This window comes from Mauremys mutica, chromosome 3 (assembly GCF_020497125.1).
Source record: "Mauremys mutica isolate MM-2020 ecotype Southern chromosome 3, ASM2049712v1, whole genome shotgun sequence".
In the NCBI taxonomy this organism is placed as follows: domain Eukaryota; kingdom Metazoa; phylum Chordata; order Testudines; family Geoemydidae; genus Mauremys; species Mauremys mutica.
The window spans coordinates 3,431,342-3,501,143 of NC_059074.1; the positions used below are offsets into that span (position 1 = coordinate 3,431,342).

Here is a 69,802-nt window from a genome sequence, read left to right on the forward strand (position 1 = left end):
GCTGCAGGAGTGTAGCTTCAGGGCCGGCGGACGGTCAAGTGCCGGACAGTCAGGCTTGGTCGCAGCTCAGTCATTCTCTGAGCCCAGGGGACAGAGGGCAAGAGGTCTCACAGATTTCGTATTGGTTACGGCCAGGAGGGACTATCTGATCATCTCCCCTGACCTCCTGTCGCTCAGAGGCCCGTGTGGAGCCGAGGACTTGGGCTGGACTAAAGCATTCCAGTCCTCAGCAGCGTGAGCCACACGCAGAGTCCAGGAGACCAAGGTGCCATCAGGGTGGGATGTGCCCAGATGATTCCAGCAGGTAACCTGTGCCCCCCACTGCCAAGGCAGGCAGCCCCCTGGCCAGGTCCTTGCCAGTCTGCCCAGAAGGAAAATTCCTTCCCAACCCCAAATCTGGCCATCGGTTAGACCCTGAGCATGTGAGCAAAACACCAGCCTGGCACCTCCTCAGAGAGTTCTTTGTACCATCCTGCCGGGGGGCCCAGCTCCAGCTGTGGCCAATCACAGAATAGGGTTGGAAGGGACCCCAGGAGGACCAATCGCCAACTAACTCCCTGATGCTTCCAAGGAAAGTGAAAACAACAATCCAGCTGGCTAACTGGAGGGGATCCTGCCTGACCTCAGCACAGCCCAGGTGAGGAATGAGATCCGATTATTGCTTTTGGCCCTAGATTTGAGGCAGGTGGACAGACGGGCTCAGGGTCAGGCTGCACAAAGGGTAAAAGTGCAGAACTGGTACCAGGAGAAACGTCACTGGGCAAAGCCAACAGCTTTTGTTTACGAGCTTCTAGGCCTGGGGGGCTGGAGGAGAGATGGGGCTGAGAGAGAAGAAGGTGGAGAAAGCTGGCAGAGAAGTAAAGCGGTTCGCTAGAGGAAGCAGCGTAGCGCTGACCGTCTCCCGCTCAGCAGCGGTGGGTGGCAAACGCAGAGGAGAGGAAAGCTAGGGCTGCCGGAGGGCAGCAGAACCTATAGCACCAACCGCCAGCGACGACGGGTCCAGAGCAGCAAGAACGCCAAGGCCAATTAAACTCTCCCTTTGAGCTTTGGCTTCTCCCCGCTTGGCACCACAGGGAGCCCTGGCCCTCTTTGCAAAAGCTCCTGTGTGGCCAGGGGAGGGTAGGCTGCCCCACTGATTACGGGCCCCACTGACCAGTCCCAGCACTGTTCCCCCTCCAAGGGCAGTTTTCTAAATGAAGGACAGCGCGGGGGTGCAGATCAAATCGCGTTTCCTTTATTTCATTCGAGAAGAGTCATGTACAATTTCAATGATTTGGGTCCTGCAACCTTTGGAATTCTGTGAGCAGACAGGAACACAGGCAGCTGCGAGTCTCCTTCTGGGCCCGTCCCAGGTGGCAAGAGGGGATCTTGGACACAGGTGAGACTCCAGGCCGGCAGGTGGCAGCAAGCAGGGCATGCACAGGAGGGCACACCCCAGCCGCAAGCACCCCTAAACGAGACATACAAGCATGGAGAAGCGAGGCCCCTGCCACACCCGTCTCCCCAGGGGGTCCTCCCACTGGCACGCTGCATGCCCTGTCTCCAGCGACAGAGGGTTTGGGGTGTTGGGAAAACTCCCTAGCAGGCTGCAGAGTCCAAGGAGGCAGGGAAGGAGACAGGCTTTCCTAGGCTACCAGAGGAGCAGGACTGCACTGGGCTAGCTGATCCTTTGGGGGACAATATGGCTCAGCCTGGACAGTGGGTTCACCAAGCAGCTTCCACTGCTCCCCACCAGGGCTCAGCTCGGTTAATATGGCTTTTACAGACGTGACTGAACATCTCCCCGCTCCGAGTCGTCTCCCGTCTAGGCTGTGCTAGTGGACGGAGCCAGGCTGAGAGAGAGCCTCACCCATCCCCAGCATCTAAGGGAGCAGCCAGGCCTCTGCTGGAGAGACTGCCAGGCAGCGGGCTCGCTGCTGCTTCTGGCCAGGATGGTGGCGGTGATGGAGACTGGCCCAGTAGCACACAAGCTGGCTGAGACCCAACCAGCTCGTTTCACAGAAGGCCTGGCCCTGGGCACACAGAACAGGAGGTTAAAGAGCAGGCTGCTCCCTTGAACCCGGAGCCGGTCGAGGGAAGGATGATCACTGCTGCAGTCTAGGACTGAGAATCTCCCAGCACCAGCCCACCTGGCTGCCAGCAAGGGCTGGGGGGAGGGTGGAATGAGACGCTGCAGTCTGACACTATTACACTCCAGCTCCTGCAGCCTTACACGCTACTCCTGCCTTTGCAAGCTGGGGTAGAGTCGGCTCGGGGGTTAGATCTTATCCTGGGCAAGAGAGCAGCCTTCCCCTCGTCCAGCTGGGTGAGGAGAGCACAGCTCCTCCTCCTGCCACAGGCTCTGGGCCTCCCCCCAAGTGCCAGGACAGCGCTGAGCCTGGCTCCCGCCACGCCTCCGGCCCGTTTTACACACTGACGGGAGGGGAAGCGGATCCGGAGAGACAGGCTCCCCTACAGGCACAAGGAACAAGTGAAATGAAAGAAACGCTCCCCTCACCCTCCTCCTGAATTGGAGCCTGACCCTGTCCTATTTCCTTCCCCCGGGCGTCAGGACCTGGCTGCCAAAGCCAGAGGTCACAGAGCCTGCCCCGCAGCCGGCCCTCACTCAGGCATCCCGCGGGAGCTGGGCTTGGCCCTTCTCTCCACTCCCCGGTCTGGGTAACTGGAGAGGTTCTAGGGCAGTGGGCCACCCCCCCAACAGGTGTGGCTTGGGGCGCCAGGGCCCAGCATGCAGCACTCCCTCCTGATCCCAAGGGCCAAAGCAGAGTGATGCCTGCTGGGAGCTGTAGTCCAAGGCCCACGCTGCCACGGTCAGTGGAGAGGAGAGTGGCTCTGTTCTATGTTGCAGCTCTTTGGAAAGCCGCCAGCACATCCCCTCAGCTGGGGCATCTGGGAACAACTGACACGTTGTCAATGCAGGTTCACTCTGGCCGAGGGGGGCTCTGGACGGCTGCCCCCTGGGCAGGGCAATGGATCAGAGCACAGTAAGTGATCTGAGGCTGCGTGGTGAGATTCAGCAAACTAAGTGACAGCGGTTGGGGCCAGGGGAGTCAATGGGGAAGAGAGCTCATGGGCTGCTACACGGCACCTCAACACCAGACACACGAGGGTTGAGGCTCTAGGCTAGCCTGGGCAGGCAGCCACTGATGTCTATGTGGTACAGTGGACACACCTGAGCCACCACCCTTCCAGGGGCTGCTCTTCCAGGTAACGGCACAGTGAAGACCGTGCCAGGCCCAGGTGGGGAGGCAGTCAGCAGCTCACTTGCCAGAGTTACAGGCCGGGGGTCAGGGAGCTGGACATGAATAACCAAAACTAAACCACAGGGTGCATAAAGCTTGGACATGTCACCCCAGGGAAAACCTCCCCAGCTACCCCCGCGTCTCAGCCTGCGCAGACACCTGCTCCAACCCCTCAACGCAGCTACACTGAAAACGCACTGTCGGCACCGGCCATCGTCACGAGACATGAGGAGATTAATGACGTGACCGTCGTCCCCAGTGCTCCAGAGAGCCAGACTCTAGTGTCCAGAAATCATGGCCAGGGCCCAGTTCTTGATGGCTAGCGTTGTGTTCTGCAGGTATAGCCAGGAGGAATAGGTAAAGCTTGTCAGCTGTTTTCTCATGCAATCCCACGACACTTCTCCACTAGAAGAGTAAGGAGAACAGGTTATAGGCTAACAGCATACAGACACCTGCTAAGCAGACCAGCAGCAGCAAATGCAGCTCTTATACCCACGCAAGCCACTAAAGGGGACAACCGAAATCTACTGCAGGGAAAGTCCACTCAAGTTTGTGCACAGACACCCATGCACAACGTCAACAGGACTTCTCCGGCATTCCCTCGACGCCACCAGGCAAACGCCAGCACCTCTGCTTGCTAGTCCGTGCCAGTCCACTCACCGAGGGCAGTAAGAAAATAAATAGCTCAGATCCTGGGGGATGAGCTCCAGCACAAAGCCCGAAAGAATCAAACACACAGAATCACCTGCCTTGCTACAGGCAGCTGCCAGTTCCGGGGCATTTCACATCACACACAAATTCATGTACCTGAGGCTGTGCACTCCCAGCCCACAGCAGCAGAGTCCATGACCAAGAAGTGTATGGGCTGGGCAGTATTTTAGCCAGAGGGGAAAACTCCAGGGGATTCTGGAGGAAGGACAGACAGGCTTGGGGCCAAGGCACTGGACTGGGAGATGTGACCTCAGGCATGTGCCTTAATCCAAGTCTCGGCTCCACCTCTGGAAATGGTGATCACGAACACTGTTCTGACTGTAAACTCTTTGGGGCAGGGACTGTCTCTTACCACGTGCCCCCAACAGCACAAGGGAGCTCCAGGCACTTCTGCAATAGCCACTAATCACTCCCATGGCTCTAGTTCTAACATTCCCCTTCTACAGAACTCGAACGTGGACCCAGGGAATTACTCATGAACTGCTCCTCTTCTTTCTAAGCAAGGGCAGACGGGCCTGACCCCTGGGACAGTGTAGCCTCCCCTTTCTGCCCAAAAGCCAAACAAGACGAAAGGAACAAGAACAAAAGCCGATCAAGCGGCCAGCGCTGCTCACTTGCAAGCGTCCACACAGAGCTCCCATCCCCGCTCGAGGGCTGTGCCTATGGATTCCAGCGCCGGCAGCAGGCAGCTCTGCAGGAGGAAGAGTAACAGCTCCTTGATGCATTCAGCAAAGTGCAGCACGAAGTCCGGAACCCGGGCCTGGAGCTGAGAGCGAAGGGGCAGAGAGAGCAATTTGCTTAGCAGGGCAATGTGCTCGCATCAGACAAATTCCACGCTGGCTGCAGCCCGTCAACACCCGGACTGCAAGGGCTCTCTCTTGTCTGGGGAAAGAAACCTCTTCACTAAACCCCACCTCCTGAGATGTAGCAGCTGCTACAGCGGCTTCCCAGACATAGGTGTAGCCTCGCCCCCACTGGCACTCACACTGCTATGGGCCCAGCCTCCTGGCGCTAGTTCAGATCCCCACATCACAGCACAACGGGGTCTCCCTAGCACACCCCTGAAAGACTATCGCCAGGGACAGCTTGTTCAGCAGCCTGAACCACCCCCTCCTGTCACCTGTCTGTGACGAGCGTGACCTGGAGTCATTAAGCAGAACAGGCAGTGCTCTGCAGCAGGTTTCTAAACCCGAGCTGGTGAGCAGGCAGCTCATGCAAGTTCTTCCTCACCCACTCGATGAACCAGGGCAGGTTGTCTTTGACCCAAGAGATCTGAGAGGAACATTTCCCAGAGACGTAAACTGCAGTCTCATTGGTCTTTGTCCAAACCAGTTTCAGGTTTGGTCCCAACACCGTCAGCACTTGGGAATAGTAAACAGGGACGTTCCTCTCCAACCAGCTGGAAGAGAGAGCTAGCGTCAGTATCTGAACAGCGAAGGCAATGAGGGGAACGGGACGACAGTGAAAGCTGCCTTTAGAGACCAGGCGAACAGGGGAGCTCTAAGGTTGTATTAGGAACCTTGGGGACCATTCACGAGTGGCTTTCCAAGACAAGGGGATTTCCTAATGGCTGTGGTCTTCAGTGCATTAGTAACCCCACATGCATTCATGCTCCTTTGGCCCCTTTGCTTAATTAAAAACTGCCACTGACCTGTATCCTTGCAGGGAGTAATGGGACACTTTGTTCCAGGCTTGCTGGGAGACCGACAGGATGCCCGAGGAGCGAAGGATGTGAGCAGAAGAAGCTGGAAAAGAACAAATGACTCTGGGAGAGGAATTTAGACAAGGTGGGCCTGATTCGGCAGCGGCAGTGCTCGAACACAGCATGCTCTGCAAGCTCTCCCTCCCAGGACTGCAGTCTGTGCAGCTAGCAGGAAGTTCCGTTACCGCGGTTAGAGCGGGGCAGGGGCTACTCTGTGGTGGGCAGGAAGTCCTAGGTACACAGGGAACCCAGCGCGGAGAGCAGCCTCAGGGAGAGCAGGTACAGGTGGTTCTGGGAGAGACGACAGCACCAATATTTAGCATGGTTTCCCAAGGGCCGCATGGAGCCAGCCTCACGGGGGAAGGAACGGAGGCTGCTGGCGTTGCTTTATGAGCTTGGCTCTGAGCCACGTGACTGTGCAGAGGCAACACACTAACATCTTACTGCTCAGGTAAGAAGGTGGTCTGGGAATGTTGCAACCTGAGGAGGTTGTGAAGGCTGGGACTAGAACAGGGAACTGGATACATTCATGGAGGTTAAGTCCATCAATGGCTATTAGCCAGGATGGGTAAGAATGGTGTCCCTAGTCTGTTTGTCAGAGGATGGAGATGGATGGTAGGAGAGAGATCACTTGATCATTGCCTGTTAGGTTCACTCCCTTCGGGGCACCTGGCATTGGCCACTGTCGGTAGACAGATACTGGGCTGGATGGACCTTTGGTCTGACCCAATACAGCTGATCTTATGTTGCTGAATGTTTGATGAGCAAGGCTGTGATTCTGTCACAGAGGTCGCTGAAGTCACAGATTCCGTGACTTCCCGCAACCTCTGTCACTTCCGCAGCTGCAGTGGCCAGAGCAGCAGCTCCGGGGAGCGCCTGAGCATCAGTCCCTGGGGGTGGTCCTGGAGGCTGTTGGGAGAGCGGTCTCCGGGGCCCTCGGAGCAGTGAGCCCCCACCACTGGAGCAGGGCCCCCCCCCGAGCAGTAGGGCCCAGGAGCAGAGATTTAGTAATAAGTATTTATAGTAAAAATCATGGACAGGTCATGGGCCATGAATTTTTATTTATTGCCCATGACCTGTCCATGACTTTTACTAAAACACAGCCTCACTGCTGAGTGAATGGTGAACAGAGCCGTACGCCCCCGTGAGTGCCTGTGCATCCCGGGTGGGACATGCTCACCCCTGCTGGCTAGAGAAGGGATGAAAGCAGCCACACAACACAGGTAACAAAATCCACAGATTCCCAACAGGGAGCCACGCGGCCCTGGAGGAAACAAGGTGGCACAAACTCTGGATGCAAAGGAAGAACTTGCTGGGGAAATCACGTATTCAAACAAATCCACCAAGCCGATGGAGGATCTGATCTTAGCCAGGTTTCAGTGGGGGAAGGGCTTACCTTGAAAAGACCCCTGTGTCCTGATATCATGCACCAGGAAGCCAGCAGCGAACACCAGAACCACAAGCAGCAGTCGCACCCAGGGGAAGCCACGGCCTTTCATCTTATGCAGCAGGTTCTTGGAAACAGAACAAAAGGTAACTGATGCTGCTAAACGCAGCCGGTTCCGAACTGCTTAACCACAGACTCCCACATCGGAGAGTTGGGTCGTTCTTTTCACTTCCCCCTCCCATCTGTTGTGTTCCGTTCAGTCCTCCGGCTGCCGGGCGCACAGTGCCTGGACTTCTCGGAGCCCTATGCAGATGGTGCCACGCTTGCGGTTAGCCACACAGCCCCCTTCTCAGCATGTGGCCGCCTTGTTTCCCGTTGTTTTACACAAGGCGCCAGGCTCCTCTTTGCAGCGGGAAGCAAGGAGAAAGAGCCAGCAGTGCCCTGCAGGCCCCTCTGAGCACCACTCCCAAGCTGCACTCGGAAACCGAGTAACTCCTACCGACGCCAGAAGAGAAAAGCAGGAAAACAAAACAGCCTGAGGACTCCCGGGCAGCGTTGGGGAAATCCCTCTCCTATCAATGCCAACCAGGCGCTGGGGATGTGGGGTTAGTTCCCAAGCCTCTTCTGGCCTCCCTGCCCCAAAACCGCCCTGCATGGGAAAGCCACTCACCTTGCAGGTGGCATGGCAGGCTGCTAGATCCTGGAGGCTGTTTGGTCCTTTCACGGCAAGTTCTTCATTAGTCACTTTGAATGAACGAACCGTTTCCTGGAGAGATTTTCGCACCTTGAAGAAAGAAGGACACTGAGTTCCACAACACAGAGACGTAACACAACACCCCACTTGGGCAGAACCTCCGGGGGACCAAAGCATGGCCTACAGGGCGGCCACACTGCCCTCTCCAGTGCAGAGCGGCAGCCCACCCAGAGCCTGCTCCCATGCTGACCCCAGGCCAGTTAATCAAGCCTCACTCTCCATCACACTTCTACCCCCCCAGGCAGCCTAAAGCCACCCCCCCCCCAAGGAGTGCCACTGACTCTGTGTGAGGGGGTCTGCACCACTGGGCGTGTTCAGTCAGCATGGGGCGGTGAGCACAGCTGCTCTGGGATCTGTCCCACCGTCAGCGCAGCCTCTCTGCCCAATATGGGCACTACACTGGCAGCAAAGTTTGGGCAGCCCAACTTGTTCAAACCCCTGGATTTCAGCCGGGGGGAGGTCAGTTAGGTCACAGGTAGTCCATTCCCCTCCTCCCAGGAAACCGGGGGGAGTGGTCTCGCCTCTGTTCTCCAGTCTAGTGTTAAATGTTGAAATTCAATCTAATGTAAAGTCCAAGAGCTGCAATCCAAAGGGCAGACATGGAAGGTGGGATGCACTGGAAAGCCCACAACAGGCATTCGCTATGGCCATGTAATTAGAAACCCCCTTCTGGCAGGCCTTGGAAAGAACGTGGGGCCTGACTAAAGACACACGTTGGCCTGGGCTGGGCTCCACACACTGGAGGGCAGCATGGGACAGCGGAGGGAGGGAAAGGAAACCAGACATTGAGACTGGCAGCATCAGCAGCGCGAAGGACACGGTACGAGGCAAGGTCTGGGACGCAGGCAGGGAAGGGCCAGGTTATACGGCACTTTGAAGGCGAGGAGACGGTCTGAACCACCTCGGTCTATACTGGTATGTTAGAAGGCTCCCACCCCACAGTGACCAAACACCTCCCCAGTGACAGGACCCGCAGACACAACAGCCCCCGTGAGGCAGTGAGATCGCATTAGCCCCACTGGGAAAGCGACCTCAAAGTAGGCATGGCAGGATTCGATTTTTACAGGTAACCGTTGATTTTACCGTACACAAACTGCCGGGAAAACGTTTCCATCGACAAGTGAAATTTACAGGTAAGCAAAGTAAGAAAAATACGGACCGAGATCTCAGAGTTTCATTGAAAGTTATTTACTAGGTATATTTTCACATGCAATGCTGATAATGGGTTTTAATGGTTATTAAGAATTAACTCTGACTCTCAACATCACCTGCCATTAAAAATTATTGTCTGACCCCCAGTATCTCCCACACCGGTGAGCGTTTAACAATAAAAACAATGCTTAAAACAAACATCGCTACTGTCTGTCGAAATGATAAAACAGCAGCGATTCTGCCCAGCTCACTGCAAGGCAGAACCGAGACCCGGCAAGATTAAGCAACTGCCCAGGTCACACAGGGCGTCGACGGCAGAGCTGGGGTTGAACCCTCATCTCCTACGTGCCAGTTCACTACCTTCTCCTTCCCTCCAGCACATCCCGCCCCATGGCAAGGGACGGTTTCCCCATTGTCCTTGCCCCCCAGCATATCACCTACTTTTCTGGAGGTGCTGTCCCAGGACTCCAACAGATGGGTCAGGAGCAAGCTGTGGAGCCAAAGGAAAGATGTCTCAGTCTCCCTGTGACAGGGTGGTGCCCGCGGGCTAGTGTCCGCGAGGAGGAAGATGTCCAGCCACAGAATGCAGTGATAGGGGACGTCTTGCCCCTCTCTTCCCACAGGCTGCTTTTGCTCCAGCTGTTCTTCCTCGCATGGTCCCTCCCCAGCTCTCACTTAGAAGATGTCAGGGCTGAGCTGTATGTCCCAGCCTGCCAGTATGTCCTAGTGGGCTCCATGGAGTTTCCAGGCAACCTAGATGTGCTTATGGAGGCCCAATACTGCAAAGGGTCACAAGTCACGTGGAAGAGAAGGCCTGGACCACCCTGAAGGCAGCAGTACCTGACTCCGTGCCACTGCACCAGCCTCACAGAGTTCACGCTCCAATGAGGAGTGAAGGGGCACGTTGCTGGGAGTCAAAGGAACGTTAACCCCCGGCCCCACTGACACAGGTGGCCCCTGCCTGTAGAGAAGGGAATCTCCCCAAATAACTTCAGGAAGCCCAGCTCTGGCCTTTGCTGAAGCTGTGCAGGACACAGCTACGCAGGGAAAGCACGTTAGCCAGGCTGGCTGTGCCCCGAGCCCTGACAATTACCCCAATGCTCCGGCCCTAGGCTTGTACACGAGCAGACACACTGGGCTATCAGGTAACTGCCGCTCTCCAAATCATTTCTTGTTAAACTCATCAGGCTCGTTGTCAGTTCCTCCTGGGCTCGCTGCCATCCCAGGGCGGGTACCTTCCTCTGCCCACCACTCCCACCCCGTCAGAACAGCAGCTGTGCTCACGGGGGAGCCCATGTCCTCCAGAACAGACGCTGAGCCAAGCCCAGGCAAGAGGAAGTGGATCCCCTGCCTCCTGCTGACTGTTTCTGCTCATTGGCATCGGCCCTGTGCACACGCCTACCTGGACTGGGAGAGGTGTTTGGTGTACAGCTGCCGCCAGACGCTGAAGCTCAGGGCATCCACGCTCAGGCACTCGCTCAGGCAGATCAGGAGCTGCGCAGGAGGAAAGCGGAAAGACTGGATGGCTGCTTGCTACAACTTCAGCGCGTCTCCAGCCCTCCCTCGGGGAGGCTCAGTTCAGTCACGCTGCACCCCAGCTCTGCAGCTCAGCTGGCCAGGCCAAAAGCTCCGCATCTGCTTGTTGACTGAGTTTGGGACCTATGTGCAAATGACCTGACTTCCAGAAGGGCTGAGCAGCCACAGCTCTCCCTGCAGCCAGGCCCACTCGCCTCCCCACTAGCGAGACGGCGTTTCTGCTCGTCTGGCAGTATTTGGCTTCCCCAGTTGATAGGAGCAGCCCTGGTTCAGGGCGCCATCTTGGACCACCCAGCACCACTATGCAGTTCAGGTTATTTCTCAACCCTTTTCTCTAGTCTAGTTCTCCCATCTCTCTAGCTACCTACTGCCAACGTACTAATCACCACGGTATCTAGGCACTGGGCCCCTCACACCTGTACTTCCCTCGAAGCACAGAAAATGGGGCTTGGCCTTTTTTTGCTTTGTTGCGATGGATAAAGAAGCCCTGAAAGGTGTTTTGTTAAAAAATCCCTTCTTCTGCCCAGTCTTTCCTTAGCGAGATCTGCACAAACAAGTCAGATCATCCTCACTTCACTGGGAGGCTGCAGTGTGAGCGGGAGCTTTCTCAGCCCTTAGCTGATGGGCTGAGGGGGTGGGTCTCTGCACCAAGAGCTTTTCTCCCAGCTGCTGGGAACGAACGGGTGTTAAAAAACCAACTTAGAGCGCCCGGGGAAGTCTCATCTCAATCCGGTTTCCTTTGCTAAGTCTCTGCTATCAGTCCTAGCGGTTCTCCAGTCATCCCTACGTGTCTTCCAGAGGAGTGGACAAGACTTGAACGTTTAACGTAAGAGCTAAGCAGAAGGCCAGCGTTTTTTACAAGCCCGTCAGACCTCCTTTATCCACCCTAAGGCAGCAAGAGAGGCAAAGTCCACCCCCACCCCCCTTGTTAAGGCAGCTCTCTGGACTGGCTGGAACTGGGCTCGAAGAACTCACCCACAGGGCATCCCGGCCCGAGGCGTGCCGCCCTCGCCTCACTTGGCTCCCGAACGGTGCTAACTCCGCACAGAAATCTCACGCTCAGCCAAGGCCCAGCCGTGCCAAGAACAAAGAGGAGCCCAAGCACTCTGCCGACTCCCCAAGCGCTCACCTCATTTCTCATGTCGGCAGGACAGTTTGGAGTGGCTCTGGACAGGAAGGAGGGGAAGTAGGTGTGCAGCGTGGTCTCAGGTTTAGCGCCAAACGCCAGCACTTTCAGCCTGGGGTACAACTGGCGTAACTGCTCCTGCAGGCTGAAGGACAGATCACATGAACACCTCTGCCTTCTTTCCAGCCCCGTGTGCTCGGCCTCACTGAGCTACTCAGGGGAACACTGAGCACATGGCAAGGCAGGGCGCGCGCCTGGGAGCCAGAACAGGAGCTGGCTCTCCAGTGGGGCTGCTGGCGAAGCGCGATGGTTCTCTCCTCCCAGTCAGACAGCACCCAGGATGCACCGAGCGGTACGATCCCAGCCAGTGCGAATGTCGGCGCTCGAGTCCTGCTCAGGACCATGCGGAGGGAATGGAGGGGTGGCGAGCAGCCGCCGTTTCAGAAACATTTCCCTCCCCTTTGCCAGTGTATCGCCTCTTCCAATCCCCTTGCCCTTCCCCCGTCATTCTCTTGCTTTTCAGTTCCAGCCGCCTCAATCTGCTCAGCTTCAGACACACCCTTCCTCCCAAAGCTCTCTAGACTTGGGCCCTCACACACTCCCCCCGCCCCCGAGCCTGAGGAACGGCAATTGTGCATCCAGCTGCTGTGCCAGGGCTTTCCCTTGGACAGGTGCAACGGGAGCTATAAACAACTGTTTCCAGCACGACGCACGCTCCCCAGCTCCCTGTCTGAGGAACGATCTGGTCTTCAAACTGGCCGTGAACCAGGCCCTCTTTCACAGCGTGTCTACCACACACACGTGCAGGCCTCATTCGTTACCGGAAAGAGCTCCGTTAGCGAACCAACAAAGGTCAGGTAAATGGAGATAGCAGCAGTCGCTCTCCTGAGCCCACGCCAGGTCCCCAGCTAGCGCCGCCTGCCTGGGAGGACATCTCACATGCTGCAGACACCTGCCCAGCCAAGCTGCTTTTCTCACTACCCATTTCTTCACTTGCTTGAAATAAAGCCCCAGGGGTTGCAAGTCACCTCTCCTGTATCGAGACCGGGGGCAAGTCAGCCATACCTGGGTGATAAGGAGTTGTTGGGCATAAAGGCAAAGTCCAAGAGTGGGAAAAAGTCCTTTGGTCCAATCATGCCAAACCCTTTGGTCAGGTTTGTGTGCGTCCTGCAATGGAAAGATGTCAGGACAGAGGTTACGGGAGCCATGTCACTGCAGGCAGGCAGCCAGATGGGAACCCCTTGGTGAGCTGTTTCCAAGGACTGTGCATGCTCCCCCCGCTCCCATCACGAGCACCTGAGCTCCAGGATTAGACACGAGATTAAATCCAAACTGCCTAATTTCAAAGTGGGAACATCAAACAAATCAGCCTGTAAAGAATGTCCTTTTGGACCCTCGGCAGTGCAAGGCTGCTTTGCTGTTAGCAAGCAGGGAAAATTCTGCTAAGACTCTTACAAGGGATTGCTTCCGGAACAGCAGCAGCTGGTACAAACATTCACCCCGTTTCAGGCCTCAGACGCAGGGAAGATGCCAGTTCATTGCGAGAACACAGCTGCGGTGGGAGCGTAGTGCGTGGGTTTCAGAATCACCCCGCAGCTATTCCAGGCCCAGTTTCGCTGTGACGCATCACTGGCTGCTGAACAGGTGGAGAGTTGTCTTGTACACTCTGCAGCACTCTGTTCTAAGCAAAGAACCGAGCCCCTTGCCAGCTGCTCCACAGGCCCAACTCTGAAGCAGTATTAAAGGCTGCACCTTACAACACCCCATGCATCTGGAGACGACAACCCCGAGGCCGTGAGCTAAGGATAACAGCCCACCCCCAGGAACTCCCTCGGGGTTGCGCTGATGCTGTACTTTTCACTCCCACTCTCCCAGCATGTCTTCTTGTGCAATACACACTGCCTTTTGTTCTACGCACTCAGCCGCATACCAGACCCGAAAGTCTCTCTCCCCCACCCCCTTTCTTCTTTACAGGCGACACGCAAAGGAAACAATGGGCTTGTGCACTTGTTTGCTTCTTTATAGTGAAGGGCTGGAATGGGGAGGCAAGACAGGTGTTTGTGCTTGTTTCTAACATTAGGAACATAGGCCTTATTCTACTCGTCCTGGGATACTATGGACAGCTAGCTACCTAGCAGGAGAGAGAGCATACAGTGAAACCTGCCGGAAGGGCTGGACCATTTACTCAGGCTTCCAAAGGCTGAAGAATCTGGGGAAACCCCACCCAAGATCTGGCTCACACATGACAGATCTGTAAAAAGCGACAGAGTCCTGTGGCACCTTATAGACTAACAGACATACTGGAGCATGAGCTTTCATGGGTGAATCCCCACTTCGTCAGACGCATGACAGGTGCGACGTTCCCGGGGAAAAGACAAATGGGGGGAAAACCCTTATTTAAAGTAAAAACTTTCCAGGAATTCTCTTCTGTTGCTCTATGGTGGCTAAAGAACACACCCGCTTTATCCTTCACAGATCACCTTCAAATGGCTTTTCTAGAGCCCGTGCCCCAACGCAGGGAATGGAGAAAGGGCATCTTGGGGACGGCATGTCGTCTGCCCTCCAAACTTCTACGCTACAGGTGAAAACGGCTATTGTGTGGCTGTGTGCGCAGCAATGAGCCCACGCTCACAGTCCTCATTTCCACCAGTCTGCGGGAACGACAGACAGGAGAAGACACCAGAAAACCTGGATCCTGTGTCTGAAGGAGGGGAAAGAATAATTAAAGAGCTAGAGGCATTCGTGAGCGCAGCCCTCCCCCCCAGCTGCAGTCTAGATTCAGCCTATTCATTGTGGAGCCCGTCCCTGAAAAAGTCTGTTCACTCCCTTCATGGCTCCTGGGTGCACGTCCCCTCTTCTCCTTCTGTGCCCAGCACTTCGCCCCCGGCGTTCTCCGGGAACGGACAGTGCACAGCCTTTGAATAAGGACCCCGCCACGGTCCACTAATGCGCCGCTGCACAGCCTGGCTACCTCGGAGATGATCTGTCTGTCCCGGTAGTACCGGCTCAGCTTGCCACCCTCGGCTACTCTGCAGCCGCTCTTCCCAGGCCCTTCAGCCAGATATGCCCTGCACCTTTTCGTCCAGGAAAATTAAGACAAATTTGAACCCAATTTATCTTCTGCTGCTGAGATGTCTAGTCCTGGGCTCTGTGTTGCTGGTGCCAGTGTTCAAGGTGTCAGTGACAGTTCCATTGGGCTGTTAATTACAGGACCTACTACACCAAAATGAGGCCATAAACCTGTAATCCTAGTTTATGGATTCATGCAACACTCAGTATTTGTTAGCACCATTCAGTATTCTCTTCTGCCCAGGAATCTTCATCCAACACCCAGCCCAAGCGTAGCTGGGGGGAGCCTGCTCCATTCTCTCCCCAGGTTTGTCAAACACAAACGAGCACAGTTGCACAACAGAAGCGTCACCCCCCACACACACACACACACACTGCGGTTGGGGAATTTTCGGTCGTTTTAGAGACAGAATGTCGTAACTAGGCACTGCCGGCAGCAACAGTGGGACAGACACCAGCTTCCTTCAGAGCACTCCATCTGCACAAGTCAATCCGTCGGCTGCCAGCACCTCCCACACCCAGTGAGCAGTCCGCAATAGACACGGCCCAGCGAGCTCCCTGACTCACGATGAAAACTGGCCAAAGCTGGGTTCTCTCTTGGGTCACTTGTTTTAGATCTGGGTGGCTGCATTAGCAGCTGGCCAGGAACATGAGGGCTGGACCTAATCGGCCTACAACGCTGCAGCTCGCAGCTGCCCGATCTTTGACACAGGGCACAGCCATGGCTGCTTGATGCTGAATGACAGCGTTCACCTCTCGCGCTCCCTGCTCCTGAAGGAGAAGCAGAACACCGCTACTGATTCTCCAGAGGAGACCATGGGACACTGAGAACCAATCCTGCTCCTCAGCTATCCAGGGCTGCCAGGGTTCTGGCTTTAGGCAGGGAGTAGTCAGCACCAAGTTACAGAAAACAGACACGCTAAAGGCTAAGCTAACGAGATACAGTTATTACTGGTACTTCGTTTAGACACTGTCACCCCACTGAGGCTGAGGTCATGGGTCAAACCTCACTGCAAGTCTAGGGAGCCTCACGTTTCCAACACTATGCCAGCGCGACACACCGTCAACCCCTGGCGAGGGCAGGCGCTCCCATCCCAGGGGTCGGAACTCCAGGTTCTTAATGTCAGCAGGCCAAGGGTACCCATGGCCCAGGAAGTGCGGTACAGGACAGCTGGGGCAGGCTTTATCCTTAACGGAGAGAGACCAATCAAATTCAGCTATAACTCACATCAGCAGCCGGTCCAAGTAGGCAATCGCATACGGGGAGAGGGACTTAATCCCCAGCACTGGAAGCATAATGCCAAGCCACACTGCATAAAAGGAGAAAGCTATTAGAACAGGACAGGGAGGAGTCTCTGAAGCGTTTCCTACCGACTGGCCGGCAACACGACCAGCGTAAAAGGTAGGTATTTATAAGAGCTACACCCCTGCCTGAAGCTATCTGGGAGAGACAGGCAGGGAGATTAATGTTTTAAAGGGCCAGAAATGTTTTTATATGTAAACCTAAAACAAAACTCCTGTCTGTCAGGTGTAGTACACACCTTGTTAATGGGCATTATGCACACAGTAATGGGGGGGGGAGAGAGAGTGTGAGGGTTTTTTTTTAAGGTATTATGCCTCTCCACCGTTCTGTTTACCCACGTCAAGTATCCCACAACACACTGCAAAGCTGAAGTCAGCTTTGCCATTATACAGGACTGGTGTGTCCTAGCACAGGCTGGGATGGAGCTCTGCATCAGCTGGCTGGGAATGCAGGATCCAAAACAGAGCGTTGAAAAGTACCACATAAAACAACAGGTTAAGGAACTGTTACAGACTGGTGGGCTTGAGAATGGCAAAGAGCTTTGCAACTTATACAAATCAGACTGCAAATACTACCAGCTAAAACGCATACCTTTGAACTCCCCTTCTGTGTACGGTGAATATGCTGGGAGAAAAGAATTGCTTTCCGGAAGGACGATACGTGTGTCTCCTTTTTTGTACTGTGCCACTTTGTCTTTGACAATCAATTTGGTCAAGGCTACATCTACACTGCAGCTCATGCCAGCATAACTTGTCACTCGGGTGTGAATAAACCAACCCCTGAATGACAAGTTACTCTGGCAAAAACGCTCATGTGCACAGCGCTACGTCAGCAGAAGAGCTTCTCCTGCTGACAGCTTCTGCCACTCGCCGAGGTGGGATATTGATGCTGATAGGAGAGCTCTCTCCCATAGGCACAGAGCGTCTTCACCACACACGCACTAGCGGCACAGCCATATCGGTGCAGCCGCAGCACCGCAGCGCTGTACGTATAGACATGGCCTAAGTTGGGTTCTTTGGTCTCGAACATTTTTAAGAATGCACCGCGAGTTTCCAAAGAAGTTAGGTGACCCCGGGCTTTTACTGTTGAAAATGATTTACCCTGGCAATGAAGAAGTCATGAAAGTGAGGGAAGAGAAAGCTAATCCCATTAGAGAGAGGAGCCTCACCACACATTTACAAGTCTTGCATTAATTATTTGGGGTCCCTCACCCACTGCGTCCCACAGCAACATGCCTGCAGTGACCTGCCTTTGCTATCTCCGGTATGTGTCCTGTTGCAAAGCAAGTGCATGAGTGGAAATTAAGTTCACTCCCTGGATCTCCCCAGACTGCATCTTCTGAACTTGGGCAGCTCATCCCATTCTTACCTTTCAGTCCTTCAGTGAGGTCTGTGAATCCAGCTTGTCCCAAAGCCCACATGATTGTGAGGCATTTCATTGGCCTGTTCTGATGGGACCGTAACAGCTCTAAGTACTGAAGGGAAAATCAAACACGTTAAATTAAGTTAAGAAAACTCCACAGCCTCCCTCACCCCATAACATTCTCCCAAGAAAAGGCAGGGGAAGGCTCAGAGCAACATTTTACAAATCTGACCCGTAGCTAAGCCACTTTGTGCCATGGCTTTGCCATGGGAATTTGGGGACAGGAAACAACACGACAAGAGAAGCTGAAACAAACCTGCAACTGAAGTGTCTGCACGAAGAGAGAGAACTAGACAAGATTCAAAGCAAAAAAAGTCGTAACACGAGACTAAAACAGAGGGTGAATTTTATATTCAGTGCCAGGCATTCCCCCAGGTGCAACAAACGCAGCTGTATCAGAGCAGATCTATTGCTTCGAAGCACAGGAGGGGAACAAATCTGTGCTCCAGCAGCAAAAGAGCTACCAAAATTAGGCTGCAAATGCCCTCGGCACAGGGTTAAAGGCCACAAGATACACACACGCCGAATAAATCAACGCTACCTGCAAGGGCATTTAAGATATAAGTGAGCTGCCACTAATATTATTCGCCCCAGAAGCTGAGACAGGCAGCGGGGAAAAACGTGAAAACCTGGTGAGAAGCCACTGCTGTCTTTTCAGTGCTGTGCACTCGGTTCTCTCCACACCAGTTACTGGTCCCCACGGCCTCTGGGCTTCAACTGCCCACAAATACTCAGACAGACTGAAACAGGTCTGCATTCTCTCACCCCCAGACTTGGCGCTAGGCCTCGCCCGCATCCACAGCTGCAGGCCCTGCCCTGACCAGATTACACTTCAAGACAAGCTATAACAAATGGATGCAACCGACAAGAGGAAGGGCTGGAGAGCGCCAGGGTACGCTAAGCTCAAGCCGCGACAGGCGGGCTAGGAGCACAGCAGGATCCTGCTCAGTCATTTAGAAGGATTTGGCGTTTTTTTAAACAAACAAATGAGAAGCTGCCCCTACGTGCCCCTGTCGCCAGCCGGATGATTTAGTCCAGCTGTGAGCTCTGTGTAGGACAGGAGGCAGGCTGAACAAATCACATTAATGAACCTGACTCAGAGGCTTGGAAAGCAGCCTAGTTCTTCATTTCCGGATTCTCAGTTTCATCAGCTGAACAATACTTATGGCCCCAGAAAGGCAGTGTAATAAGATGAGACCCTGACCCATAAACCCTCGGTATCAGAGGCCCGGGATGAGGCCTGAACTAAAGGAATGGTCAAGACTTCGCTAACATAGAGCAAAGTTAAGCTGTGAGCCAGAGGCAGGCCCTGCTCACAGAAGCTGGCAAGAAGAAGGCTGCTAATTGGACAGATACACATATCTAAAGGGTCTCAAGTACTAATAGGATAAACGCGGGCCAGGATGGCACCAGAACATTCCGGCACCAAGACATTCCACAGAGATAATGAGGAAGACCCATCCTAAAGACACAGTCAAAAGGATAATACGATGGACAGACTTGTTTGTTCGAACCAACCTGTACCAGGGGAGAGGCAGCACCCCAACACGCAGAGGGGTTGTACCTCAGTACGTCAGGAGTGATGTGTAACTTGTTTGTACCTGTGTATAAGAACACACCCCTGGGGCAGTGTCTTTGTCCAGCCTCGGGGGCAGTGGAGAGTCCCGCCACTGACTGAGCCGGTCCATCGTCAGGGGGCACTATGTACTAGCAGAACCGTAGACATCTGATCCAGGGAGCTAGAGACCGTTTAGTTTGGCAATAAACCTGGCCGTGTGCCTTGGTACCTTATCAGAGTCTGTGGTCTTTGGGGGTTCTCTCGGGGTTTACTGTGTCAGCGATCTGCAGAGCCGAGGCAGCACACAGAGGGAACACGCACGCAGCCGACTGTTATCAACACTGAACAGAGCAGAGCACCACACCAGTAGCGTCTGACAACACTGGTGACTCCAACCGCTGATCTGGTGAGTAAGCGAGCTCTCCTCTGTAGGAATCGCGATCTAACATGACAGAAAGCCACGAGCTAGGGAAGCCCCTTAACCCCTCCCTGCAAATCCCCACAGAGTTTAAAAAATATAATGGGGAAGAAACATGGAATTAAATTTGTAAGGCTAGGGCAGAGACTGTAGCCTTGAAATGTAGAATATTGCAAACTATAACCATGGCTGTTAAATGGTTAAGACAACATGCCACAAAATTGGTGGGACAAGTAACAGAAACAAAGAAAGTGTTAAAAGAATCAGAAGATGCTACAAAGCCCTGGGCTGCTCTCACTCTCCTTGCAGGGCGGCAAGCAGTCCACAGACAACCAGCACAGGAACGGAATAAAACATTGGAAACAGCTGCAAGAAACCTACAAACAATACATGGGCCGTCCCCTGTTATAAATATTGGTGGTTAACAGCAGGCCTCCGGTGGCTACCCAGTGCCTGAAGAATGGGGACAGAAGTGGAAAAAGGTGGCCCTAGTAAAATTAAAAGATGAAACGGGGTCCACTGCATTGCAACCACCACCTTATGATAAAAGCCAGGTTCTGGTAAAACCTAAACTGGAACCTAGACTGGTGCCTGTCAGAACACCCCCACCACCCATTTGGCAGGCACACAAAAGCAACAGACACTGGGGGAACAAATTCAGGTTTTACAAGAGCAGGTAACTACCCCCAATCTCCTCTCAAAGCTGGAATAAAAACCAGGGGTGCAGTTCCCAACTGTGCCGGTTCCCAACTGCTTTGACCCACAGAACCACACTCCGCGCTCATACCTAAAAATATAATCTTCTTTCTCAAATATTTTTACATACTGGTTAAGTTTTTTCCTTTATATGCTTCCTCATGCCTGGGCTACACTAGCGCGGGGGTTTGAACTAAGATACGCAACTTCAGCTATGCTATTCGCGTAGCTGAAGTCAAAGTATCTTAGTTCGACTTACCTGGCCGTCCTCACGGCAGCGAGTCGACCACCACGGCTTCCCCGTCGACTCTGCTTACTCCTCCTGCCGAGGTGGAGTATGGGCGTCGATTTGGGGGATAAATTTATCGCGTTTAGACAAGATGCGATAAATCAATCCCCGATCCGGCGGGTAGTATAGACGTACCCTCAGTTTGCTAAACTCGCTGCTGCTGCCTGTACTTTCAAATACCTTGATGGAGTTAATCTCTCTTGGCTCAGGTCTCGCTACCTTCCTAGGTTGCCCTCCCCCCCCCCCCCACTTCAGCTCTGTGTCTCTGTTTTAAAAGTTAGAGTTTTTACAGAAACCTCCAAAAGATAAAGCAACTGAAAACAGAACAAAACAAGAAAAAAAAAAGAAAACAAGATAAAAACTTTACTTTGAATAAATCCAGTAAATTAATTATTTTAACCTTTCAGGAATGCAACAGCTGGAATTATTCCTAACTTTCTGAAGAAATGGTTATGTGATACCAAGGGTTTATGGTTCAGGGCTTCATCTTATTACAGGCGGAATAACTGATGCTTCTTAGGTGATGCCTATTCAACGAATGTGGGAATTTTCTGTAATGTTTTTATGATCCATATGCCAGCTGCGGTAGCCCTGTGCATTTGGCACTGCTATCTAGAGGCCTGGTCTACACTTCCTCAACATAACGACATCGCTCAGGGGTGTGCAAAATCCACTCACGCCCCAGTGACACAGCTAAGGCAACCGAACCCCAGGGTGGACGCAGTTAAGGCGACTTAACCCTTGGTATAGATGCAGCTAGGGCGACAGAAGGATGCTTCCACCAACTGAGCTACTGCTGCTCATGGAGACACATACGTCAACGGAATAACCTGTTCTGCGGCTGCTGGCTACAGTGCAGCAGCTGTGCCACTATCACGCCCGTAGCACAGGCATTGCCTAGCTGGAAGCAGACTCTTCACAAGGACTCGCTCCAATCCATACGTGTGAATGGAGAATCTGGAAGGCTCAATGGAGCAGCAGAGAAGAAAAGACCTAAGCTGGAAACCAAAGAGGGAGTCAGGTGTGGACAGACAGCTCTCAAGGGGGTCTGCTGGGACAGAGACAGAACAGAGCCAGTAAGGATGGGTGCAGAGCAATCCTACCCTGCCAGGAGCGGCAGCAAGAGACTCCTGTTTTTCCCCAGTATCCTAGTTCTTGCAAGCATACCCAGGAGCCGTATGAGAGAGACGCTCGCACAGCCCCAGGATGCAATATGCCTGACTCTGCTGTTAGTCCCATTAGCCCCTCACTTTTCTAAACACACTTAGTCAGAAAAAAAGTCCAGCTCAAACGCCTGCCAGCCCGTTTGTTGCCAATACAGGGCCTTAGCGAGCTCCCCCGGCCGCTGCGCAGCACAGGCAGCTGTGTCCCAAATTGAAACCGAGCGAGTCACTGTGGAGGCCTGGGGGTTGGATTTTTTAACATTCATTAAAGAAACTGCCTGTTCCACAGTGGCTCACAGAAACCTTCGGAGCCAGGCCAAAGAGCAGTTTTATGGAGGGACAAAGGAGGGAAGCTCATAGCATCCAGCTAACTCCAGGTTTTCCAGAGTGTGGCCTTCCAGCACTCAGACATGCCATCCAATTCTCACAGGAGGGGCCCCGTCCACTCCCCGCCTTTTCTTCTTCTGGCCAGGGATTAATTAAAACAAACCATGAGAGGTCACATAAAAGTGAAGCTGTGGTTTGGGCTGGGTCACAGGAACACAGGGTTCAAACTATAATGGGCCAGAAAAACAGAGTCGTCAGCGCAATGGGATAGCACGAGACAGAGCCACAGCCCAGGGCACAACCGTAGTGACCGCATGGCCCACATGCCACTGTCGTTTGCTTTGAGTGAGTGGGATATTACAAAAGTGGATCTCATCACTACTTAAGAGCAATAAGCAAAGCTAACAGGTAAACGTCCTTCTCCACTCTCTCCGGCCCAGAGACAAGAGTCGGTGCCCTCTAACAGGGAAACAGGCTACTAGACGGCAATGGGATTCTTCAAGGAAGTGGCACCTGTATTTACTGGGCCTCTACGTGTCTGGGCGGGAGCACTGACATCCACCTGTGTACGGTGGGCCATTTCTACCCGCTGGAAACTTTCCAACCACGTCCCTTTTGGGAATGCGGCTGTCAGGAATACACTCTACCTCAGTGGCTCTCAACCTTTCCAGACGACTGTACCCCTCTCAGGAGTCCGGTTTGTCTTTCGTACCCCCAAGTTTCACCTCAAATAGAAACTACTTGCTTACGAAATCAGACAAAAATACAAATGTGTCACAGCACATTAGTACTGACAAATTACTTACTTTCTTGTTGTTACCATATAATTATAAAATAAATCGATCGGAATATAAATACTGTACTTACATTTTAGTGTATAGTGTATCTAGAGCAGTATAAACAAGTCAGTGTCTGTAAGAAATGTTAGTTTGTACTGACTTCACTAGTGCTTTTTCTGTAGCCTGTTGAAAAACTAGGCAATCTCTAGATGAGTTGATGTACCCCCTGGAAGAGCCTTGTGCACCCCTGGCTGAGACCCACGGGTCTATCTGAATTATCCATCAGTATGTTCTATGCATGCTGGTCAGCACATGGGGGTGCTCAGAAGGAACGTGGCTCCCTCCACTAAGCTAAGCAGATCCCTTCTGGCTCACGAAGCAAGAGATCTTTCTGAAGGGAAAGGATAGCTCAGTGGTTTGAGCATTGGCCTGCTAAACCCAGGGTTGTGAGTTCAATCCTTGAGGGGGCCACTTAGGGATCTGGGGCAAAAATTGGTCCTGCTAGTGAAGGCAGGGGGCTGGACTCGATGACCTTTCAAGGTCCCTTCCAGTTCTAGGAGATTGGTATAGCTCCTATTATTACCTAAGGACCGGCAGGACCCACTGCATAGGAGGGGAATCGCTGTTTGGTTTTACAAGCAGGCCAGCCTAGTAGCTGGACACACACATTCCGCTCACCTTGCCCAGATTCACTGATGCAATTTTAGGCTTGTCCAACACCACTGCCTGTATGCAGATCCGGTATCCATGCAGCGACTCCCCTGCAAAACACGCGACACCAGGCTCAGACTAGGCTGGAGTCCCAGCAGTTGGAGGTTATGTTGCTTTTAAACACATCTCCCTCCCCCCACCCCCATGTCCAAAAATGGAAGGGTTACCCCCCTCATCCGCCGCCAAGCAGCACACCCAGCTGGGTTCGCACAACCCGCTCCCGTCCAGCGGCTCGCTCTCTCTCACGCGCACTAACCCTTTCATAACAGAGGGGGGGCCCAGCATGATGCTTTGGGGTCCATTTCCTTCTGATCCACTCTCCTTGCTTTCCATTCCCATTCTGGGTCCCGCCCTCTGATCTCAGCCATGCTGTGAGCACACACCTGCCTCTGCTAGACTGGAAGCACAGTCCCACCGCGGGAGATAATCACCCCCACTGTGGTGATCCCCAGCAGCCCCTGACCCACTCACTCCACAACAGAGTCACCAAGTTTCTGAGAAAACATCACCAATAGCGTCTCCGGGCAGAAAAACCTCCTGCCTAGCCCAGGCTTCCAAGGGATGCAGAGGTGGCTGCTGCTGGCTCCCAGACAGATTCTGCCCCGGGGTAACTCAGTGGAGCAGCCTGGGGCTAACCCCACCCTTGTTTAAATTACAAAGGGACACGGGGGAGGGGAGCAGGAAGACAGTGGGCGGTGATGGTTACGAGAAGCAGCTCATTCATTCCTTACTGCTTCACTATGATCACGAGTTGTGCGCACTGCAGCCACTCTGCAGCACGAAACCTGTGGCAGCTCCCTGTGAATTAAAAAGTGAAGGTGGAAGCAGCACAGGAAGCTCCTTCCGGTTGTGGGATCAGCACATGACTAGAATGGCTCTGCTAAAATGATCAGCAGTGAAATAGTTAATGTCAGTATTTTTGTTATCTTTAGGTTTCAGAGTTAACACTTGTTGAGACAAATGAGGCAATTCACACCTCTCAGAGCTATTGTTTCAGGCAGCCCACAGATTTACAAATCGACAGCATCAGTTCACACGCTGGTCACATGTTCTTGGTTTTCTTATTTAAACAGCAGCTCAGGTTCTGGATCTGTTTGCAGGTGTTGGGGGTGCGGGGGGGGGGGGGGAAGACTAGGACTGCAGCAAACTTTGCAGCCATAAGACATGGAGCCCCCCAGCAATGATGGCATGCACACTGCAAGCATCATATAATGATCACTCTAGGCTTGCTTTTGAAAGCTTTGGTGTATGCCAAAAATACAAGGGAAAAAAGGGGCTGGGCGGAGGGTATTTTCTGGGAGGCGTTCTCAGCTCAGGAATTCCCTCCCTGCCACAGTCCAATAGAGCCCAAATCTGAGCTGCAATTATCAGAAATGGAAATCAGTCAGAACAGGTTCCCCCCAGCAGTCTGCACGCTTTACCGTACACGCGCCTACAAGCTATTAAGATGGCTGCTAGTGATAAACAGAAATACACAGAGAGAGATTCCTGTAGCTTCAAAACCTTCCTCAGCCCCAGAATGTCTCAACCCTAGGCTGGGCCTGTGAACGAGCTTCCTGCACGAGCAGCTCTTGGAACAACAGAACACAGGCAGTGCCTGTAGCCTAGAGACCCACTGAACTGACCAGGCTCTGGGCCAGTCGGCTCTTACCAGGACTTTTGTCCAGCTCTTGCAACATGGTATAAATACAGTGGTCGAAGAGGAGCTCCAGCGCGCTGGAGGCTTTCACTAGCAGGGACTTGATGATGCTTCTCAGCTCCTTGCTCACGAGGCTGTAGGGGTAATCTGGAGCCAGAAGAACACACAAGTGTGAGGGAATTTCATGGGCCCACATTAATGCATGCTACTATCAAAGCTTGCAAGTGGCTTCAAGGAAACATGGCAATCCCAGATCATGTGCAATGCAGGGTCAACAAGCAACTCTTATTCTCAGTTATGCCAGAGTAGGAATAAAAAGATTATTTTCTAACTGCTTGTTTCACTGGAGTCACGTGGGATTTGGGGGAAAAAACATCGCAGTTCTGCCTCTGTCTTCTAATCTACAGGAATGAGTGCTGCATTCACAACCTCGGTGGTTTGGCAATGCATAAAGCAGAAGAGACTCCTGCAAATAATCTCTTTACAATTGTCCCTTTCAAGATGGATGAACAGAGACCTTTGTATTCAGATTCTTGCTTGCAGGTAGACAGTGACCCACCAATGGAGCAAATCATGCTGGCCTATGATTAAAGCCCAGTTTCCCAGGCATCCGCGGTGCTCCAGAAGTGGGTTAGCAAGGACCACAGGGGTTCTTAAAATACAGGTGGGAGTCGCTAGATTATTAAGTGGGGGTCACAAGTATATGCACAAAACAGAGAACAACTGCTATCAAATGGATCACTTCAATCTAGCGTTTCCGAAAGTTACACACACCTTTCCATCGCAACGTAGTGCATTTACTTCAAAAAGTATCGTAAACACAGAACAAAGCAACCATTGTTCCTAAACAAAATATACGTTTGTGGTATCACCACCTTCAGGAAGCTGGACTCTGATGATTGTGGTATTGTGCGCGCAGGTTTGTTGTTTTGAGACTAAAAAGGTGGGACAGAGACAACATTAGAGGGCTTGACTGTTCAGCAGCTGAAGAGCTGCTTTAAACTGCAGACCAATCAGAACATTGAGATCAGCAAAAAAGGTAATTTATAATGTAACAGTCAGCCACACAGGTGGGGTGGTGCTGGGGGGGAGCCCTGGCAGGGGTAATAGCCACTCCAAATCTGCCTTAGCCCCCCCCCGGAGCCAACCTTCCCAGCACACGTGTCAAACGTTGCACAGAAGTAAGGGTGCCATGGCATAGCATTGCCACCCTTACTTCTGCAGTCCTGCACTACTGCTGCTGCTGGCAGCGCTGCCTTCAGAGCTGGGCACCCAGCCAGCAGCCGCCGCTCTCCAGCCACCTACCTCTGAAGGCAGCAGGCTCTCCTGGCCGTGGTGCAGCTTTCAGAGCTGGGAGGCTGTGAAAAGTGATTAACAAACATACAAATATCACTTTCCACAGCAGACTTCGCGCCCCATTGCCGCCCTCACTTCTGCGCTGCTGCTGGCGGTGGGACTGCTTCTGCTTTCAGAGCTGCCCGGCTCTGTAGCTGCGCCTCTGTCAGCAGCAGCGCAGAAGTTAAGGTAGTAATGGGGCACGAAGTCTGCTGTGAAAAGTGACATCGACAAAGTTTCTTTGTGCCCTCCCCAGTATTAAACAGTAATTTAACAAATTAACTTTTACGCTTATCACAATCATTCAATAAAAATGTGTTTTAGTCTTAATTTAAAAGCAGTGAGAAAATGTAAATTCATTTTGAACAGCATTTAAAATAGTGTTAAATATAAAAAGGTGTTTTTAATTTATCAGAGGAGTCGCAATCAGAGGCTTGCTGTCTGAAAGGGGTTGCCAATACAAAAAGCTTGAGGCCCACGGCCATACAGGAACTTTGATGTCCAATTTTAGAACCGCAGGTGAGAAAATGTAGGCTCTTGTGGAGCAGGTCGGATTAAGGAAAGTCACTAATTTGTCAATCCTCTGCCATGTGCGAAGACAGTGACTTTTTAACTGGCGTATACACACATCGAATTACAGAAGGATACAAAATGAAGCAAGTGCCCCATGCTTTATCTGCAGTGTCACAGATGAGGTTTATGATTCTGTTCCACCCTCGAGGTACACAAAAGCCTGCTGACTGAGGAAAAGCTACTTGTTAAATGAAAAACATCTCGCTCTGTATAACGTGTGCACACGCAAAGTACCTGAAACAGATGGGTGCCAGCACACAGCTCATATGCAGAGTGAGCTTTCAAATCCAAAGATTACAATCCAGTGTCTGCTTGGAAGCCAGTCTCCATGTTTGCTCTGGTGGCTGCTGAACTAGCAGTAGCCACTATCAAAAATGTTGTGCAAGCCCAGCATAGATAAGGCCAAAGTCAACGTGTTCCGCACTTTGCTCCTTTAGCCCCCGGATTCCAAGGCCAGAAGGGACCACGGGGACCATCTAGTCCAGTGGTCCCCACCCCCTTTACGTCGTGCCCCTCCTTACCGCTGTCCATGCTCCACACACACACACCCCGGGAGCCTTGCTTGGAAACCAGGGCTAGCGCCACAGCTGAGGGCGGAGCCGGTGGTGGGTGGGGGCCAATGGCTGGAAGGGGGAGAGGGAGCAAGGGCCCCTCCCTCCCCCCATGGGGGTTGGCCTGGGCTCCGCCACCCCCCCAATGTTCCCCTACACCCCCTTAAACATTCCTCTCCTCCCCTCCCCCCAGCAGGGCACACCCCCCAGTTTGGGGACCACTGATCTAGTCTGACCTCCTGAGAACTTCAAAAAATAATTCCTAGAGCCTATCTTAATTTAAAAGCAGCAAAGAGTCCTGTGGCACCTTATAGACTAACAGACGTACTGGAGCATGAGCTTTCGTGGGTGAATACCCACTTCGTCGGATGCATCCGAAAGCTCATGCTCCAATACGTCTGTTAGTCTATAAGGTGCCAAAAGATTCTTTGCTGCTTTTACAGATCCAGACTAATACGGCTGCCCCTCTGATATTATCTTAATTTAAAAATTGTCAGTGATGGAGAATCCACCACAGCCCTTGGTAAGTTGTTCCACTGGTTAATTACTCTCCCTGTTAAACATTTACCGTAGTGCCAGTCTGAATTTGTCTAGCTTCAACCTCTATCCATTGGCTCTTTCTCTGCTAGATTGAAGAGCCCATTATCAACCATTTGTTCCCCATGTAACTATTTACAGACTGTGATCAAGTCATCCCTTAACCTTCTCTTTGCTAAGATAAATAGATTGCGCCCCTTGAGTCTATCATTATACGGCAGGTTTTCTAATCCTTTAATCATATTCATGGCTCTTCCCTGACCCCTCTCCAAATTATCAACATCCTTCTTGAACTGCGGGCACCAGAACTGGACACAGTACTCCAGCAGCAGTCACACTAATGCCAATAACCTCTCTGCTCCTACTGGAGATTTACATGTATGCATCCCAGGATCACATTAGCTCTTTTGGCCACAGTGTCACATTGGGAGATCATGTTCAGCTGATTATATGCAATACGTAAAAATGGCCTGCATTCTTGTTACTACCGTATTTATCGGCGTATAACACGCACTTTTTCCCCCTGAAAATAGGGGGCAAATGATGTGTGCGTGTTATACGCCGATATAACCTTAACAGGGCCGGCTCTAGGATTTCTGCCCCAGGCAGAAAAGAAAAGCGCCGCCCCCCCCCCCCCAGCGGCGCGGAGCGGCGCCCTAGCCCCTGCCCCACTCCCGAGCAGCGCGGCCCTAGCCCCCCCCCCAGTGGCCCGAGCCCCCGCCCTCTCCCCCCCCCCAGCGGCGGGGCCTGAGCCCCGAGCCCCGGCCTGCGCGAGCCCCCACCTCCCGAGCGGCGCGGCCCGGCCCTAGCCCCCTCCCGAGCGGCCCGGCCCGAGCTGCCTTAGCCCCCGCGCCCCTCCAGAGCGGCCCGAGACCCCGTCCTCCCTCCCTCCCCCGAGCGGCCCTGGCCCTAGCCCCCGCCCCCCTCCCGAGCGGCGCGGCCCGAGCCCCCGAGCGGCCTTAGTCCCCGACCCCCTCCCGAGCGGCCCGAGATCCCGTCCCCCCGCCCCCCCGAGCGGCCCTAGCCCCTGCCCCCCTCCCGAGCGGCGCGGCCCGGCCCGAGCCCCCGAGCTGCCTTAGCCCCCGCGCCCCTCCCGAGCGGCCCGAGACCCCGTCCTCCCTCCCTCCCCCGAGTGGCCCTGGCCCTAGCCCCCGCCCCCCTCCCGAGCGGCGCGGCCCGGCCCGGCCCGAGCCCCCGAGCGGCCTTAGTCCCCGACCCCCTCCCGAGCGGCCCGAGATCCCGTCCCCCCTCCCCCCCGAGCGGCCCTAGCCCCTGCCCCCCTCCCGAGCGGCGTGGCCCGACCCGGCCCGAGCCCCCGTCCCCCTCCCGAGCGGCCCGGCCCGAGCCCCCCTCCCCGCGAACGGCGCGGCCCGCCCGCCGCCCCCTCCCAAGGGGGACATTAAATCCGGACACTAAGGTTCAAAATTTAAAAAACACTCACATTCCCCTTACTACCATCCTTATAAGTGGTAATAATATTAATAAAACAAGTTCTGAGCTACCCTTATTTTGCTTCAAAGTCCTTTATTTGAAATTTAAGTTTTTTTCCTGAAATTTCCCCCTTAAAATGAAGGTGCGTGTTATACGCCTGTGCGTGTTATACGCCGATAAATACGGTAAATGTATACATTTAGCCGTATTAAAACGCACATTGTTTTTGTAAACTGGGTGCAAGCAGAGACCCAGATAGCTCTGAATCAGGGACCTGTCCCCTTCAATATTTACCACCTCCTCAGTTTTTGGGTCAACTGCAAACTTTATCTGTGATGATTTTATGTTTTCTTCTAGGTCATTGATAAAAAGGTTAAAGAGTGTACAGTCTAGAACTGATCCCAGCAGGATCCCCCACTAGAAACACACCTCATTTACAATTACATTTTGAGAGCTATCTGTGAACCAGTTTTGAATCCATTTAACGTGTGCAGTGTTAATTTTATATCATTCTAGTTTTTTAATCAAAATGTTATGGGGTGCCATCCAATGCCTATAGAGAAGTCTAAATATATTATCTCAACACTATTACATTGAGCAAATAAACTTCTCATAAAAAAAGATGTTAAGTTAGTTTGACAGGATTGATCTTCATACACCCATGTTGCTTTGCACTAATTATATTACCCTATTAATAGTCTTGTATCAGCTGCTCCATTATCTTGCCAGGGATCAATGTCAGCCTGACAGGCCCGTAGTTACCTGGGTCATCCCGTTTACCTTTTTAAAAACTGGCACATCAGCAACCTTTTTCCCATCTTCTGGAACTTCCCCAGTGCTCCAAGACTTATTGAAAAATCAACATTAATGGCCAGCTCTTTCAAAACTCTTGGATGCAAGTCATCAAGACCCACTGATTTAAAAAAGTCTAACTGTAGTACCTTCTGTTTAACATCCTCCAGAGATACCAGTGGAGTGGAAAGAGTGCTGTCATCACCATATGATGAGACCATATCATGTGTCTTTTCCCCAAATACAGAATAGAAATATTTATTGAACAGTTTTGTCTCTTCTGCATTATTGATCATTTCCATTTAGTAGTGGACCAATACCACTGTCAGGATTCTTTTTGTTCCTAATATATTTTAAAAACTCCTTATTGTCCTGAACTCTACAGCCATAGATGTCTCCTTGTGTCCCTTGGCTTCCCTGATCAAAAATTTTCTACAATTTTTAACTTCTGATTTATATTCATTACTGTCAACTTACCCTTTCTTCTATTTGTTATATATATATATATATATATATATTTATTTATTTTATAGCTGCCTTCACTTCCCTTCTAAACCAGATAATTTTTTTTTTTTAATCAGCACGGCCTTCTTCCTCGATTGTGCCTTTGGAAGCATGTAGTAAAGTGTCCTTAAATGATTAAATTTTTCTGATTAAACTCTTCCTCCCAGCTGACCTGGCTCATAACTGTTTTCAGCTTTGTGAAATTGGCCCTATTAAAGCACCAAAGATGTATATTACTAGCCTGGACTTTATGCTGGTTGCGCATGATAAATGTGATCACTTGTACCTAAACTACCATTAATTTTTAGTTCTGTGATCAGTTCCTCTCTATCTGTTAGGATGAGGTCTAATGTAGAAATTTCTTTCCCCGGGTTGGCTGCAACTTTCTGGATTAGGAAATTGTCATCTGTGCTGTTGAGAAATTTCAAGGATTTTTTACTACTGGCAGCATGAGACCTCCCACATGTGTCACTCAAACTAAACTCCCCCGTGATTATGCACCTTTTTCTGCTACACATTACAGACAGGTGCATAAGGAAGCTGACATCTGGTTCCCTGCTGTGATTTGATGGTCTGTAGCAGACACCAACTAACACCCCATCTTGTGCTCTCACCCGCCAGGACAATGATCTGTGCCTATGAGGGACAGAACTACAACAGAACTACAGCCCTGATGAGCGCTGGTTTTCTTTAGCATATTGTGTATTAACTCAACCTCAGGTTCAAGATTTTTCCTCTGTGACGTAAATATGCAAAGATAAAAATGGGAGCAGGTTTGTAAGGAAGGGATCAATTTGGGTTTAAAATTAGACCTGTATCTTAGAGTTACAATTTGAAAGTTTCCTTATGGTGATGATTAGACCACTAGCTATTAAGCAGATTGGCTAATTTTAAGCACCATGTCACGCAGACCTGCTCTGAGGAGAGTGGTAAAAATGCCTGGGTCCTGTTTACACCACAGGTTCCACCACTGCAACCCCTTTTCTGAGTGCACCCGTGGGTGTTGAGTTATGGGCCCATTTTTGCCTAGCTCAAGGGTGCATCAGAACTGACCAAAATGTCTGTCTTAGCAGGCTGGCATCAGCGTTTGTAAAGCAACATGCAAGACGAGAGCATGGCTATCAGGATGAGGTTTTACTGCTCTCATGCCACTCGAGCATTTCACACTGGACAGTTTGTTATTTAAAGAGTCACTGACCAGGAATATGCTGGCTGAGCGTGGGGTCACTCCGAGGGGTCTGCAGCTTGTAGTTTAGATATCCAGCCAGGTCTTTAACCCACACAGATGGGTTCTCAGGAAACACATTCTGACTTTTATCCAGCTCCTTCTGAAGTTCTGTCAAATCAAGCTGTAAAAGACACACAAAGAACATGGTATAAAATCTCAATCTGAGAGTCAGAGAACGGCTCTGAAACCTAACTACCCTCGGTATGGAAAAGCGAGATCTGAAATATAAGTTAGTTCAGGAGGATCGTGTAAAGAGGCAGCTGAACTGAATTTCCATCTGTACTGGTGCAAAAAAGAGCCCTGCATTTCCAATACAGGCCATACAGGCTTCCCAGACCCGCAACCATCACTGCTCCCCGCACTCGCCAATCCTTTGCGTCATGACATGAACAGCAGCAGTTGCATGGACACACAAGATCTGGTTTTGGTTTTTTATATAGAAACTATCAAAACTAGTGAAGCCCCGTGCTGAGGGCGAAGAGAAGAATAAAAAATATGCAGGGACCTGAGCACGTGTCCAGAACTAACAGATTTTTATAGCAACACTGAAGTCAGTAAAGCAAATAAAAATAAAACACTGTTCTAAACTGAAAAGAGACTACACAGAACTTTCATATTCATGGGGAGCAAGAAGGTGCAAGTCAGAGCTGGTGACTAAAATATGTTTTCACCACCTTCTGCACCTGTTAGCACTAGCAAGCCAACAGCTGAAAGGGAGTCACAGCTGGACCTGACTATTTCTTGCAGCAACAGAACTATTTGCTAAGTTTCAATTACAAGGCCAATTGGTTCAATTTGTGCATCCCACCAACTGGCAAGGGGAAAAACAGGTGTTACCAAAGGCATAATCTGAAGATAATGAGATGGCATGTAGCTGCATTTTCCCTAGAAGTCTGAGAGTCAACCATGCTGAGTTGTACACACTTACCACTATGCACAACTGTGTTTGTGTCAGAATCAGTGCACTTTGGGGTGTGAACCTGCACAGAGACCTGGAGGTAGGAAATGACTTGTTAGCAAGATTCCTTGCTTGTCTGAACAACCCAAAACCAGCACAGTGGGCCAATAACTAGTCTACTTCAAGATACGTTCTTACCATTGTCACCCTCTGCCTATTTGGCACATCTTGTTTTAAAATTAGATTGGAAGCTCTTCAAGGCAGGGACCATCTCTTGCTACATCTGTAAACATGCCCAAAGCCAGGAGGGCCTGTTTGCCTGGAAACATTACTGGATCATTGTGCAAGAACTAAACATCTAGTCCACTGCACCCTCAGGGACCAGCTATGTACGCATCCTAACTTCTAGTCTAAAAGCCAGGTTCTTTATCCCCTTCCACACTCATTCCGCTTGGACTGCTCTTTTTAACGCCTAACTTCTATCCTTCTTGTAAAACACAAACACAATTAACACTGACGTACAACGTGAATTTGGCTTAAACCAGAAATCAAATGTAAATGGTAACGTCCTTCTCCGACAGAAATGTACCAGATACCCCTATGATGAGCATGGAGTAAGAACCTAGATTAAAGAGAAAGAACTGAATACAGGAGCCCAGCAGACAGCTGGTGTACCAGGTCTTCATTATGCCATGACAAGTTTCAATGTAATCCTTGTTTGTTTGGCTTTTCTGAGAGAGTCAGTCTACACTCAGGTACCACGCCAATGGGCACTGTATAAGCACCTAGGCAGACAAACACTGTAGCAGGTTTACTTAGAACATGTCAAGCTCGCACCAGCTGAACTGCAGCCCATTTCACCAAGAGGTGTGATAAACAAGATGTGAGAGAACATTCCCAGCAGTGAAGCCTTCGTAGAGTTCCTCCCAGAGAGCACGAGAAGTGGGCAGAAAAGAAGCCAGTGCTTCCTTTCTAGCCTGCTGGGGTCTGAAGGGACTTTCCTGCCTGCAGGAGCAACACAACTTCAAGTGCCTGTCGCAAAGGAGAAAAACAGAACTAATTCTTGCAATCACGTTTCTGCCAACCAAGTGACAAGATCATTCGCTCCACTCACGCGGCAGACAACAGGACTGGGATTGTCAGTCATCATTACTGGGATTACAGGAGCACCCAGGAGCCCCAGTCATGGGCCAGGCCCCCATTGGCCGAGGCGCTGTGCAAACAGAGAACAAAAAGAAAGTCCCAGCCTGGGCTTTGGCCTGTCATAGCAACAAGGTGTTTGGGTTTTTAAAAAGGAAGACAAGTTTCACTTCAAATAATCAACGTGCCCTCTAAGAATGGCACTAGACACACCAAGGCAGTAGCCGGGAGTGCCCCTATCTCATCTCATTTGCACTGGTAGTACTGGAATGATGATACTGGGACAGAGACAGTACACTCCCTATCCTATTTTCCTCATCAAGATTTAACATTGTTATTAAAGCTAATGTTAAAATTATATAATACACAGGTTAAGAGTGTCTGTACATCCGGGCATAGTGCTTAAATTATCCAAAAGTACAAAGGTTGGTTTAAAAGTCATACAATACATACCGTATGTTAAAACTCCAAAGAGGCCCTACTGCTTTGCAGAGACGCTTATTCAGGCAGTGCAACAGTGAACCACAAAACAACAGTTTGGCTCAGAGGACTAGGGCACATCAAAGGCAGCAGCCTCTGAAATCTGAATTCTAGGAAGAGGTAAGATGGGCACTTTCCAGAACTGGTGCAGAAGGGAATGCTGCTCCTCAGGGCACATGCGTAGTTTGCTCGTCCAGACTAGTGGAGCAGATTGTGATGCCCAATCTCCTATAGCTCTGAATCCATCACAGTCACTATCCGAGGCCCCAAGATGGAGGAGCAACAGAGAGAGAACAGCACAGGAGGTGGGAGGTCAGAAACCTTCACATTCTAGTGTACTCGGTTTTTACATTCCGCTGCTCCCATCCAGTTGAAATTACTAGCTAGCTCTTCCGAAAGCTGTTTTCCCTTTACATCCTCTGACTTTTCTTATTCCTGTGAGATCACAGAACTTCTCTTTAGAGACATGTTTCTCCACTCTTCATTTTCCCTTACATGATTCTTTTAGCCCCCTGCATTCTTCCTGATCCCTTTTCACCTCACTCCCACATTTCACCACCTTGCTTTTCTTAAGATGAACTTCACAGATTTCTACAACACAGCATGTGCCCACCCTGGTCTTTAATATGGAGGTGCAAACCCTGGAGATAACAGGTCCCAGCATGCAGTGTTCCAGGATGGTGAACTGCTTGCTGAGAACTGTCAGCATCACCACCCTATTTTCTCCTATAAACGGAACAAAATCTCAGTCCCAGTGCACCATCTTGCCCCCATACCCAACACACACCCCTCAAAACCTGCCTGAGGGCTCACTTCTTCCATGCAACCTGCCACTGTAGCACGCATTAGTCAAATGACTTCCCCACCCTAACCCTAACCCTAACAGTGGGTAGTAAAAGTAAGATGGAAAGGGGGGGGAAAATGAAGAGAACACTTTCCTACGGATCTTCCAGTGCATCTTTCCTCATCAGTGTTTGAATTTTGGAAGCTAAGAACCTCAAGCAAAGGACTAAACTTGTGTCTCAGACAGCACTGTGCAAATAGCTGACGCTTAATTACACTAATGCACACATCTCTGACAGCTCGATTTTACACAAACGAAGTGCCGCTCTTCACCTTCTGAAACATTAACATTGGGGTTGGAGACTACGGGCACCCTATGCTCTGCGGCAGCTCTGGGCCTGGCTTCTTGTGACATCACCAGGATGAGTTGAGATGAGCAGGCCCATCTACAAACTCCTGACTGCTGATACACTGCTCTTCACGCCCTTCTGCTTCAGTAATAGGAGGTACAAAACTCACAGCTTTCAGTGCATCCTCCAGCGTTCGGAATTTGCCTTGCTTGAGTCCTGCATCGACTGCAGTTGACTTTTTAGCACTTTTCCCCATGTTCTGTTTTTTGTGATGCTGCTCAGGGGCAGGGGCAGGGGCTGGAGGCACTTGCTCTTTGTTCTGCTTCTTCACGGTTTTCTCAAACCCCAGCTCAAAGATGGTGTCTGATGTAGTGATAGGTGCTACAAATAAGAAAAACAGGGAAGTGATCAGTTTGGCTGAGACAGTAGAGGCCGCTCAAGTAGAAGCAGATGTACTGGGATGAAGCACATCGGCTAAAACAGACCCCATAAAAAAGCAAATCCAGTATTAAGTGAATAAAACTTTTACAAGTCAGGGACTACAGCTGCTTAACAAACAAACCACTATCTCCCTTGTACAGAGGCTTGGCACTGAGGTCAGTCTCCTTCCCTCCAGGCTGAGCCCTGGGCAGCAGGGTGGGCTGCATGGCAAGTGACCATTTAATGTAAGGAAGCATGCATCCCTCCTTCCCACCCACCCGGGGGCTGGGGCAGGACTCGGCCCCGCTCCAGGCACTGCTGGCATGCCCATCACTGCGGTACCCACAGGCCAGTCTCATGGACGCCAGGTGCTGCGGAGAGCTGTGCACCCTGGTGCTGGAGGGAGCAGAACAGACCCACGACAGAACAAAGCCTCCCACAAGTCCTATGGGAACAGTTACCCCAGAGCATTCGCCCTGCTGCGCCCACGGCCGGCTCCCCAATTCCTGTACAGTGGGGCCGAGCCCGGCTCGCAGGTGGCATCAGCTCTGATCCCCAGGGCCGGCCCCTGCTCTCACTTACAGGGCCTGGTGCTGAGCCCCCCAGTGCAGGCTGGAGCCCCGCCTGCACCCCCTGAGGGTCCGAGCCCCGCTCCCCCGCCGCGCCCACCCCCGCCCGCACCCCCTGAGGGTCCGAGCCCCACTCCCCCGCCCGGCCCGCAGCCCCTGGGGGGCCGAGCCCCGCTCCCCCGCCCAGCCCCGCTCGGCCCGCACCCCCTAGGGGGCCCAGCCCCGCTCCCCCGCCCGGCCCACACCCCCCACGGGGGGCCCAGCCCCGCCCGCACCCCCCCCCACGGGGGGCCCAGCCCCGCTCCCCCGCCCGGCCCACACCCCCCACGGGGGGCCCAGCCCCGCTCCCCCGCCCGCACCCCCCCCTCACGGGGGGCCCAGCCCCGCACCCCCCCCACGGGGGACCCAGCCCCGCTCCCCCGCCCCGGTCTCCGCCCCGCCCCCACTCACAGGCCGAGGGCAGCAGGCGGCCGCTGTTGGCCTCCTGCAGCGCCCTGCGCCCGGCAGCGCCCCCCGCGGGCCGCCGGCCCCGGCCCCTGCGCACCAGCTCCCAGCGCCCCGCGCCGGCCGGGCCCGCCGAGGCCATGGGGCCGCCCGTCACCGCGCGCCGCGCCCGCCGAGTCAGCGCACAGCCAGGGCGCGCCCCCGCGGCAGCCAGGCAGGGGATGGGGGCGCGCGCCACGGCCCCGCGGATTGGCCTCCGGCGCGGGGACGCGCCCCCCGGGCCCCGCGCTCGCTCTGCCACGTCTCGGCCCCGCCCCCCCGGCCTCGCTCACGTGGACCAATCGGGGCCGAGCGGCGGCTGTCTCCGCTTGGGAGGGGCCACTCCCCCCCCACCGCCGACCCAACCCTTCCTCCCTCAGACAGCCCAGAGCCCCGCCCCCCAGAGACCCCGCCCCAGCTCAGTCAGCCCAGAGCCCCGCCCCCCAGAGACCCCGCCCCAGCTCAGACAGCCCAGAGACCCCCGCCCCCATAGCCCCTCCCCCAGCTCAGTCAGCCCAGAGCCCCGCCCCCCAGAGACCCCGCCCCAGCTCAGTCAGCCCAGAGCCCCGCCCCCCAGAGACCCCGCCCCAGCTCAGACAGCCCAGAGACCCCCGCCCCCATAGCCCCTCCCCCAGCTCAGTCAGCCCAGAGCCCCGCCCCCCAGAGACCCCGCCCCCAGCTCAGTCAGCCCAGAGCCCCGCCCCCCAGAGACCCCGCCCCCAGCTCAGTCAGCCCAGAGACCCCCGCCCCCATAGCCCCTCCCCCAGCTCAGTCAGCCCAGAGCCCCGCCCCCCAGAGACCCCGCCCCAGCTCAGTCAGCCCAGAGCCCCGCCCCCCAGAGACCCCGCCCCCAGCTCAGTCAGCCCAGAGCCCCTCCCCCCAGAGACCCCGCCCCCAGCTCAGACAGCCCAGAGCCCCTCCCCCCAGAGACCCCGCCCCAGCTCAGTCAGCCCAGAGCCCCGCCCCCCAGAGACCCCGCCCCAGCTCAGTCAGCCCAGAGCCCCGCCCCCCAGAGACCCCGCCCCCAGCTCAGTCAGCCCAGAGCCCCTCCCCCAGAGACCCCGCCCCCAGCTCAGACAGCCCAGAGCCCCTCCCCCCAGAGACCCCGCCTCACTCCCACTCAGGTCATACAGCCCCAGGGCCCCTCCCCCAGAAACCACTCCCACCCACTGGCCCCCTCCCCCACCACAGAACCCCAGGGTCCCTCCCCCCAGAGCCCCTCCCCCCACTCCCACCCACCTCAAACAGCCCCAGAGCCCCTCCCATGGAGACCCTTCCCCACTCCCATCCTCTCCCCTCAGATAGCCCAGGGCCCCCTTCCCCTCAGAGCTCCCCTCCCCTCACTCTCGCCCACCCCCACATTCCCAGTCCCCCTCCCCTGAGAGCCCCCTCACTGCCACCCACCCCCACACTCTCAGTCCCCACACCTAGCTCCCCTCACTCCCACCCACCCATTGAGCCCCCTACCCCCGCACACCCAGCAACCCCCCCTCACCTTCATCTTGGTCCTCCTCCCAGCACCCCTTCCCCCCTCAAGTTTCAGCCCTGACCCTCCCCTTCAATGGTCCTCTGTGTCCCATCCCCCACCTGCTCCCCCTCATTCACCGCCCAGGACACCCCTCATCTCCTCCCCTTGCACCCCCTGTGGCCCTTCCCCACCTCCCCTCTCCCCCTGCCCAGAGGGGCGCTGCTGGCTCAGGTGGGGCTGTGCCCCTGCTGGGGGAAGTGAGGGCCTGAATGCCTACGCTCACCAGCTAGCCTGCGGTATTTGGCACAAGAGCAAGGAGCCAGTCAGAGTCCGGTCTGGCCAGTCTTTCTGAATCTCCCTCACAGCTTCCATTCAATACTAGCTTTGTTTTTCATTCCCTCTCCAGCGTGGCCATGCAGCACTGCTGTGCACAGTTATACAGCTGCTACGTTCCACCCCAGAGGTGGCTGCATTTCTGTTCTGGCAGGAGCTGGCTGGTACACACAGACTGAACCCTCCAGGATGGAACAAGATTATCTGTCACTCTCGCTGACTGCCCCCATGGTTTGCAGCATCTTCCCACCAGTCAGACATTTCAAGACCAGAAGGGACTGTTAATCATGTAGTAAAGATGGGAGCATCTTTTCATGTGCTGTGTATTTATACCTGCTACTGTATTTTCCACTCCATGCAGCTGATGAAGTGGGTTCTAACCCACGAAAGCTTATGCCTAAATAAATTGGTTAGTCTCTACGGTGCCACAAGGACTCCTCAGTGTGTAGGTTCAGAGATTCCAAGGCCAGAAGGGACCACTGTGATCATAGTCTGACCTCCTGCCTAGCAGCAGCCAGAGAGCTGCCCCACAATAATTCCTAGAGCAGATCTGTCAGAAAAACAGCCAATCCTGATTGAAACATTGTCAGTGATGGAGAATCTACAGTAACTCCTCACTTATCAGAGAGGCAGCCGTGTTAGACTGGATCTGTAAAAGCAGCAAAGAGCCCTGTGACACCTGATAGAGTAACAGACGTATTGGAGCATGAGCTTTCGTGAGTAAATACCCACTTCAGATCCGATGAAGTGGCTTTTCACCCACGAAAGCTCATGCTCCAATACATATAAACTGGACACTAGGAAGTTTAGACTTGAAATTAGATGAAGGTTTCTAACCATTAGAGGAGTGAAGTTCTGGAACAGCCTTCCAAGGGGAGTAGTGGGGGCAAAAGACATATCTGGCTTTAAGACTAAGCTTGATAAGTTTATGGAGGGGATGGTATGATGGGATAGCCTAATTTTGGCAATTAATTTGACAATTGATCATTGGTTATCAGCAGATAAGTATGCCCAGTGGTCTGTGATGGGATGTTAGATGTGGTGGGATCTGAGTTACTACAGAGAATTCTTTCCTCGGTGCTGGCTGGTGAGTCTTTCCCACACGCTCAGGGTTTAACTGATCGCCATATTTGGGGTCGGGAAGGAATTTTCCTCCAGGGAAGATTGGCAGAGGCCCTGGAGGTTTTTCGCCTTCCTCTGCAGCATGGGGCACAGGTCACTTGCTGGAGGATTCTCTGCACCTTGAGGTCTTCAAACCACAATTTGAGGACTTCAATAACTCAGACATAGGTTAGGGGTTTGTTATTGAAGTGGATGGGTAAGATTCTGTGGCCTGCGTTGTGCAGGAGGTCAGACTAGATGATCATAATGGTCCCTTCTGACCTTAAAGTCTATGAGTCTATGAGTAATCTGTTAGTCTATCGAGTGCCACAGGGCTCTTTGCTCCTCACTTAACGTCCTCCCAGCTAACGTTGTTACATTGCTGATCAATTAGGGAACGTGCTCATTTAAAATTGCGCAATGCTCCCTTATAACGTTGTTTGGCAACCACCTGCTTTGTTGTTGGAGCTAGCTGGTGGGGGCTTGGAACCAGGGTGGACCAGCAGCCCCCCATCAGCTCCCCTAAGTTCCCTGTGTGGGCAGTTCAGCTGTCCCTCCCCCCACTGCCATGTGCTGCTTCTGCCCTCTGCCTTGGAGCTGCTCCCGGGAGACTCCTGCTTGCTGTGCGGGGGGAGGGGGGGGAGAGGGGAGCTAATGTCAGGGTGTCCCCCTCCCCCCCACTCCTTTACCCATCGGGCCATCTACACAGAGCAGTGGAGGGACACTGCAGGGCTCAGGACCAAGGGAGCTTGCTGGCAGCAGCTGCTGTCTCAACTTGCTGATCTACTTAAAAAGGCATTGTCCTTAGAGTGGGGTCAGCGTACTTAAAGGAGCAATGCATGTCACACACACGGACACCTCTGTCTCTCTCTGCCACGCTGTCTCCCCCCCTCCATTCGTGCTGCCTTGTAGAGTCTGAGGCGACATTAACAACGTGTTAACCCTTGAGAGCTCAGCCAAGTGCGAGTTCATTGAGCAGTAAGACATTCCCTAGGAAATATCCTACCCTCTTCCACCCTCTGACTTCACCACCTCAACCAAGTTTCAGAATTCTCATTGCTGTGTACAGTATTCAATTGTTCAAAACTTATATATAAAGTACAGTCTTTTGTCTGGCAAAAACAACTTCCCAAGAACCTAACCCCCCCCCATTTACATTAATTCTTATGAGGAAATTGGATTCGCTTAACATCATTTCGCTTAAAGTAGCATTTTTCAGGACCAGAACTACAACGTTAAGTGAGGAGTTACTGCACCACAACCCTTGGTAAATTGGCCCCATGGTTAATTATCCTCCCTGCTAAACATTTTCACCCTATTTCTGGTCTGAATTTGTCTAGCTTCACCTTCCAGCCCTTAGATCACATTAGACCTTTCTCGGCTCAATTGAAAAGCCCATTATCAAATATTTCTTCCTCATCTAGATATTCCTGATCAACCTTCTCTTTGTTCAACTACATAGATTGAGCTCCTCCTTAAATCTATCATTATACGACAGGTTTTCTAACCCTTTAATCATTCTCTTGGCTCTTCTCTGAATTCTCTCCAATTTATCAACATCCGTCTTGAATTGTGAGCACTAAACCTTGACACAGGATTCCAGCAGTGGTTGCACCAGTACTAAACCCAGAGGTAAAATAACCCCTCCACTTCTGCTCAGGATTGCCCTGTTTTATGCATCCCAGAATTGCATTAGCTCGTTTGGCCACAGCATTGCCCTGGGAGCAATCCACCACAAAGCTCAAATCTTTTTCAGTCTCAAGCTGCCCAGAATATAGTCCCCTGTCCTCAGGAGCGGCAGGCAGGGGCGGCTCTAGAAATTCCGCCGCCCCAAGCAGGGCGGCGCTCTGCGCCACTCGCGCCGCCCTTCCCCGGTCCCGCGGCCGGGGCAGAAGTGCCTGCTGATGGTCCCGTGGTACCGCAGCTCCGGTGGAGCATCCGCAGGCATGCCTGCGGGAGCTCCGTCCAAGCCGCGGGACCAGCGCACCCCTGCAGTCATGCCTGCGGGAGCTCAAGCGGAGCCGCGGGAAGAGGGGACCGTCCGTAGTCATGCCTGCAGCAGGTCCGCTCGGCCCGGGACTCCGGTGGACCTCCCGCAAGCATGACTGCGGAAGGTCCGCCGGAGCCAAATGCCGCCCTGCCAGGACAATGCCGCCCCACGCGCCTGCTTGGCGCGCTGGGGTCTGGAGCCGGCCCTGGCGGTAGGTTTGTATAATTTTTGGTGGTGCCCAGAATGAGTCCAAGTCCCACCTCTCTACTCACCTGCCTAAGGCTCTGGGAGGAAGTTTGGGTGCAGGAGGGGGTTTGGAGTGCAGGCTCTGGGAGGAAGTTTGGGTGCAGGAGGGGTGCAGGCTCTAGGAGGGATTTTGGGGGTGGGTGCAAGCTCTGGGCTGGGGCACGGGTGCAGGAGTGGGTGCTGGCTCTGGGAGGGACTTTGGGTGCAGGAGAGGGTTTGGGTTGCAGGCTCTGGGAGGGAGTTTGGATGCTGGGTGCGGGTCTGGACTGGGACAGAGGGTTGGGGTGTGGAAGGGGGTGCGGGGCATGGGGCTGGGCCAGGGATGAGGAGTTTGGGGTGCAGCAGGCAGGCTGCCCTGGGGCTGGGGCAGGGGGCCAGAGAGAAGGACTCCCCCCAGCCCTCTCTCCACCAGCAGCAGCGAGCTCGGGGGGAATGGAAGGAGGGATCCTACCCGGCACAACACTCACCCCAGCCCCGTCACCCCCCCACCCCTGGCTACTGCTCAGGAGGTCCAGCCACGATAAGCCCTTCCCTCCCCCCCCCCCCCGAGTCAACTCGGAGTTCCTGCCGGGGGCGGGGAGAGGGCTCCCATGCACCTCCTCCCTCTGCAGATCACCTGCAGTAGCTGCCTCAGCCTGCCCCTGGCGCCACTCCCTTGTAGACGGCAGTGGCTTGTGAGAGAGCGCAGTGCGGAGCTGCAGGGAGGCAGGGACGCTCGGGGGAGCGGGCGCACTGGGGGTGGCAAGCAGGGCTGGGGAAGAGACCCAGCCCCAGACATTGGTGGAGCCAAGCCCCTGGGCCCTGACTTTGCTGGAGCCTGGGCACCACGGGCCCATGCGACTCGCTGCCCCTGCCTGTCCTGTAATTACGGCCTACACTCGTTGGGCCTACGTGTGTGCATTTACATTTAGCCATGTTAAAACAATCCAGATCGCTCTGTATCAGTGATTGCTCCTCTTCAGCATTTGCCACTCCCTCAATTTGTGGGTCATCTGCAAACTTTGTCAGTTGAGATTTTATGTGTCCACCAGGTAATTGAAATTTTTTTAACTAGCATAGGGCCTAGAACCGATCCCTGCAGCACCCCACGAGAAACCCACCCACTCAATGATTATTCCCGTTTACAATTACATTTTAAGACCTAGCATTTAGCCAGCTTTTAATCCACTTGCTGTGTGCCATGTTCATTTTATATCATTCTAGTTATTTAATCAAAATGTCATGCGGTAACTAAGTTAAACGCCTTAGAGAAGTCTATTGCATTAACGCTATGACATTTATCAAATGAACTTGTAATCTCATAAAAAAATTAATTGTTAGTTTGATAGGATCTATTTTCCATACACCAGGTTCACAGGCAATAATGATAATACCGTCTGATGAGTCTTTATTAATCAAGTTCTGTATCAACTGCTACATTATCAGAATGACAGGCCTATAATTAGCCAGGTCATCCCATGTGCTCTTTTCAAATATTGGCACAACATTAGCTTTTCTCCAGCCTTCTGAAACTTTCCCAGTGTTCCAAGACTGACTGAAAAAAAAAATCGACATTGATGGTCCTTTGGGCTCCTGAGACAACTCTTGGGTGCGAGTTACTGTTCAAGTTCCAGCATTTGAGTCCCATTTTGTCTTTGTCTGCAAGGGTCAGAGCCCACTGCTATGACAAGACTTCTCCCTGGGGAACAAAAATACCATGATCAAGTCACAAGTGAAAAGGTGGGTGCATGAGTCTGTCCTGCACTAAACGGGGCTGCTACAGAGATGGGTGATATCTAGGGTCAACATTTAAGTGCATAAAAATGCCCATTCTGGGGCAGACCAAAGGTCCATCTAGCGCAGTGTCCTGTCTGCCGACAGTGGCCGGTGCCAGGTGCTTCAGAGGGAATGAACAGAACAGGCAATGATCAAGTGATCCATTTGATAAGATGCTACTTTACTTCTGTATTCCTTGAAGATAAATACCACATACCTCCTCCCCAAATCCCGTCTTGCAGGGCAGAGGGTCCAGAGTCTCCCCAGAAAAAGAAACAGTCGTCACTTCTGCAAGAAGGCTGCAGGACCCGGTTATCCTGCTGCTGCAGCTCTGTTTGCTCTTACTGCCTTTGCTCTAAGGCCATATTCCCAGGGTGTATGACATGCCCGAGACCCCAGGCAGAGCCAAATCTCTGTGATGTTTCAAAAGCCTGGAGCATCCTGTGTGTAAACAGAGAGCCTCCCAATGCCAGGGAGGTGGAATGGAGCAGCTGTGTCCGGACAGTTTAGCAAACAAAGCAAGTGACTGTCCCATGCCTGGTTTGGTAGGAGCTAGCCGGGGTGGGCGAAGGAAAACACAGCGATCCAGCAAGGTCTCAGCACTCGACCCAAGCTCCATGTCTTGTGCGCTGGAGCAGGCTGCTCCCCACCAGAAACAAGACAAACTAACCTCGTGCTGACCGACCATCTGGGGCAAGACTAGTGCAGTATTGCTTCATGCTTCATGCTTCATTGCTTCATGCTGGGCTCTGTGACTTTTCCTCCAGCAGAGAGTCCAGCCCTGTGTCCAGCCTTAGTATTTATCCCCCTGCCCCAGCCAAAGTGGAGCAGAAACCTTTGCCCAGAGAAACTGTGTCATCTCACAGCTCCGAGTTAGCGAGCTCAGCTCTGAGGTGTGGAAACTGGACTTCAGGTCATTCCCAGAGTCGTTTCCTGTTGAATACTTTGGGGTCTCTGGGCAAGTAGGTGCCCAGGGATCCGAGTGATGCTCCTGTGGCAATTCCTTTGTGACTGTGCAATAACGCTGCATGGGTGACCAGCTACGATCCCTGTAAGCTGCAGGGCTGCACAGCAGGCTATCAAGGGCTGCACAGGTGAGGAGAGACGCCCTTCCCCCGGCCCGGCCCTGCCAGAGCTGCTGCGGCCATGGAGAGGCGCCTCTCACCCAGCCCGCCGGAGCTGCCACAGGTGGGGAGAAATACCTTTTCCCTGCCACCCGGTCCTGAGTTGCTGCGGCGAGAGAGGGCTGGGGGAGTCCTCTCTCCCTGGGGCAGCCTGCACCCCAAATCCCTCATCCCCGGCCCCACCCCAGAGCCCGCACCCCCATCTGGATCCCTCACCCACCCACCCCAATCCTCTGCCTCAGCTCTAAGCCCTCTCCTGCACCCCAAACCCCTCATCTCTGGCCCCACCCCAGAGCCTGCACCCCCAGCCAGAGCCTGCATCCCAACTCTCGCTGCAGCCGAGCCCCCTCCCACACTCTGAACCCCTCAGCCCCACCCCTGCCACATATCACCTTCATATTGGTGCACATAACAAAATTCATTCTGCACATGGACTTAAAAACATTAGAGGGAACAATGGTCACCAGCCAGCAGAGACGCAGCCCCTTCTGAGGCGTCTTTCTGGCATCCACACCTCTCTGCAGCCTCCCAGGGAGCGAGAGTCCAGAAATTGCTTGTCAGCCTGTAGAGAAATCTCTGTATTAACTATCTCTATAAATCTTTATGACGTTGCATTGTGTTATTTTGTATTAAGTATCTTTCTATATTAAGTATCTTTATGACATTGCATCTTGCATGATGTTATGTTGTATTTCATATGACTTGGCATTGGGCCTCTCTATTTGACTTGGCATTGTGCCTCTCTATTTTCTACAACTTTGTATTAGATCCCTATATAGAAAATTGGTAGAAAACTTTGTATCAAATGTTATAGCCCCTAAGGATAGTATAGTTAAAGTAAAAGAAACATGTGCCTTTTGGCTAGAAGTAGAATAAGATCTTCCCCCCACTCTGTAATCAATTGCCCTATTGACTGAATGAAGTGTGACTGAGTGAGGCTTGGAAGACACCCACCTCCAGACAGCTACAACAGTTGGAGAGGGAATGGGAGCCAGAGCAAAGGACAATACAACTTGTCACGTGGGCCCAGCAAAGAAGCGCAGACATATTGACGGCCTCAGGGATTAGAAGCCAGCACCTGCTTTAGAAAACACCCTCTTTGAGCAGCGTTGGGACAACACCCAGAGAAAAGCAGCACAAAGACCAACGGACACAGACCCAGATTTTGAATCTGGTCTAGATTTGCATAAGAGGGAAGCTGCTATAAATGTGAGGTGTCTTGCAGGAGGACCCCGGGTCTCGTCTTGTCACCATCGGAGCATCGATCCGGATCGGCAGAAGCCCGGCTCCACCCCTCCCCCATCTAACTCACCTGCCCAGTGCAGTTAAGGGGAGCAACTAGTTGGTAACAGCTCGTCCAAAGCTGCATCGTCTCTGGCCTGCTGGGTAATCGCACAGTGCGTGGTGAAAGTGTGTATGGAGGACCACGTCGCCGCTCTGCAGAGTTCCTGAATGGGGACCTGAGCTCATTCTCTGCGGATCTTGAGCAGCACCTTGTGTCACGGAGTCCCCGGGCGCTGCTCTGGAACTGCTCCCCACCAAACCAGTCAGGACTTTGGGGAGCCTCCTCTTCCTTGGAGCAGACTGTCTTCAGGGCAAGAAGCTCACATGGCTTCACTTCCTGGGTCTCTCCTTGGAGCATTCAGCCTCCTCTGCCCCTCCGTGCGCTTCCCCCAGCGACCCCGGCCCGGTGGGGTCCTGGGGAAGCCACAGGGTCCTGGGGAAGCCACAGGGTCCTGCACCCCACTTCGCAGTCAGACGTGACTCTCAGCCAGCCAGTAACACAGAGGTTTATTCGATGACAGGAACAGGGTCTAAAACAGAGCTTGTAGGTACAGCGAACCGGACCCCTCAGCCGGGTCCATTTTGGGGGGCAGTGAGCCAGACCCCCACGTCTGCACTTCACTCCTCGTCCCCAGCCAGCCCCAAACTGAAAACCCCTCCAGCCCCTCCTTTGTCTCTTTCCCAGGCCAGGATGTCACCTGATCTCTGTCTCCAACATCTTCAGCTGGCACCTTTGCAGAGAGGAGGGCCCAGGCCATCAGTTGCTAGGAGACAGAGTGTCAGGCATTTAGGTGCACTGGCCCTTTGCTCTGCAGCAACCATACACCCTTATCCCACCACCTAGATACTTAAGAACTGCCTAGGGGAAACTGATGCACCAACACAGTATTCAGAGAAAACATTAAGAACATTCCCAGTTCGTCACACCTTGTGAACAAGCGGTAAGGGCAGAAAGGCATATAGGAGAGAACATCCCCAATGGAGGAGGAACGCGTCCGTGCTGGAGCCTGGGCTGTGATTCTGGAATGAGCAGAACTGCTGGCACTTCCTGTTGCGTCGCGTGCTGAATAGGTCTATATGGCGGAAAACTAACATTTGGAAGACTGAAATTGCAGGCCCAAAGACTTGAGGGTGGCTCAAGAGTCTTTCAGGCTGTGCAACCTCTTGTCTGTCTTTTCAGAGAGAAAAAAAAAAGAGTCACACCCTCAAATGGGAGGTCCTGGATAGTCTGCTGGACCTCGTAAGAGAGCCCCGAGACTTGGAGCCAGGAGTCCCTCCTCATGGCCACCCCAGTAGCCATGACCCTAGTGGCAGCATCAGCACCATCCAACGCGGCACAGGAGACTAGCTTCCCTTCCTCCACCACAGCTGAAAACTTGACTTGGGAGTCTGAAGGGAGGAGCTCTGTGAATTTGGCCATCGCCGCACAGATGTTAGTCGTACCTGCTGACGATGGCCTGCTGGTTTGAAATATGGCGCTGCAGGTCCCCTGTAGAATAGGCCTTTCTCCCAACAAGGTTGAGTTGCTTAGCCTCCCTGTTTTTTGGGGAGGGTCCCTGGAAACCCTGCCGCTCACGCTGATTAGCAACGTCTACGACAAGAGAGTCGGGAGGTGGATGGGAATACAAACGTTCGTACCCTTCGGAGGGCATGAAATACCGTAATGCCTCTCGTTGCGCTTGGCAGTGGGTGGCAAGGAAGCTGGGGTTTGCCACAGGGTCTTGGTGGTGGCCACAGTAGTCTTAATCAGTGGTAAGGCAATACGAGAAGGTCCTGAGGGGGCGAGGACATCAACCATGGGATCAGCCTCCTCGACTAAATGCCCAGACCCTGAGCAGCCCTGCACAGCAACGGCTGTAGCACCCTGTTGTCCTGTGCCTCCCAATGCCTCATCCGGGGAGGACGAGGAGGAAGCCCCTATAAGAAGTGGATGCTCCCCGCCATCCACTCCAATGGGTCCCGGAACTCTTGGGGCTCATCGGTGCTGATGGAGCGCTCGCCGGCACTGGAGCTGTCGACGTTGAACCTGGTGTTGGTACAGCCATTGGCAACACTGGTGGAGCCGCCGATGGAGCCACTGCCAGACTCCCTGCCTGCACAGACGAAGGTGGCGGGGCCGTTGCCGGTATCGGTGCAGGGGTTGTCGGTGCCTGCACCATAGTCGGTGTCGAGATCGGTGCTGGCACTGAAGTCGAACCAGTCACCGGTGCCGAGGTTGGTTCCGAGGCCGGCACCAGCGCCACAGCCGAAGGTGTTGGCGTGTGGGTAGGTGCTGAGGCTAGCTGCCTGGTTGATGGTCGGACGACCATGGCTGAGGCCACAGAAGATGCAGTGGAGCGATGCCCTTGAATCCCTCTCTGGCTTTGGTGAAAGGCCCAGGGGGTCCAGAATGGCCACTGTGGTGGATTCTGCCACTGTGGCAGCCACTCCTGGGGCTCTCTCCTGTCTCTCCCTGACCTCGATCGTCGGCTCTTACTTCTCCTGGAGTGATAGGAGTTGGACTCTGACTCTGAGGTCTCTGAGACTGAAGACCACGGAGAAGCCAAGCTTCAGTGCCTCGAGGGCTTGGTGAGTGAGCAGGTTCTCTGTCTGAGTGAGCCAGTGCCGAAGGACATGGAGAGGGGGAGTACATGGACATCATTGACAGCTTCCCGCCTGACTGCACCTAGGGGTGGGACAGGACTGCCAGGGCCGAAGGTTCCTCCCTCCTAGGGGGCGAGAACAGCCTCATAAGGTGTAGCAGGTCCCGCGCAGCTTCAAAAGCTTCCGGCGTTGAAGGAAGCTGTAGCTGCTGGCCCATAGGGACCTCCCGGGACGAGTCTTTTCTCAACACCAAGCTTGACAATGGTGCCGGGGTGCTCCATGTCAAGGACAACGCGTTAGGAGCCGGGTTCCCTGAGCCCGGGTCCAGATGGAGGTGTACAGCTGCCTCCATGAGGATCATTGTAAGACACTGCTCCCTTTCTGTAAGAGTTCTAGGGCAGAACTCGCGGCAGATCTTACAGCGATCCTTTTGGTGACCTCCCCCAGGCACCGTAAACACGAGGAGTGTGGATTGCTCTTTGGCATGCGCTTCGCGCAGACCACACAGGTTTTAAACCCCAGAGACCGCAGCATACCATGGCTCCGGGGAGTCGAAATGGGGGGGAACCCCCCCCCCCAACAACTCTAATCGCTAATAGCTAAGCTAAACTATATACAAAGAACTATTGAACGCGCTTGCTAAGCAAGGGCTACGAGACGTTCCAGCCAATCGTCCCTGGTGGTAAGACGGAACTGAGGGGTGGTGGGTCGGCAGGGCTCTATATTGAATGCCACGAAGGTGCACCTCCAGGGGGCGCCCAGACCGACCCGACGGATGCTGCTAGGGGAAAAATCTTCTGGCCACGGTGCACGTGCGCACACCTGATTGGAATGGACGTGAACAAGCACTCGAAGAACTAGCTGAAACAATCTTGGAAGCATTAGCAATTATCTTCAGGAACTCAAGGAGGACGGGTAAGGTCCAAGAAGAGAGAGGAGCAAACATAATACTTACCTTAAAAAGGGGAGAAAGGAGGACCTGGGGCATTATAGGCCAGTCAGCCTAACTGTGAATGGCTTGTCAATTACAGAACCAGTTTCTCCTCCCTTGGTTTTCACACCTCAACTGCTAGAACAGGGCCTCATCCTCCCTGATTGATCTAACCTCGTTATCTCTAGCTTGCTTCTTGCTTGCTTATATATACCTGCCCCTGGAAATTTCCACTACTTGCATCCGAAGAAGTGGGTATTCACCCACGAAAGCTCATGCTGCAAAACGTCTGTTAGTCTATAAGGTGCCACAGGATTCTTTGCTGCTTCAGACTAACTTAAATATCTGGAAAGATACTTGAACAAATTATTAATCCATTCGTTTGTAAGCGCCTAGAGGATAAGAGGGTTATAAGGAACAGCCAGCATGGATTTGTCAAGACCAAATCCTGCCAAACCAACCTCATTTCCTTCTTTGTCAGGGTTCTTGGCCTACTGGATGTGGGAAGCAGTAGACATGATGTATCTTGATTTCAGTGAGGCTTTTGACACAGGCCCACACGACATTCTCACAAGCAAACTAGAGAAATGTGGTCTAGATGGAATTACTAGAAAGTGGGTGCACAACTGGTTGAAAGACCATATTCAAAGCATAGTTATCAATGGTTTGCTGTCATACTGGGAGGTGTATCTAGTTGGATCCCGCAGGGGTCAGTCCTGGGTCCGGTACTAGTCAATATTTCAGTTAACGAACTGGATAATGGAACGGAGAGTATGCTTATAAAATATGCAGGTGACACCAAGCTGGGAGGCGTTGCAAGGACTTTGGAGAGCCAGATTAGAATTCACAATGACAAATTAGAGAATTGGCCTGAAACCAACAAGATAAAATTAGTAAAGACAAGCGCAAAGTATTTCACTTAGGAAGGGAAAATCAGATGCACAACTTACAAAATGAGGAGTAACTGGCTACGTGCCAGTATTGCTGAAAAGGAGCTGGGGGTTATACTGGATCACAAATTGGCTAGGAGTCAATAACGTGGATGAGGTGAGATCTTTTATTAGACCAATTTTTGTTGGTGAAAGAGACAAACTTTCGAGTTTACACAGAGCTCTTCTTCAGGCCTGGCAACAATGTGAGGCAGTTGTGAAAACGCTGATTTTTTGGGGTGTGTTAACAGCAACGTCATAACCCAGAGGAGGTCATTGTCCAGCTCCAGGCAGCACTGGCGAGGCCTCAGCTGGAGCACTGTGCCCAGTTGTGGGCGCCGCTCTTCAGGAAAGATGTGGACAAATTGGAGACAGTCCAGAGGACAGCAACAAACCAGGAAGACGCTCACCTTCCTCTGTGTTCTCAGCACACTGTGGAAAGCCAGGCCAGTCCCGGTGTGCAGCCTGCCCGCTGGGGTGGGGTTACCCCGGAGGCTGTTTTCTCAGCACTGCAGACAGCAACAGTCCCACCTTGTGGCCACAGTGAATAAACACACGGTTCCATGGGATAATCAGCACTGAAAGATCTCTCCTGAACCCCCTCTTCTGGCCCGTGGGTATGGCGAATCGGGGCAACCGCTCCGGGCCCTGTGCTTTGGGGGGCCCTGTGCTTCAGCGTGAGAGTCGGCCCCGCAGGGGGGTTGGGGTGCTGGGGGGCCAGGCCAGCCTGGGGCTGGGGTTCAGGGGGGCCAGGCCGGCCCGCAGGTTTAGCAGGGGCCTGGTGCCGGCAGTGGGGGTCGGGCCCGCACTCACTGCTGGGAAACGGGTGTTGTATTTCTTTTTCTTACTCACCCGCCACTGCACCGGCCGCCAGCGTCCTAGTGCCGCCAGAATACACCAGCGCCTGACTCATAGGCACCAACTCCGTGGGTGCTCCGGGGCTGGAGCACCCATGAGGAAAAATTGGTGGGTGCGGAGCACCCACTGGCAGCTCCCTGCCCTACCCCCCCACCCCAGCTCACCTCTGCCTTCGCTCCACCTCCTCCCCCTCCCCTGAGCGCACCGCCGCGTCCTACTTCTCCCCCTCCCTCCCAGCGCTTGCGCCGCAAAACAGCTGTTTCAGGTGCAAACCTGGGAGGGAGGAGGAGGAACGCGGTGCACTTGGGGAAGAGGCAGGGTCCAATAGGGGCAGGGAGGGGCGGAGTTGGGGCGGGGCAGGGCACAAAAGTTGGCGCCTGTGGCCAGGCTGACCCCATCCATTGCCCTTCCGCCCCAGACCCTTCCATTTCCGGGACCCCCCAGCACAGGGGGATCCTTCGCCCCTTGCACAGGTGCCATCCTGTGACTCTCCCCCCCCCCTCACCCTGGTGTCCCCTCCCCATACCAGATTTCACCTGTATAAAAAATGTTCAGGGGGGGCCCATACAGGCTGATTTGTCCCAGCCCCTGCACCCCCCTAGGGACAGCCCTGCAGTCCCCCTAGCCCCTCCAAGCTCATCATCAGAAACAAACTCCCCACAGACCCAGACCCACCTACTCAAAGCGGTGGCAGATCTTGCCAGAACAACAGATGGGGAGGGAGAGCTCAGTGGTTTGAGCATGGGCCTGCTAAAGCCAGGGTGGGGAGTTCAATCCTTGAGGGGGCCACTTAGGGATCTGGGGCAAAATCAGCACTTGGTCCTGCTAGTGAGGGCAGGGGGCTGGACTCAATGACCTTTCAGGGTCCCTTCCAGCTCTAGGACAGAGGTGTATCTCCATATATATAAAAGAAAACCTGCAGGCCTCTCTCCACTACCACCATGATCAACACCCCCCCACTCCCCTTTCAATACACAAGCCTGTCCCAACACGTGGTGTACGTCATCCTGTGCGCCCCAAGCCCAGCTACCTACGGAGGTGAAACCAGACAATCAGTCTGCTCTTGAATGACCTCGCACAGAAAAATGATAAGAGACAAAAACACCCTATCCCCGGTGGGTGCACACCTTCCACAAAGCCATCGCTCCATATCTGACCTCTCAGGCCTCATCCTCACCGGAGACGTGTGCAACGCTTTCACGACACGAGCCTGGGAGCTTAAATTCATTACAGATGTGGGGCGGGCTGGCTGGCGCTCGACCCTCTCTGGGGCGGCGCGGAGCCACACCGGCTCACTGCACACCGCTGAGGTTTGGGGAGTTAGTCCGGCCGCGGGAGTCTTCCCGGGCGGCCCTTGCAGAGGCAGAAATAAGTACAGTCCTGCTGGGGCCCTCGGTCAGGGCGGAGCAAGGAGGAGTCAGGCCCTCAGGCAGGGGCTGAGCGAACGGTTCAGTAACAGCTCAGGGCGGGGCAGGGGAGAGTCAGTGGCCCGGGCCCTCAGGCAGGGGCTGAGCAGACAAATAAGTTTAGGAGGCCCCGGTCCTGGTTCCGAAGGGCCAGGGAGAGGGGGAGGCTGACACCCGCGGGGTGGGTGTCAGGGGGGACGCAGGCCCACCCGCTCCACGGCGTCCCAGCCCGGGGCCCTAGCAGCGGCAGAAGACTCGCTGCTGTGTCCGTGGGGATCCTGACCGCACCGCGCTGACATGGGCTCTGGGTGTGCTGCAGCCAGACTAGGGTCAGCTGCCCCCAGGCTAATTCCTACCTCCCCCTCGGAAGGTACCTGAGGCCCGCTGGTGTCCTCCAGGGGATCCAGCACCAGGGGCTACTCAGGGTAATGGACCAGCGGCCGGGCCCGGCGGCTCCTCCTCCAAAGGGTGGGCACGGGGCAGGTCAGGCCCGGTGGCTCCTCCAGGTGGTGGGCGCGGGGCAGGGCAGGGAAGGTCGGGCTCGGCGGCTCCTCCAGGTGGTGGGCGCGGGGCAGGGCAGGGAAGGTCGGGCTCAGCGGCTCCTCCAGGGGGTGGGCACGGGGCAGGTCAGGCCCAGTGGCTCCTCCAGGTGGCGGGCGCGGGGCAGGGCAGGGAAGGTCAGGCTCGGCGGCTCCTCCAGGGGGCGGGCGCGGGGCAGGGCAGGTCAGGTCCGGCGGCTCCTCCAGCGGGCAGGTGCGGGGCAGGCGCGGGGCGGGGCAGGGCAGGGCAGGTCGGGCCAGTCCTGGTGGGCACCTTGAGCTGTGGGGGTTTCCCGGCTGGAGGCATCTGGCCTCCCCGGCGGCTGGTCCTCTACTGAGCTCTGAGGCTGAGCCTTTATACTTCCGGGTCGTCACCTGACCCTCTGAGGGGCGGGCTCAGCGCTCCCTAGCTCCGCCCACCCTGGTCTCCGGATGGGCTCGTCCCTCTCCGGGCGGCGGGGAGCCACACCGCCTCGCTACACCTCCCCTACCTTGTCTCTCTGCCATAGAGCATCCCAGCTCTACGAAGGAGGGGCTCTGTCATGAGCCCCATTTACGGCTAGGGAGACAGACCCGGAAACCTGCCCAAGGCCATGCAGTCAGTCAGTGTCAGAGCCGGGAACAGAACCCCAGGCAGGGCTCCTGTTTCCCAGCCTAGGGTCCCGGTCACTTGGCTAGCGGTGCTGGTTTTAGAAGATGTGCTGCACGCTCCTGGAGCTGGCAGCGGGACTGAGCTCATGGAGCAGATTGCTGAGTAGGGATGTTAATATCCATTTAAAAAGTTAACCATTTAACCCACTAAAATTATGTCATTTAATCAGTTAACCAATTAAAGAGAGGGGCTGGGGCCGCTGGGGCTGGTGCTGCTCCGGCCAACTGGCATGGCTGGGGTCAGCGGGCTGGTGTGGCCTGGGGCTGGGGTCCCTCCAGCTGGCTGGCCCGGGGCTCGGGATGGGGGTTAATGGATAGGGTTGGTTAATTGGTAAGACTAATGCTTATCGGTTAACTGTTTAGTATTTTACATCCCTATTACTGAGCTCCTACCTCTGTGAGGGAGGGCTAGCTCAGTGGTTTGAGCATTAGCCTGCTAAACCCAGGGTGGTGAGTTCAATCCTTGAGAGATCTGGGGATTGGTCCTGCTTTGAGCAGGGGGTTGGACTAGATACCTCCTGAGGTCCCTGCCAACCCTAATACTCTAAGAGTCTATGCTACTTCTCAGCACGTGAACTGGGGATGGACTGAGCATGCCTTGGTCTACCTTAAAACTCCAGACAAATAGTCAGGTAGATCTTTTCCATTGCCAACCACTGTGGTCAGCCAGGACAGACACGTGCCCCTTGGGACATGACTCCGTGACAGGCTGTGTCCCCAGCTCAGGCACTGGCTGCGCAAGCTTGGTGCAGTTGATATGCACGTGCTCTAGGCACGCACACAAACACTCATCATAGGCTCCCGCAGGTCCTTTCCCATCCTCCCAATGACTTAGCCCACCCTCTAGCCAGCAGAAGGCAGCTTGGCCTTGCACTGGGACCTGCAGGTCAAGAAATCCAAGCTCTTGCTAATAGAGGTGGGAAGAGAAGCAAACTCCAGGGCCCTTTGCTGGAACGCCTGGTCTGTCTCCAGCCCCTCCCAGTGCAGCTGTGGGTCAGGGTGTTAACTCAGTGGGGATCACCACTGCAGTCCTGTTTCTTTGAGCCTTGTGCCTCAGCTCCTGGCACGGAGGCGATACAAACAGTGAGGAACCAGAGCGGTGCTGTGACAAGCGGTGTCCTGGGCTCTCATTTCAGGGTCTGCCCTACCATCCCAGTGTCATAGAATCATAGAATCTCAGGGTTGGAAGGGACCTCAGGAGGTATCTAGTCCAATCCCCTGCTCAAAGCAGGACCAACCCCAACTAAATCATCCCAGCCAGGGCTTTGTCAAGCCTGACCTTAAAAACCTCTAAGGAAGAAGATTCCTCCACCTCCCTAGGGAACCCATTCCAGTGCTTCACCACCCTCCTAGTGACATAGTGTTTCCTAATATCCAACCTAAACCTCCCCCACTGCAACTTGAGACCATTGCTCCTTGTTCTGTCATCTGCTACCACTGAGAACAGCCGAGCTCCATCCTCTTTGGACTCTCCAATTTGTCCACGTCCTTTCTGTAATGGGAGGCCGAAAACTGGACACACTATCCAGATGAGGCCTCACCAGTGCCGAATAATCATTTCCCTCAATCTGCTGGCAATGCTCCTACTAATGCAGCCCAATATGCCATTAGCCTTCTTGGCAACAAGGGCACACTGTTGACTCATATCCAGCTTCTCGTCCACTGTAATCCCCAGGTCCTTTTCTGCAGAACTGCTGCTTAGCCAGTCGGTCCCCAGTCTGTAGCAGTGCATGGGATTCTTCTGTTCTAAGTGCAGGACTCTGCCTCTTTCTTTGTTGAACCTCATCAGGTTTCTTTTGGCCCAATCCTCCAATTTGTCTAGGTCCCTCTGTATCCTATCCCTACCCTCCAGCGTATCAACCACTCCTCCCAGTTTAGTGCCATCTGCAAACTTGCTGAGGGTGCAATCCACACCATCCTCCAGATCGTTAATGAAGATATTGAACAAAACCGGCCCCAGGACCAACCCTTGGGGCACTTCACTTGATACCAGCTGCCAACTAGACATGGAGCCATTGATCACTATCCGTTGAGCCCGATGATCTAGCCTAGTGGTTCTCAAACTAGGGCCACTGCAGGAAGTGGCAGCCAGTACGTCCCTCGGCCCGCACCGCTTCCTGCAGCTCCCATTGGCCTGGAGTGACGAACTGTGGCCACTGGAAGCTGCGATCGGCCGAACCTGTGACCACGGCAGGTAAACAAACCAGCCTGGCCTGCCAGGGGTTTTCCCTGAACAAGCGGTGGCCCTAGTTTGAGAACCACTGATCTAGCCAGCTTTCTGTCCACCTTACAGTCCATTCATCCAGCCCATACTTCTTTAACTTGCTGGCAAGAATACTGTGGGAGACTGTATCAAAAGCTTTGCTAAAGTCAAGGAATAACACGTCCACTGCTTTCCCCATATCCACAGAGCCGGTTATCGCCTCATAGAAGGCAATTAGGTTGGTCAGGCATGACTTGCCCTTGGTGAATCCATGTTGACTGTTCCTGATCACCTTCCTCTCCTCCAACTGCTTCACAATGGCTTCCCTGAGGACCTGCTCCACCCTGCTATTGTGTGCAATGCAGCCAGTCTGCCGAGGCCAAGCACACTAGACTCAGCCCCTAGCCACGTGCTGCAGGGCTCTGTCACAGGGAGTGCAGGTGCACCCTGGACCTCGTTCTTACAAGGCTTTTGAACGGACCATAAAGGCGCGATCGTCCCTTCAGCAGGGCCCACCCCAGCTTTCAGGCACCTCAGCAAACCTGCCGCTGCCAGCCCTGGCGCTCACGAGTCCCCACGACTCTGAGCACGCTGACGGGGGCAAGGTGCCGCCGGCCACACACCTCACCATGCCAGTACTGGGGGGGCGTCTACTCTGGGCCTCTTCACGTCCGGCCGAGACGGACTTTAATGTGATTAGCGCAGCCATGGGGCACGTCCCCCTCCCCCACATGGGGACGTCCTACTTCACTGCTTGCCCTGACTGGGGCAAAGGCCGGGTTCCCCAGGCCGCACAGCTCAGCGAGAGAGTGGGCGCCAGCCCTGGTGGTACGGGACACAGGCAGTGATGGCGTCTCCCTGCCCCGTCACTGGGGTACCGCGGTGGGCGCTCCCGCAGCAGAGCCGTAGGGCGGTACTGTGGGGGCTCCACACAGCGCCAGCCGGGGGGTCTGTCGCTGCAGTGCCCAGCCCGCTGAGCGGCGCTAGCCCGGGCGACGGGCACATTCGTCCAGCAGCAGCAGCAGCAGCAGGGCTGGGGGCGGCACAGCTGGGGCAGTGCTATGGCCGAGTGCAGGCTCGGCCCTGCACACGTGTGTCACTAACCCAACTCTGACCCAAGGCTCACGGTGCCTGGGACACGCGGCAGGGGAGGAAACTGAGGCCCGCAGAGAGGGACATGACATGGGCTTAGACCCCAGGAACTCTCGACTCTGGGGCCTGCTCGCAGCTGGTGCCTCTCGCAGGGGAAGGGCCATGGCTGTGTGGCCAGCTTAGGTCTGATTGTTCTTCTAGCGGGAGGCAGGAAAAGCCCTTTGGCCCCGCAGGGGAGCCCGGGAGTCCTGCCAGTCTAAAAACCAGCACGGACGTACCCCTCTCCCCTAGGGCTGCCGGCTGTCTAATCACACAAACCCGAAACCCTTCCCTCACCCCTTCCCCGCGTCCCCTTCCCCGCGTCCCCACCCCTGCCCCGCCCCTTGTCCGTGTCCCCGCCCCTTCCCCGCCCCTTCCCCGCGTCCCCATTCCTGCCCCGCCCCTTCTCCGCGTCCCCGCCCCTGCCCCGCCCCTTCTCTGTGTCCCCACTCCTGCCCCGCCCCTTCCCCGCGTCCCCGCCTCTGCCCCTTATCCCCACCCCTGCCCCGCGTCCCCACTCCTGCCCCGCCCCTTCCCCGCGTCCCCATTCCTGCCCCGCCCCTTCTCCGCGTCCCCACTCCTGCCCCGTGTCCCCACCCCTGCCCTGCCCCTTCTCTGTGTCCCCGCCCCTGCCCCTTATCCCCACCCCTGCCCCGCATCCCCACTCCTGCCCCGCCCCTTCCCCGCGTCCCCTTCTCTGTGTCCCCGCCCCTTACCCTTATCCCCACCCCTGCCCCGCCCCTTCTCTGCGGCCCCGCCCCTGCCCCGCATCCCCGCCCCTGCCCCGCCCATTCCCCTGATCCCCACCGCTGCCCCGCCCCTTCTCCGTGTCCCCGCCCCTGCCCCGCCCCTTCCCCTTATCCCCACTCCTGCCCCGCCCCTGCCCCTTCTCTGTGTCCCCGCCCCTGCCCCTTATCCCCACCCCTGCCCCGCCCCTTCCCCTTATCCCCACTCCTGCCCCGCCCCTGCCCCTTCTCTGTGTCCCCGCCCCTGCCCCTTATCCCCACCCCTGCCCCGCCCCTTCCCCTTATCCCCATTCCTGCCCCGCCCCTTCTCCGAGGCCCTGCCCCTGCCCCGCCCCTTCCCTGTGTCCCCGCCCCTGCCCCGCCCCTTCCCCGCATCCCCGCCCTTGCCCCGCCCCTTCCCCACATCCCCGCCCCTTCCCCGCCCCTTCCCCGCATCCCCGCCCCCGCCCCTGCCCCGCCCCTTCTCTGTGTCCCCGCCCCTGCCCCGCGCCTTCTCCTTATCCCCACCGCTGCCCCGCCCCTGCCCCGCCCCTGCCCCTTATCTCCACTCCTGCCCCGCCCCTGCCCCGCCCCTTCTCTGTGTCCCCGCCCCTGCCCCTTATCCCCACCCCTGCCCCGCCCCTTCTCCTTATCCCCATTCCTGCCCCGCCCCTTCCCCGCCCCTTCTCTGTGTCCCTGCCCCTGTCCCGCCCCTGCCCCGCGTCCCCACTCCTGCCCCGCCCCTTCTCCAAGGCCCCACTCCACTCATTCCATCCCCCGCCCGTCACTCGCTCTCCCCCACCCTCACTCACTTTCACCCAGCTGGGGCAGGGGGTTGGGATGCAGGCTCTGGGCTGGGGCCAAGGTGTTTGGAGTGTGGGAGGGAGTTCCGGGCTGAGCCTGGGGCGGGGGATGGGGGTGCAGGATGTGGGCTCCGGGAGGGGGTTGGGGTGCTGGAGGGGGCTCAGGCTGGGGGAGGGGGTTGGGGTGGGGGAGGGGGTGCAGGATGTGGGCACCCGGCGGGGGTTGAGGTGCAGGAGGGGGCGCCGGCTGGGGAGGGGTTTGGGGTGGGGGAGGGGTGCAGGATGTGGGCTCTGGGAGGGAGTTTGGGTGCTGGAGGGGGCTCAGGCTGGGGGAGGGGTTTGGGGTGGGGGAGGGGGTGCAGGATGTGGGCTCCGGGAGGGGGTTGGGGTGCAGGAGGGGGCTCAGGCTGGGGGAGGGGGTTGGGGTGGGGGAGGGGGTGCACGATGTGGGCTCTGGGAGGGAGTTTGGGTGCTGGAGGGGGCTCAGGCTGGGGGAGGGGTTTGGGGTGGGGGAGGGGGTGCAGGATGTGGGCTCCGGGAGGGGGTTCCGGTGCAGGAGGGGGCTCAGGCTGTTGGAGGGGTTTGGGGTGGGGGAGGGGGTGCAGGATGTGGGCTCTGGGAGGGGGTTGGGGTGCAGGAGGGGGCTCAGGCTGGGGGAGGGGGTTGGGGTGGGGGAGGGGGTGCAGGATGTGGGCTCCGGGAGGGGGTTGAGGTGCTGGAGGGGGCTCAGGCTGGGGGAGGGGTTTGGGGCGGGGGATGGGGGTGCAGGATGTGGGCTCCGGGAGGGGGTTGGGGTGCAGGAAGCGGCTCAGGCTGGGGGAGGGGGTTGGGGTGGGGGAGGGGGTGCAGGATGTGGGCTCCGGGAGGGGGCTCAGGGCTGGGGGGGGGGCTGGAGAGCAGGAAGGGGTTCAGGCTCTGGGCGGGCGTTTGGGCACAGGAAGGGGCTCAGGCTGGGGGAGGGGGTTGGGGTGCAGGAGGGGTGAGGGGTGTGGGCTCTGGCCGGGAGGCACGTACCTCTGGCGGCTCCTGGTCGGCTGCCCAGCGGAGCTAAGGCCGGCTCCCTGCCTGCCCTGGCCCACGCCGCTTCCAAGCAGCCGGCACGTCCCTGCGGCCCCTGCGGGGGGGGGGCGGCAGGGATCTCTGGTCATTGCCCGCACCCCGAGCCCTGACTCCGCAATTCCCATTGGCTGGGAACTGCGGCCAATGGGGGGTGGAGCCTGTCTTAGCCCCGCTGCCCGGAGCCGCCCGAGGTAAGCAAGGCCAGGGGGCTCCACGCGCTGCCCCTGCCTGCAGACACTGCCCCCGCAGCTCCCATTGGCCACAGGCCTCAGCCAATGGGAGCTGCAAAGTAGGCCCTTGGGGCAGCGCGCAGAGACCCCCATTCCCCCCCGCCCCCCGCGCTGGCTGCTGCCGGGAGTGGGGCCCCACTCTGCCACTGGAGTTTTAGCACCTAAAATCTCCCGGTTTGGCCTCAGCAGCCGCCAGGAGATAGAGCCCGAGTCTGGGAGACTCTGACAAACCCCGAAGAGTTGGCAACCCCTCTCCTCCCCCTCCTTGGGCTGCTCCAGGGCTCCTGGGGAGGAGGGGCTGTCTGGGCTTGGCTGCTGGAGCTGCGAACCGGCTATTCTACTGGGCTCCGTCTCATGCCTTCGGCCCCGGCACTGAGCTGCTTACCCTGCACGATGGCCCGCAGGGCGAGAAGGGACCTAGCCCAATGCCTTCGGCAGTACCTGTCCTGCACCACCAAACACCCGCCCTCCCCTAGCCAGGCGAGGGGGCCCTGCCCCCCTCCCTTTGAAGCAGTCAGGCAGCAGAATGCCCATGTCGTATCCCCCATCCCTGGGGCACTTCCTCGCCCGCATGTGCAGGTCAGGCTGGGACAGCACCTGCTCTGGGCTCTCCTTAGCTGCCTCCTTCCCTACGCACGACACTGGCCGGGAACAGGGTCTTGCTCTTTGTGGAAGGCTCCCAGATGCCATGGTGATGGGCACCCTTGTAAAGCCTCACTCAGTTCCTGGGAGTGTTCCACGCGCTGTGCCCTGGCCTGTACGTGCAGCGCACGTCGCCATGGGCCCTGCCCTCTTCCCCCTGCGGGGCCCAGCTCCACCCCTCTCCCAGCCCAGGTCTGTGCTGCAGGATTTCCCAGCCATGGGACCTGAGCCCGACAACGGGGCCTTGCCCCACTCGTGGGTTTGTTTCTATGGCTGTCTGTGACCGTGGAAACAGCTGGGCACGGGAGGGGATTGGTTGTTGTCAGACTGTCAATGGGTGGTTGTAAGGCTGTGATGCTGGACGGGTGAAGCTGGCGGGACTTGTGGTGTCCCCCCAGGGGCTGGGCATGAGACGGAGAGAGAGACCGTTCATGGTGTGGATGGCTCAAGACTCAGGCGCTGCCTTATCCCTGAGCTGCCCTGGTACCATGCCAGGCAGGGCCCTGCCAGCTCATAGGTGCAGGGCACCAGAGGGGCTGCACTGGCACGTGAGAGCCCAGCCAAGAGGGGCTGGGGCAGGGAGGGTTGGTTGCCCTCCCGTAGCCAGCGGCAGGAGATGGCAGGCGATGGTAACCCTGGGCTGCTCCAGCCCGTGGGGGACAGGTGTTCAGGAATGCGAGGCCTTTGTGACCAAGCCTGGGGGTGACACACATAGGTGGGGAGAGAGTCCCCTCTCCCCCAGCCTGTTCTCTGCCCAGCCACCAGCCCAGAGGCCAGGCTCGGCAGCCAGGCTCCTGGGCGGCTTCTCACTGAAAGGTCCAGCAGCATGGGAGGCACCTGACTGAGCCAGGACCCCGGGGAGAGACTTTACCCCATAGACACTAGAGCTAGCCTGCCCCTCCCCACCAGCTTCGCAGGGGTCTGCTGCAGCATAACCCCGGGGCAGAATTTGCTGCCCTTCCACTTGGAGGCTCAACCCAGGGGAAGGAGACAGCCCAGCCTTAGCCAGCCCCTCCCCAGCGAGCAGCTCAAATGGGAACCTGTGACCAAGAGCACCCCACAGCCAGAGGGCAAGGGGCTCCCAGTGTCTAGCAGTGAGCCTCAGCTGGCCTGACCCTCTCAGTGCACCCAATGCACTCTTGGCATAGCCGGTATCTAAAAGGTGTTGTGAAGGTCACATACACATTACCCATGTGTGTTAGCGTGGGGTGTAGGTACGGGTGACGCTGGTCAGGAGAGTTAGCGTGGGGTGTAGGTACGGGTGACGCTGGTCAGGAGAGTTAGCGTGGGCTGTAGGTACGGGTGACGCTGGTCAGGAGAGTTAGCGTGGGCTGTGGATACAGGTGACGCTGGTCAGGAGAGTTAGCGTGGGGTGTAGGTACGGGTGACGCTGGTCAGTAGTGTTAGCGTGGGGTGTAGGTACGGGTGACGCTGGTCAGGAGAGTTAGCGTGGGGTGTAGGTACGGGTGACGCTGGTCAGGAGAGTTAGCGTGGGCTGTAGAGACGGGTGACGCTGGTCAGGAGAGTTAGCGTGGGGTGTAGGTACGGGTGACGCTGGTCAGGAGAGTTAGCGTGGGGTGTAGGTACGGGTGACGCTGGTCAGGAGAGTTAGTGTGGGGTGTAGGTACGGGTGACGCTGGTCAGGAGAGTTAGTGTGGGCTGTAGGTACGGGAGACGCTGGTCAGGAGAGTTAGCGTGGGCTGTGATACGGGTGACGCTGGTCAGGAGAGTTAGCGTGGGGTGTAGGTTCGGGTGACGCTGGTCAGTAGTGTTAGCGTGGGGTGTAGGTACGGGTGACGCTGGTCAGTAGAGTTAGCGTGGGGTGTAGATACGGGTGACGCTGGTCAGGAGAGTTAGCGTGGGCTGTGGTTACAGGTGACACTGGTCAGGAGAGTTAGCGTGGGGTGTAGGTACGGGTGACGCTGGTCAGTAGAGTTAGCGTGGGGCGTAGGTACGGGTGACGCTGGTCAGGAGAGTTAGCGTGGGGTGTAGGTACAGGATCGACGTAGAGTGATAAAACCATTTTGGCTGCTGTCCCCTGGAGAGCTAGAGAAAGCCAGCTCCTCGCTGTGCCCGGGCCAGCCACGCTGGAAGAAAACTGGGGTGAGTAAACTACTTTGAAGCAACGCTTCTCATCTGTAAATTCGGTTCAAGCCTCACAGCATATTTGTACCTGTTTGTTTGTAACCATGGGTAGGCAAACCCCTTTGCTTTGGGAGCCCTGACCAATCTGCTTGGTGTTTTATTACCCAGCCAGCCCTTTAGCGGAGCAGGCAATGTCAGGAGGCTTTGACGGGAGAGGGGCTGTGTACGGCAGAGGAAATGCTTTCCTGCCTGGAAGCCAAGGTGACCCCGTTGTGCCACGAGCAGGCAGCTGGTGTCAGAGTTCTGAGCCAAGCTGCACAGCGGGGAGTCAGCCAGGGTCACAGGGCTGGCACTGACCCTGCCCCATCCTGCCCTGGGCACCCCCCTGCGGCACAGGCCAGTGTGTGCTCAGCACAGGCTGAGGCTGGCCAGGGACAGCTGGGCTCTGTTGCCAACCCCCAAGGTTCAAAAAAAGAGTAAATTTAAAACACTGACTTTTAGGCCAATTACAGTTGGGCTTGTCAGTTGATTTCCTGCTGGTCCTTTTCCAGCTGTTCCTTGCAGCCAGACGGGCTAGAAATGCGCTTTTCCTTTGACTGCCAGCGGCGAGTCTGATAATCCCGGGACTCCAGGAGCTGGGGCTCTCAGAGAAACCTGGAGAGCCAGCATCACTGAACGGGAGCTAGGGGGCGTCCTGGCCACGCAGGTTAGTACGGCGCTAACACAGCCCCATTGCAATCAGACTCTCGGCCCCTGCTGGGGCACTGGTGCCAGCGGGACAAGAAGTGCAGAGCCCCAGCCAGTCTGTTACTCCTCTGCCAGCAGCGACCGGAGGGCCGTGGATGCCAAGGCAGCAGGCACTGCCACGTGGCCCCCTGGCACCGCGCTAGGAGAGCGCGAAAGGAAACTGGCTCAGTAACAGGAGCGATTCACTGGCGCAGCCGCACATGAGCACTTACCTCTGCTGACGGTGCCATCCGCTAGCCCAGCTGCTGCCCGTGGGCAAGGCTGACACTGCAGCCGGGCACAGGAGCCTGCCCAAGGGGAGGGAGCCGGGTGTTGCGTAGGCAGTGACACCCCTAAGGACAGTCAGAGCGACGAACACCCTGCGTAGACAGGCTGGCAAGACAGAGTGAGGGGAGACCAAGGTTTGCGACCCAGGGACCACTTGATGCCAACTGGCCATAAGGGTGACCGGGTGTGACGAAGTGGGACTGTTCGTACTGGGGGCTGGGTACACTTCCTAAGTATCTAGCAGCAAAAGGCCATGCAGCCAAATGCCTGAAGCTCTGTCTCCTAGCAACGGATGGCCCGGCCCCCTCCCTGCAAAGGTGCATCTAAAGGTGTTGGAGACAAAGGGGTCAGGTGACCTCCTGGCCCGGGAAAGAGGCTGAGCAGAGAGGAGGGGCCGGAGGGGGCTGGGCAGACGGGAGTTGGCTGGGGAAAAGAGGGGAAGCAGAGAGAAAGGGCTCTGATCCCCGATGGGGGTTATGGGGTCCCAAGATGGACCTGACAAGGGGGGATCCTGTTATCTGTGCCTGCAAGACCTGTGTTGGACTGTGTTCCTGTCGTCTAAATAAACCTTCTGCTTTACTGGCTGGCTGAGAGTCCTGGTGAATCGGCAGAGAGCCCGGGGGTGCAGGGCCTGACTCCCCTACACTCCGTGACAACTGGTGTTAGCGGTGGGATCGACTGCACCCCGTGGACGGCGCTTCCTGCAGTAAGTGACTGGGGAGCAGTAAAACGAAGGGGCGATTAACCCCTGGGAGAGTGTGACCAGAGAGAAGGACTTTGCAGTAACAGGGTCCCCCGGGGGATCGCAGCGAGCGATCCCAGGGGTGGAGGGGGCTGCAGCTCGACCCTGGCAGAGAGGTGGTGACCTGAAGGACTGGCACACTAGGGGTCCCCCTGGAACCCGTGGGGAGCGGCGAGCACCCCGGCCTGCGAGTGGCCAGCAGGAAGATGTTTGCCACGCAGCGCAAGTGTGACCTGGTGGGGCTGTGCCAGCGGAGGGGGCTGCGCAGTGGGAAGCTCACCAAGGCCCAGCTGATTGCCCAGCTGGAGGAGAGAGATCGAGTCAATGAACCGATCCCTGTCTCTGAGGGAAGCAGCCGGGCAGAGGCAGCGCAGGCACCAGTGTCTGTCCCCGCTGGGAGTGGTCAGCCGGCCGCTGAGGGCTCCCCGAGACCTCCCAACCCTAGGCCTAGGGGGAGGGGGAGGAGGAGCCCAGCGACTACCGAGGGCACCGTGACCCCCCCGGCCAGCAGGGGATCAGCCCGGCGAAGCTCACCCCCCAGCCGGGGATCGTCCCGGCGACGCTCGGCCTCCGTGGAGCGCAGGCGGCTGGACTTGGAGAGAGATATAAAACTGAGAGAGCTGGAGGAGCGTAAGGAACAAAGGGAACATGAGGAGAGACAAAGCCAGCGTGAGCTGGAGGAGAAGCAGAAGCAGCGTGAATACGAGGAGAGGGAGAAGGAGAAGCAACGTAAACATGAGCTGGAACTGGCCCGGCTGAACAACAGTAAGGCCCCGGCTGCGGTGAGTGAGGGCGGACCCAAGCCTACAAAGAGCTTTGATAAGAGCTTCCTGGCCCGGCGTAAGGAGGGGGAGGACATAGACACCTTCCTGACGGCCTTTGAGAATGCCTGCGAGCTGCACCAGATTGACCCTGCAGACAGGATCCAGTTCCTCACCCCTTACTGGACTCCACCGCCGTGGAGGTGTACAGCCGAATGAGAGGGGCGGAGGCGGGGGACTACAACCTGTTCAAAGAGGCCCTGCTCCGCGAGTTTGGGCTGACCCCGGAGATGTACCGGAAGAGGTTCCGGAGTCAACATAAGACCCGGGAGGTCACATAGCTACAACTGGTCAACCAGGCGCAGGGATATGCCCGCAAGTGGACAGCTGGGGCCCAAACCAGAGAGGACCTGCTTGACCTATTCATACTGGAGCACCTGTATGAGCAGTGCCCGTCTGACCTGAGGCTGTGGTTGATGGTCCAGAAGCCGGAGAACCCGCAGCATGCAGGCCAGCTGGCCGACCAATACATGGACAGTCGGGCAAGGGATAATAGGGAGGCGTCTCGAAGGAGCAGGTCTGCCTCAACGCAGAGAGAGAGTCACTATGGGACCTCCCAGAAGGGGCCGAGGGCGAGCCCCCACCAAAGGGAAACATCTAGGGTCAGGTCCAGCCGTCCCACTCGAGGGGACCAATGGGACATGGGCTGCTATCAATGTGGCCAACAAAGCCACATACGGGCCCAGTGCCCCAAGCTCCGGGACAAACTGAGCAGACCAACCCCACACCGGGTCAACTTGGTAGAGACCCAGCCGGATGAGGGGCAGCGTTCGCAGGAAAGGGGGGCTGGCCACGTGCCACCTGCAAAGGAGGGAGGGGGGCCCCGGGTCGGCCCCTCCGAGGGGCTGGATGCTCCCCGCCCTGAGTTTTGGGTTTACAGGGTAGGCACAGGGCTGCCCCTCCGGAGCGAGTGCCTTGTTCCCCTGGAGGTAGACGGGAGGGAGGTCACTGGGTACTGGGACACGGGCGCAGAGGTGATGCTGGCCCGGCCCGAGGTGGTGGGCCCAGATCGGATGGTGCCCAACACGTACCTGAACCTGAGGGGTGTGATTGGGACCCCATTCAAGGTGCCTGTGGCGAGGGTACACCTAAAGTGGGGGGACAAGGAGGGCCCCAAGGATGACGCACCCACATTTGCCCACGGAGGTGTTAATGGGGGGGGATCTCGAGGACTGGCCAAGTAACACCCGGGGTGCCCTGGCCGTGAACTGTAGTCAGAGTCGGCGCAGGGCTCGGCACCCTGACACCGGGGAAGGTACTCTGCCCGAGGCACCGGACCCTGACCCGGTGGGGAGGGAACGCCCAGGGACAGGGCTCAGAGAGGCTGTGGCCCCAGACCCAGCCGGTGAGAGAGAGCAGATCCCCGTCCCTGCCCCAGCGGCTGAGTTCCAGGCCGCGGTGGGGGAAGACCCCTCCCTGCGGAGGATAGGGGACCTGGCCAGTCTTGGGGGGGGACAGACCATGGGACGAGGTGGCCGGAAAAGGTTCCTGTGGGAGAAGGGGTTCCTGTACCGAGAATGGGCTCCCCCAGGGAAGATGGAGTCAGGGGGGATCAGGAGGCAGCTGGTGGTACCCCGGAAGTATCGCCACCAACTGCTGTGCCAGGCCCATGACATCCCCCCCTCAGGGCACCCGGGAGCCTGGCGTACCCAGCAGAGGCTGCTACAGAACTATTACTGGCCTGGGGTCTTCCCCCATGTCCGGCAGCACTGCCGCTGCTGTGACGTCTGCCAGAGCGGGAGGAAGGCCTGGGACTGGGGGAAAATGGCTGTAGGACCCGGGCCCCGCCCCGAGGAGCCTGTCCAGAGGGGGGCCAGGGTCAGAAGGGGGGCTCTGAACCGAGAGAACCCGAATCACGGCCCCCCAGACTGGAACGTGGGGAGAAGGCCCCAGCCCTGCGTGCACCCCAGGGGTATTGGGGTGGGGAAAGGGCGGGGGCGGCATAAGGCTTCCCCCCTGCAACCTGCACGTGCCCTCGAGCCCCCCCGACCTACAGGGGGGCAGGAAACTGGAATGGCCTGGGGTGACTCTTCCCCCAGAACGGGGGGGACCCTGGGGCCTCTGTGGGAATGTCGGTGGGTTCGAACTTCCCCAGGTCACTGGCTGGAGTGACCCCGCTCAGTTCGCTCTCGAAGGGGGGAGAGGTGTGACGAAGTGGGACTGTTCTTACTGGGGTGCTGTGTGCAGATCTTAAGTATCTAGCAAAGCAAAGGGCCATGCAGCCGAATGCCTGACGCTCTGTCGCCTAGCAACTGATGGCCGGGCCCCTCCCTGCAAAGGTGCTGGCTAGAGGTGTTGGAGACAAAGGGGTCAGGTGACCTCCTGGCCGGGGAAAGAGGCAGAGGAGAGAGGAGAGGCCGGCGGGGGCTGGGCAGACGGGAGCTGGCTGGGAACAGAGGGGAAGCAGGGAGAGAGGGCTCTGATCCCCGACGGGGGTTATGGGGCCCCAAGATGGACCTGACAGGGGGGGATCCTGTTATCTGTGCCTGCAAGACCTGTCCTGGACTGTGTTCCTGTCGTCTAAATAAACCTTCTGCTTCACTGGCTGGCTGAGAGTCCTGGTGAATCGCAGGGAGCCCGGGGGTGCAGGGCCTGACTCCCCTACACTCCGTGACACCGGGATCCCGGGATTTACATTTGAACTCACTGCAGTGTGGCATGGGAGGTCTCCGCTGAAAGCCGGGGTCCTGCTGGGCTCAGGCGTGGCACGGGGCGGTGCGGGGGACAGGAGCAGTACAACAGCTTCCGCATGGTCCCCCCAGCCGGACGGGGAGCCCCATTTCGTGCTCGCTGTGTATGGGAGGAGTTGGGAGCTTGGCAATGGAGGCCCATTTAATAGAGTGAAATGGTGCTGAAGAGCTGGCGGAGGCCTCAGGAGGAAGCTAACAGGAACGGGAACGGGGGGGCCTAGCTTGAGGTGAACAGCAAAGGTGGGTGCTGGTATATTTGGGGTGCAGGAGGAACCCGGGCACCCTTCAGTCCATAAGCACAAGCTGCCAGCGGGCTCCCTCTTGTGAGACGGAACCTCACCCAAAGTGGTTGCAATCAGAGGGACAGCCTGTGGGGTACACACTGGCCTCTAGGGTATGCCAGCCCGGGGGGTACTCCGGCCCATGGGGTATGCTGGCCCCGTGGGGTACACCAGCCTGCAGGAGAGCAGGGATGTCCGGCCTGGGGGGTACGGTAGTCCGTGGGTATGCCGGTCCGTGGGGTACGCGGCCTGCAGGAGAGCGGGGATGTCCGGCCCGGGGGGGACGCCGGTCCATGGGGTACGCCGGCCTGCAGGAGAGCGGGGATGTCCGGCCCGTGGGGTACACCAGCCCGTGGGGGACGCCGGCCTGCAGGAGAGCAGGGATGTCCGGCCCGGGGGGTACACCGGTCCGGGGGGTACGGTAGTCTGTGGGGTATGCCGGTCCGGGGGGGACGCCGGCCTGCAGGAGAGCGGGGATGTCCGGCCTGGGGGGTATGGTAACCCGTGGGGGACGCCGGCCCGTGGGGGACGCCAGCCTGCAGGAGAGCGGGGATGTCCGGCCCGTGGACGCTTTATCGTTTATTTGCCATGGACCCGTTTGGCCCCATCTCACCCATTGGTTTTACTGGCCTCGCTGTTCTTGCGGCTCTAATGGAACTGGTGCTGTGTGGCCCCGGGCAGGGTGGGCTGAGGTAAACCTGGGCAACATGGCTGCCCTCTTCCCTGGGGCCCACGGGGGCTGGGTTCTGGTGGGCCCCAGGGCTGGCTATCCCAGGGGACACTTGGTGGGGCCGTGAGGCTGGCGTAGCCCAGAGGGCAGCGCTGGAGGGGCACCAGGCTGCAGGCAGGGTAACGGGGGCACTCGGGATTCTCCTCTCCCCCGCAGGGTTAGGCTGCCAGCCCGCGGTGGGTGGAAGGCGCCAGGTGAGGAGCGCAGTGGGGACAGGTAGCGCCGCAGGAGTTGCGTGTTTAGCACCGTTCTCAGGCCGTGGGTGCCAGAGGAACCGTAGCACAGACATGGCCTGCACCAATGGCAGGGGGGGTCCGGCGCTGTCATTCCTACCCCCGAGCGACGGCAGAACACGTCTGCTGAGGGAGCTGTATCCACGCCAGGGGTCCG

The 69,802-nt window shown here is 55.8% G+C and overlaps 1 protein-coding gene across 3 annotated transcripts; it reads right to left on the minus strand.

The window, feature by feature from the left end:
• Nucleotides 1-1,212: 1,212 nt before the first annotated feature.
• Nucleotides 1,213-37,422, minus strand: TMEM214 (transmembrane protein 214). Of its 3 annotated transcripts, none has more exons than XM_045012088.1 (17): nucleotides 37,352-37,422; nucleotides 35,756-35,967; nucleotides 31,906-32,056; nucleotides 24,997-25,131; nucleotides 23,313-23,395; nucleotides 17,351-17,456; nucleotides 15,908-15,989; nucleotides 12,676-12,777; nucleotides 11,614-11,755; nucleotides 10,351-10,442; nucleotides 9,390-9,438; nucleotides 7,713-7,826; nucleotides 7,052-7,169; nucleotides 5,605-5,698; nucleotides 5,184-5,352; nucleotides 4,568-4,719; nucleotides 1,213-3,647 (listed from the first exon to the last, which is right to left on the minus strand). In XM_045012088.1, exons 2-17 carry the CDS (start codon nucleotides 35,840-35,842, stop codon nucleotides 3,521-3,523), a joined length of 1,803 nt encoding a protein of 600 aa, XP_044868023.1. In that variant the 5' UTR covers nucleotides 35,843-35,967; nucleotides 37,352-37,422; the 3' UTR covers nucleotides 1,213-3,520. The 3 variants fall into 3 exon arrangements, with proteins under 3 accessions (XP_044868023.1, XP_044868021.1, XP_044868022.1); XM_045012086.1 differs by lacking the exon at nucleotides 37,352-37,422 and adding an exon at nucleotides 37,026-37,182; XM_045012087.1 differs by lacking the exon at nucleotides 37,352-37,422 and adding an exon at nucleotides 36,468-36,492.
• Between the last annotated feature and the right edge of the window lie 32,380 nt (nucleotides 37,423-69,802).

Coding starts and splice junctions, on each gene's coding strand:
- TMEM214 (XM_045012086.1), bottom strand. CDS start 37,161: ATGGCCTCGGCGGGCCCGGCCGGCGCGGGGCGCTGGGAGCTGGTGCGC. Junction 32,057..35,755: donor TGGAGGATGCACTGAAAGCT/GTGAGTTTTGTA, acceptor TGTCTTTTACAG/CTTGATTTGACAGAACTTCA. Junction 5,699..7,051: donor GACACAGGGGTCTTTTCAAG/GTAAGCCCTTCC, acceptor GTTCTTTTCCAG/CTTCTTCTGCTCACATCCTT.